The 68,129-nt window shown below is 39.9% G+C and overlaps 1 protein-coding gene across 1 annotated transcript; it reads right to left on the bottom strand.

Moving 5' to 3' along the window:
* Positions 1-12,701: 12,701 nt before the first annotated feature.
* Positions 12,702-56,157, bottom strand: Caprin2 (caprin family member 2). Its single transcript, XM_051173327.1, has 18 exons — positions 55,934-56,157; positions 52,907-52,969; positions 46,865-46,951; positions 41,039-41,277; positions 40,038-40,120; positions 37,171-37,326; positions 36,105-36,148; positions 34,646-35,290; positions 32,264-32,386; positions 29,970-30,039; positions 28,686-28,750; positions 26,331-26,432; positions 24,122-24,256; positions 20,488-20,656; positions 18,329-18,514; positions 16,348-16,448; positions 15,438-15,492; positions 12,702-13,754 (listed from the first exon to the last, which is right to left on the bottom strand). Exons 1-18 carry the CDS (start codon positions 56,096-56,098, stop codon positions 13,186-13,188), a joined length of 3,057 nt encoding a protein of 1,018 aa, XP_051029284.1. The 5' UTR covers positions 56,099-56,157; the 3' UTR covers positions 12,702-13,185.
* Between the last annotated feature and the right edge of the window lie 11,972 nt (positions 56,158-68,129).

The raw sequence follows: 68,129 nt of genomic DNA on the forward strand, positions 1-68,129 counted from the left end.
AATTATGAAAGTTTGGCCTATAGCTTAAGCTTGTCCCACTAGCTTTTATAACTTAAGCCCAGCTAGTTCAGATAGTACAGCATAAGACTCTTATTCTCAGGGTCAAGGGTTCAAGTCCCACTTTAGGCACCATTTGTAGTTAAGACTTTTTCATCAGGCTCATAGGCTCTCCAGTAATGACACTGAGACTTATTGTTAGTTATGAAGACTTGGCCTATAACTTAAGCTTGTTTGTAACTATCTCTTATAACTGAAATTAATCTACTTTTAATCTACTTTCTTTTAAGTGGCCCACACTAATTCCTCTGTGTCTGCTGGCATCTCTGCCCTTCTTCCCAGTGTCCTCTGTCCCTGGAAATCCTGCCTAACTACTGGCCATTCACCAGTCAGCGTGGCATAGCTTCACGGTGCACAAAAAGATTATTATACCACAACAAACCTGTTTTCTAGTTGTGGTGTGGTTCAGCCTCAGCATAAACCTTTAATCCAAGAGCTTTCTGCTTATTGTAAACAGGATAAAATAAAGTCAACCATAAGTCAAGAGGTGAAGCAAGCAACCAGTAGACAGTAAGTGAACAAGAAAAACAATAGAGAGTAAGAGGGAGTCTGGAGGATTGGTAGAGAGATTCACAGGAGGTAGAAGGGACAGACATTAACTTTGAGTTTTTTTTTTTTTTTTTTTTTCTTATTTGAGATGGTGGAGTGTAACCAGGTCTTTCATTAGGGACCATCAACTCAATAATAACAGAGAGACTTATTATTGATCATGAAAATTTGGCCAATAGTTTAGGAGTGTTTCTAAATAGCTCTTATAACTTAAATTAACCCATTTCTATTAATTCACTTTCTGCCTTGTGCCTTTATTACCTCATCTCCAAAGCACTTATCCTTTCCAGCGTGCTCTGTGTTCCTAGTGCCTCTGCCTTCTTCTTCTTCAAAGTGTCCCCTCTTCCCCAAAAATTCTGCCTAGCTATTGGCTGTTGAGCTTTTTATTAAACCAATCAGAATGATGCAACTTCACAGTATACAAAAAAATTATTCCACAACAGCAGAGCAGTGAAGGAGTTTTTTCATGAATATCAATTGAGAAGAAAGGTCAGCTGGATGCTTTCTCTGCCTCTCTGTCCCAGAAGGCTTTCACCCCAGCATCTGGCTCCCCAGTCTTTATTAGTAAAATAAGACAACTGCAATTATTAAAAGACAACATTTAACACTCCAAACACATGGCATGACCACACAGATTGAGAAATCACACCAGTTGCAGACAACTTGAAAAGCCATCGGATTTGGTAAGACACCTAGAAAGTCCTCAAGGAGAGGGTTCAGTGATATTACAAGAAGAAAACCTTCCCCGTGTTTAAGATGGGAATTATCATAATACAGGGAGTTAGGACTATCGCTACTTTAGATGGCTTGAAAATAGAAGCAGAAAGCAGAAAGCTAAGTGACTTAACTGAGATTGGCATGTCAATTGTTATTTTAAAATGGTGAGAAGGAACACCACAGAAGAGAACAGTCAGGTGGGAGATTTATTAAAGGAGGAAGAGGAGAATTGGAAGAAAGGTGCAAAGGCCTGCCTGCCTCTCAGAGAAGCGGTGGGAAAGAGAGAGGGGAGGTAGGCGGAGCTTGTCTCTTAAAGGGAGGCGTGGCTCATGTCCACAGAGAATGTGTAGTGTTTGACATTGTCAGGATCCTCAGCGGGGCAGCATAACTGGCTGAGTTCCAACCAGCACGCGTGCACAGGGATGACATAGCCTGCCAGGTCCCCAGGGACAGGCTAGTGCAGGTGCCTGAATGCTAACAATTAGAATTACCATCACTCAGGTAATTCATATTTTATCCTTAATAACCACAGTGGTGTTTTTGTGCCAAATATGAAAAGTGATTGATAACATACAAGCCATAGAAAGGCTTATAAATGAAAATAAGAAAGTTACTCAGACACAGACAGAGGAATTTAGACAAGTATAAAGGGAGAATTTCTCCATCTCAGTCCCACTGGACTGGTTTCTCTCCACCCACCAGGTACCCACAGCTGCTTAGGAAATAACTACTCAGGGACTTAATATATATTTATAAATGTTTGGCCAATGACTTAGGCTTTTTATTGGCTAGCTCTCTCTTAATTATTAAGCCATTTCTATTAATCTGTGTATCACCACGGGGCTGTGGTTTACCCAGGCGATGTCATAAGATCCTGCCTCCTTGGTGGCTACATGGCATCTGCTCTCTGTCGTCCTTCTCCCTGATTCTTTGTTCAGGTACCCACCTAGCTAAATACTGCCTCTCAACTGGCCAAAACAAATTTATTCATCAACCAAAAAGAGAAACATATAGTCACAGCACACAGAAAGACATCCCCCATCATACAAGAACCTACTGTGCCAGTGCATAATGAAACTAAAGAGGGATGGGCCAAGATTCCAAGGAAACCAACATTAGTTTATCAGGTTATTATTCAAGAACTACCAGCAGATGGTAGGCACCCGCAAGGTTATCGAGAAGTTAAATGAAGCCAGGTGGTGGTGGCACACACCTTTATTCCTAGCACTCAGGAGGCAGAGGTAGGTGGAAAATGGGAGTTCAAAGCCAGCCTGCTCTACAGAGTGAGTTCCAGGACAGCCAAGGCTACACAGAGAAACCCTGCCAAAAAATAAAAGTTAATTTCACGTGGTATGCATTTATCCTATATGAAGCAAATATTAAATGCATGGGCAACTAAGAACAAAATTATGCCTGAAGACTGGAAGATTTGGCAATAGCAATATTGGAAGCTGATCCTCAGTTACAATGGTGAATATGGTAGAAAGAGGAAGCTAGGGTCATAAAACAGTGAAATAAGGCCTGAGGTATTGATATTTCCCAGTATAAACTTCTAGCTGAAGGTTACAAAAGCAGCTAGAATTTGATGACCAGACCTTGGCACTATGTTGTTTTAGAAACTTTAAATGCTGGGGATAAGATTAAAGAATCAGGAAAGAGGTCTGAGTCATTTACTAAAATTATACAAAGTCCAAAAGAATCCTTTACTGATTTTTTTTTTTTTTTTTACAAAGTCCAACTTCGGTTGTAAATAGTTTCAGATCCAGAAGTCAAACAAATATTAATAGAATCTTTGGCTGTTGGGCTGTGGAACAATCTTCTGAAACACTGTGAAGATGTGTTCTTCCATTGGTTTAATAAAGAGCTGAATGGCCAATAGCTAGGCAGGAGGAGGTTAGGCGGGACTTGCAGACAATGAGAGAGCTTGCTCGGGAGAACAAAGGTATAATCACCAGCTAGACACAGAGAGGAATGGAAGGTTCATGATGAAAAGAAGGTAATGCCACATGGCAGAATATAGATTAATATAAACTGGTTAATTTACATTATAAGATCTAGTTGAGACAAGCCTGAGCTAACAGACAAGCCCTCATACTTAATATAAGTCTCCATGTCGTTATTTGGGAGCTGGCGGCATAATGAGAGAAGACTCGTTATAAATGCAAATACACTACACATTGTAAACGTAATTATTACCTGATAATTGTTCTTTGTTTATAGCTTTATTATGTTAGCATTAAAACCTTTCCTTTTTATTTAGACAAAAAGGGGAAAATGTTGTAGAACAATATTTTTGTACACTGTGAAGATTGGTTTAATAAAAATCTGACCCAGGAAGTGATGCCATTCACTTTTAGTTCCAGCACCTGGGAGGCAGAAGCAGGTGGATCTCTGTGGGTTCAAGGCCAGCCTGGTCTACAGTTAAGTTTCTGGACAGCTAGGGCTGTTACACAGAGAAACCCTATCTTGAAAAAAACCTTTTAAAAAAATCTGAACAGCCAATAGGTAGATAGGATTTTCAGGGTAGAGAGGATGCTGGGAAGAAGGGCAGAGTCACAAGGAGACACAGAGGAAGTATGACATGTAAGATGAGGTAACAAGCCATGTGGCACATGGCAGCATTAAAATTAACATAAATGGGTTAATTTAAGTTGTAGGAACTAGTTAGTAACAACCCTAAGCTATTGGCCGATACTTTATAAGTTTAAAAAAAAAAAAAAACAAAAAGGTTTAGAACACAGAATCAAACAAAGCTTCCTGGCAATTGCCTTCTCTTGGGTATGGTTGGTGTCAGTGGCAAACACAGACACAGCTCTTCAAAGAGGCCCTGCTACTGAGCAGCGGGCAGCATGATACTTAATGGCATGAGACTAGGTAGAAATGCCTAAGAGCGGCATGGACCCAGAAACTTCCCAGAGCTGTGGTGGTAAATGTGGCTCCTGCTGGTTCCTTTGCCATGAGGCTAGGCTCTCAGGGAACCAAGCAGGTGGAACCAGCCACCAGCATGCCTTAGCTAAGCTGCACAGTGGTTTTGGTTTTGCCCAAGCAGACAAAAAGGTTACAGATATGCCATAAAACAGATTCAGATTAAAAAAAAAAAAAAACCTCTAAACAGGTTGCAGTGTTAAAATGTGTATAGACTTAAGGAGAAAAAAGGGTATAGACAGTCATTTTTTAAAAGTTTAAAAATAATAAAATCTTTATAAAGGAAAAAAGCCATGTAAAGATGGAAAATACAGGGGGAGTCTGGATGCTGTATGAACAACATTGTCTTTTAATATTTTGATTCTGGATGAAGAAGCAAGAGCTCCTGAGAAACACTGGATTTGGTGGCTTGCTGGATTAAACCAACCTTTATGCTTTAAAAGTGTGTTGACTTGAAAATGGAAGTCAAAAGCTGTGTTATGCTTTTATTCCCACATTAAACAAAAGGCTGTGGATTCCTTCAAGGTTAAAGAGGATCAGGTTTGACTGGGGAAGACCCCCTGAAAATCCTGGCTACACACATAAAGAAATAAACATAGAAAAACCACAAGACATGTGACATATATTTTATTTGCTCAAACATAAAACAAAAAATCTTTGGCTCACTTGTATACAACTCATAGTTTATACTTGTATTAATGAAGATATGCCGCTTACCTTTAAAAGTTTATGTGTTTTCAGAGCAAGAGAACCAGATACCAATAAAAACCGGTGGCCCAAATGACCAGCCTTTCAGAATGTCTCTTGAGTTGCAGTTTCAGAGTTCCGCATCCAGAACAGCTTCATGGCTGCTGGCTGAGATGATCCAGCCTCACAGCCTACTCCAGCCAAGAGTTGACCATTGTCCTGATTTTATCAGGGTCCACCAAATATACCAACAACCCCAGACAACAGGAAGAAATCTAGAGACCACAATGCTCACATTCCCAAGAGGTGGGGTGGGTGGTTTTTGGTTATTTAATGGGTTATGGATATCTGTAATCATTTAGAGGGGTTGGTTACAAGTTGTATTGGAAAAGGTCAGGAAAAAAATAAACAAAGGAGATTTGATTCAGGGATCTCTTTCTGAAGGGAAAAGGGGGCATAGAAGGCTGGGCAGTGCTTTAATCCCAGCACTCAGGAGACAAAAAGCAGGTGGAGATCTGTGAGTTCAAGGCCAGCCTGGTCTGCAGAGTGAGTTCCAGGCAGCCAGGACTGTTTCACAGCGAATCCCTGTCTAAAAAACTGAAAAAAAAAAAAAAAAAAAAAAAAAAAAGAAAGAAAGAAAGGAAGGAAGAAGGAAGAAGGGAGGGAGGAAAGAAAGAAAAAGAAATGGCAGAATAAAAGGGTTGATTATTGAATCCACTTTAAAACTAAAAAAAGCAACTATTAACTACTAGTCTTAAATATTTTACATTGGTAAGAATTTTTGTATACTGATACAAATTTATTTTGTTATACTTTATATGTCTCTACTATTGTTTAAGCTATTTTTGTGTATTGACACAAATTTAAGGTTCTTTTTGTAGGAGCATACTATGCACGTGTTTCTACTCTTGTTTAAGGTATTGTATATGTAGCTCATTTAACAATATAATGTAAATTTCTAGTCCTTGAAAGTTACCATTATAAACTATTTAGTATAATATAGAAATGCAGGTTAGTATTAGCAATCTGGAACAGCCAAACTTATAGTCATGTTATGTATGTTTTTGAGGTCAAGCAGAGATATATTTTAGATACTTGGTCTTCAAACACTTCAGAAATCTACAGAGTATGGCACTTAAAATGTTTTAATAACAAGCTTTTTCATGACTATGAGACACATCCTCTCCTGGCAGTAACAATCTATTTCAGATGAGATGATGGGCATCGAAGTACTCCATATGGAGTTTGTAGCAAAAGTTAGCCATTTGGAAAAGAAACTGCACTTGCCTCAACTACTGACAATACGCTGTCCAAACTGAACAAGCAGGACACAAAAGAAAGCAATTGCCAAATTTTGCCAAGACAAGGAAGGACAGTACTTCAAAATTCCTGCTTTACATAAAAGTCCTGTAGATGTTCTAGTCCCATAGGCCAAAGATGGATGCACCAACATTGCAAAGAAATTTTGGGTGACTGTCAGGCATCCAGATGTCCCTGTGGGTAGGTAATATTACATCTTTCAGGGGTCTTGGATGGAGTAAAAGACTGAACAGTTAAACTTATAGCTTTCCTTAGTTATGATAAAAATGTAAATTATGTATAAAACTTTAGACTCAGAGATAAGATAGATAATACAATATTTTCTCTAGATCTGCCAAATACAAATGGACTAGATATTGTAATTGTAAATTTTACTTGATAACTATTTTATTGTATATAGTTTTACTAGTTTAAAACCTTCCTATTTAATTTGACAAAAGGGGAAATGCTGTGAAACAATATTTTTGTACAATGTGAAGATGTGTTGTTCTCATTGATTTTATAAAAAGCTAAGTGACCAATAACTAGTCAGAAAGAGGTTAGGTGGTACTTGTGGACAGGGAGAGCCCTTGCTGGGATGAAGAAGGGTTGAGTTGCCAACCAGACACAGAGGAAGCAGGACATGTACAAGATGAAGTACCAACCATAAGCCATGTGACAGAAAGTAAATTAATAGAAATGGGTTAATTTAAGTTATAAGAGCTAGTTAGAAACAAATCTAAGCTATCAGCTGACTATTCATAATTAATAATGAGATAGTGTGGCTATTTGGGAGCTGGCTGGTAGAACAGAATATTCCACCTACACTTTTGAAATGCTGATTCAGAATTCAAATTGGTGATTAAGCCTTTAAAGGTAAGATCAGCAGAAATGGATGAATTAGAAATAGGGCTAATATTAGATCTCACACTTAGGATGCTGTGATAGAAGTAATTTCTAAGAGAAAAATCAAAATGTCAGATGCTTTAATTGTGGTAAGCAAGGTCATTTGAAAAGGGATTATAGGCAAGGCCTTCTTAGAAACAATGTTTGTTCTAGAGATAATACAAAGAGAAGGCCGAGGCCTTCTGGAGTACGCAGAAGGTGTGGCAAAGACCAGCAATGGAATAATGAATGCAGATCAATGAGGGACAGGCGAGATAACCCTTTGCCATTGGGAAAGAACCTGAGGTGCCTCATACAGGCCCTGATAACAAATTTGATTCAATAATCCCGTCAGAAACTCATCCACAGAGCAATTAAAATTTTAATGCCTGTTGGTAAAAACAACACCACTGTGGGATGATCTCTTTAAACACTGTGCAGTGAAGATGTGTCTCTGTTTGACCTCATCTGCCTTAGGCACCTTCTGATTGGTTTTATAAAGAACAGAACAGCCAATAGCTAGGCAGGAGAGGATGGACATGGCTTCCAGGAAAAAAATGGAAAGTCTGGGAAGGAATTGCAGAGGTGGAGGATTTGCCAGCCAGATGTGGAGAACTACATGATACTATAATTTAAACAGGGGTTAGTATAAACTTTAAGAGCTAACTGGGAACAACCCTAAGCTAAGGCCAAGTTTTCATAATTAATAAGAAATCTTTATGTCATTATTTGGGAGGTGGCGCTCCAAAGAAAGTCCTGCTGTACAACACTGCTCTGGGTGTAACAAAGGACAGAACAGCTTCAGGAGATTAAAAACAAGTATTTTGACAAACTGCTATAAATGATCAGAGACCAAAGGTAAAAATTTATATAAATGATATTAAAAGTAAGGGTTTTGTAGACACAGGGAAAGATTTAACAATAATTTCACTAAAATCTTGGCATCCAGATTGGGTCTTCAGGTTATTTATTCAGTTTCTAGGGACTGGAACTTTATCTCACACACAACAAAGTTTGGGATGTGTCAAATGTAAGGACAAATAGAAAAACTAAAGCCATATGTGGCTAATATAACTATGAAATTATGGGGATGTGATTTGTTACAGCAATGGAAAACACATATTAGCATTCCTTCAATCCCAGAAACAAAATGTAAAATAAAGAATGTTTCTGAGAAAAATTTTAAAAGGTATTATCACAAATAGTCAAAGACCATTCAGGTTTTACGTAAACAGGACGCGACAGCTGTTGGTCTTTCAAACCTTTAAAACAGTTGACTGACAAACCTATATGAGTGGAAAACTGGCTTTTGACATCAGAAAAATTACAGGAACTAGAACAGCTGGTACAGGACCAGTTGAATGCTCAACATATTGAAGAACTGACCAGTCCTTGGAATTCTCCTATATTTGTCATAAAAGGAAATCTGGAAAATGGAGAACTTTAACAGATTTAAGAGCCATAAATAAATAAGGTGATTCAGCCAATGGTTTCATTACAGCCTGGAATTCCCTTACCTTCTTTATATATAGTCTATTACAGTGATTTACTTAAAAGACTACTTTTTTACTATACCTTTACAAGAACAGGAGAGATGAAAATTTGCTTTCCCATTTCCTACTTGTAATAATGCTCAACCTGTTAAAAGGTACCAGTGGAAAGCATTTCCACAAGGAATGTTAAACAGCACCACCTTGTGTCAATATTTTGAACAACAACCACTAGAAATAATCCATTACCAGTTTCCTAGATCTAAAATTTATCATTATATGGATGATAGCTTACTGGCTGACACAGATGTAGATACCTTAGGGGGAAAAATGTTTGATAAAGAGAATTTTGCCTTGCTGGGGATTACAAATAGCTCCTGAAAAAAAATACAAAAAGGAGATTCTGTCAATTATCTAGGATATTATAGGCATACAGAAGATTGGAACACAGAAAATATAAATCAGGAGAGATCAATTACAAACTCTTAAGTGATTTTCAAAAATTGCTGGAGGATATTAACTGACTACAGCTACTCAATTGGATTGACAACTCAAGAGCTAAGTAATTTATTTCACACTTTACAAGGTGATAAGGATTTAAACAGTCCAATAAAAATACCAGCTGAGGCTGAAAGAGAGTTGGGTTTGGTAGAAAAGAAATTACAGGATGCATGTGTGGATCGCTTCAGTCCAGAGCTTAATTATATTTGTTATTTTACCTTCTACACATTCTCCCACAGAGATTTTAATGCAGAGAGAAGATAATATCTTAGAATGGAGCTTTATAGCACACAGAGTTAAAAATCTAAAGATCTGTGTAGAAAAGTTTTCTGAATTGATTCTGAAAGGAAAAATGAGACTTCATCAGTTAGGAGGGATAGACAACTGAGATATTTTCTCAATTCAGGAAGGCGCAGAACCCTTTGCTACCACATCCTGGTCACAAAGGAATTCAGATGGGTACCAGTTCCACAGTAATACAAAGATGTGTTGCATTCTTTTATGTTGCATTTGTTTAACTCTTTGAAGCTGTGTTACTTTGCCTGTCTAAAATATCAGATTGGTTTAATAAAAAGCTGAACAGTCGATATAGCTAGGCAGGAGAAAGGATAGGTGGGGCTGGCCAGTAGAAAGAATAAATAGGAGGAGAAATCTAGGAAGAGATGTGGGAGAAAAAGGAGGAGAGAAGGATATCAGGGGCCAGCCACTCAGCAAGCCACAGAGTAAAAAGTAAAGTATGTAGAATAGAAAAAGACAAAAGCCCAGAAGCAAAAGGTAGGCAGGATAATATAAGGTAAGAAAAATCTGGCCAGAAACAAGCCAAGCTAAGACCGGGCATTCATAAGAAAGAATAAATTAAGTAATGAGTGAAGAAAATGAATGCAAAGGTGATGGAGGTAGCAGGACAGCTACCACAGGACACCACTGAGAAAGGTATGCAACATCTCATGGGTAGAATCAAAGGAGTGTATTGTGGCAGGATTAATCAAAAACCAAGCAAGAGACATTGGGGTCCAAATTGAAGATCAGAGAAACAAAGCAGCCAGCCACTAGAGAGTTCTCACCTCTACCAATGCCCAGACCCAATCCCCTGAACCTCAGATTGCATCTTCAGACTGTACTGCTCTCCACCAAGCCTCAGAATCCTAGACTGCTCTCTGAGACTGCATTGAGCTCTTTATATACTCTCTAGTGCTGAGATCAAAGGCATGAGCTCTGTTAATCTATTAGACTGAATCACTCTCATGTAGCCATGGGTAGCCTTGAACTCAAGAGAGATCCATCTGTCTCTGTCTCCCGAGTGCTGGGATTAAAGGTGTGTGCCACCACTGCCCAGCTTCTATGGCTATCTAGCCATCCACCCCATCTGTAGACAGTAGCTCATCTACTAATCTATTAGTAGTTCATATGGTATAGACGAAATGAAAGCTAATAACCCAGACCTAAAAGCTACCTAGAGCCAGGCATGACAGTCTAAGTCTATAACCCCAGCACTGAAGTGGTAGAAACAGAAGGATCATGAGTGCAAAGCCAGCCTCAAGTACAGAACAAGTTTGAGACCAGCCTAGGATACGTGAGACCCTGTCTCAAAAGAAACAACAGTCTGTGGCCACAACATCCAGAATGTACTTGATCTCATCTGATCAAAAAACAACACATAAATCTTATCGGTTTAATAGAGCACACTTAAAACCGTGTTAAGTAATCTGTCGGTGAGTATTATTTAGCTTACACTTGAGCACCACCATTCTGAAAGAGCCTAGCTTGGCAGGACTCTGGATCATGGTGTCTAGTGATAAAATATGCATACAGTTTGTAAATTTAAGAATTTCAGTACTATATTAATAAATGTCAGTGATAATATCCCTTAAAATAGCACAAGTAACCAGAAGCCCTGAACAGCCTTTGCCAAAGGAATGTGTCAGACTTTTTGGCTAACGAAGGCATTTAATCCCTGATCTGGGCTGGAGAGAGGGCTCAATGGGTAAAGTGCTTGCTGCTCAGTCATGAGAACCTCAGTTCAAATCCCCAGTGCCAAGGGGAAACATAGCTGAACCAAATCACTGAAGCCCAGGTTTAGTGAGAAGCTGTCTCAAAAAAGGTGGGGGAGGGGTGAGGGGAGACTAGAGGGATTCTCAGTAGTTTTAAAAGCCCTTACTACTCTGGCAGTTCCCAGCACTAACATAGAGGCTCACAAACACCTGTAATTCAGTTTCAGGGGATCAAATGCTCTCTTCTGACCTGGGGCTCCAGCACACATGTCTCTCTCTCTTTCTCTCTTTCTCTCTCTCTCTCTCTCTCTCTCTCTCTCTCTCTCTCTCTCTCTCACACACACACACACACACACACACACACACACACACACACAGTACTTTTTAAAAGGTAGACAGTTGCCAGGCATGGTGGTGAACCCCTGTAATTCAAGTGCTTTGGAGGCAAAGTAGGCAGAGCTCTCTCTCTCTGTAACTTCCAGGCCAGCCTGGAAATTCAAGACAGCTAGGGGACAACCTAGTTAGCAAATCTATTGTTATAGGACTTAACCTGAGAGGAAAGAGTTGTCAACAATATTGTAAAGGTGTTGAATATGTGGCAATAATGGAGACTAAGCTACAGACTCAGAGGCTTGAAAAAGACCTCCCCCTCCCCCAGCCTGGTAACTAGATGCTTCTGAGCACTGTTCTGCCTTTAGTCATTTAATGGTATTAGTGTTTCTCAATGTACTTTGGTTCTGGACCCGAAAGTCAAGAATCAAAATAACTTTCTGCCTTGGCAGATAAATTACATCAGTTGATAGGTTAAAATGTCCTTCTTTAATCCTTCATATATTCCTGAATATTGTAACAAAGTGCTTTTGTAAATAACTCCTTAAAGTAACTGACAAATAAGATATTTAATAACAATAGATTTAAGTTTAAGCTATGAAATATGACAAAATTCTTAAATGAATGCTGAATGAATGGCTACTGAACTGTTTAAGACAGTGAACGCATACCCACAAAACCCTAGTTTTCAGAATGGTGGGGGAGTAAACTGGGCAATATTTATATGTCAGGCACTGTGTTACATGTTTAGATTATGTCTTTAGTAGAATTTCCCAACTATTCTATTTCATTGACCCAGTTATACATGGGAAGAGTCTTTAAAAAACAAGGAGGGAAGAAGGAATAAAAGAGAGATAAATCTAGAGGTAAAATAGTTAACCCAAGATTAATTAGGAGTAGCAGAGACAGAACATAAACACAAAGATTAAACTTTTTGATTACTCAGCACTTCATGTATGCAAATTAAACCCAGCATCTTACTAAGAGCAGAACACACATGTACATCTACTACTGTGCCTTGTTTTAATACCACAGCAGACACCAAAATGTAGCTAAATGAAGAAAGACCATATCCTATGACAAGGAAGTAAACACATGTTCAAAAAAAATGTGCAGTTTGGCCAGTGGAAAACACTCATCTTTTAATAAATGAGATAAGTATGTATCAGAGAAAAGCGACCCCCGAAAGACCTAGCACATGTAAGGTCTTCTTTTAAAATAACCCATGAGCCCATGAATAAACCATCATTCCAGAGTTGTGATTCTTCCCTCTCAATCAAACATTTATGCAAACAGACAACTGGAGGTGCAGTCTAAGTTTTGTTCTTTTGTTTTTTGTTTTTATTGAGGCACACAAGGCATTGTAACTTGTCTGAAGTCCAGGCAGTCAGTTCAGTAAGCGACCATTAACACAGTTGAGGGTTGAATGCAAACAGTACACATTCACTATGTGACTAGCAAAGCTACATCACAATTTATAAAGTGCCATATTAGTGCTAACTGTCATTCTGCTCCAAAGTTTTCACATAAAGAAAAAAAACAAAACAAAAAAAAAGAAATAAAGGAAATAAAAGAAATAAAGGAAATAAAAGAAAGAAAGAAAGAAAGAAAGAAAGAAAGAAAGAAAGAAAGAAAGGCCCTCTTTCTTCCTCTAGGAACAAAATGTTTCCCCCAACCAATCAATCACCAGGGCAAGGACTACTTTCCCTTAGATCCACTAGTGAGAATTTCATTCTTTTATTCTGAACTTAATTTCAATCTTGATAAAGAAGATAACCTGAAAATGTAGAATATTTCCAGCTACTTCCATAAATTGCTCCCCTGTGTAAGCGCAACCATATCTGGTCTCCCTGGAGCAGCTGGAGAATGGCATGGTTGCTAGCTGTCTCATGGTCTGGAGCACCATCATTGGCATAGGCTGACACCAAGACCTCCTCATTCTTCATGAGATTGACATACAGTGGTACATTCACAGCCAGCTTTAGCATGTGGAAAATGAAAACATACGTGCCATTCACTGGGCAATTGAATCTACCAAGCTGAAGATCAAAGGTCTCACCCAAATTGTTCAGGAGAAGATCAAACACAATAGGTTGATCTAAAGTTCCAGGAGCCAGATTGGATGTTCTGGCAGCTGAGAAGGCAACTCGCATTTGCTGAGGCAGGGGATAGACGTGTACTGGAAGGATGGCAGCTGTTGGGCTTGTCACTGGCACATCCACAGGGGTCATGCTCCGGGAGTCTCCTTGCCCAGAGTCTCCACTGTTAAAAATCTCGCTGTCTCTCTCTGGGCTGCTCACCTGAGAGGAGTCGCTCCACCCTGCTGTTCATTGATAACAGAATTTTTCAGTGAGGCTTTAGCTTTCACAGGTCACTTAACATCAGTCAGCTAGTGAAAACACAACATTCCAAAACAAAAGCAACACAACATAGCCAGAAGGTTCTAGGAGATCTTGAGTTGATTCTTTCTTTTGTAAAGGTCAAGAAAACGTGCCTTCTTCTCTAAATTGAGTAATTTACCAAAACTCATTAACAAAGACTAAAACCAGATTGGGGCTCAGGGGCTCAAGAAAATTTAAGATTAGCTAAAAGATATCAGCTTTTAGAAGTACCAACAACTAAGACATTCAGAGACAGGACTAATCCCCAAGGCAAATTCTTAGTTCTCATTTCCTAGTTAATGTTATTATGTTTTACAATTGTGTGTGTGTGTGTGAGAGAGAGAGAGAGAGAGAGAGAGAGACAGAGAGAGGACATGTAGGTGTAGGTACCCATGTACGTGTATAAGAAGTCGAGAGTCTGACATCAGATAGCTTTCTCAGTCCCTCTCCACCTCATTTTTTGAGACTGAGTCTCTCACTGACCCTGGAGCTCACCAAGAGCTAGACAGTATGGCCTGGCAAGCCTTGGACACCTGCCCACTACCACTAGGGTTACAGGTCACTGCCACATGAAAGCTGGGAATCTTAACTCAGGTCTTCATGCTTACATGATAAGCACTTTACCCAACACAGCCATCTCCCCAGACCTAAAATAACAATGTTTTCGGTGCTGTATGAAAAGCACTGCTCAATACGATCATTTTCTCAAAATAGGAAGACTGCTTTACTTTGAAAAATGTCTCTTTGCCAGGTGGTGGTGGTGCACGCCTTTAATCCCAGCACGTGGGAGGCAGAAGCATGCAAATCTCTATGAGTCTGAGGCCAGCCTGGTCAACAGAGTGAGTTCCAGGACAGCCAGAGCTACACAGTAAAACCCAGTCTCGAAAAATAAATGAAGAAAAAATAAATGTCTCTTTAGTAACTCTTTTTTCCTTTTTCTTTTTTTTTTTTTTTTTTTTGTTTTTGTTTTGCTTTTCTTCTTTTTTTTCTTTTTTTTTTTTTTTTTTTTTTTTTTTTTTAGTAACTCTTTTTCAATTACACTAAATCATTGAATGGTCTCTTCTCATTAACAAGTGTGATTAAGTACACTACTCTGTGTTTTAACGGCTGCTTATTCAAACCTGTCATTGCTCCATATATCAATGGTATAAATCATACCAATTATTTTTAAAGCCATCATTCAGTTCTCAGCACCCATGTGGTTGTTCACAACCATCTGCAAGTCCAGTTCTATGGTTCAGATTCCTTATTTGGACCTTCAAAGGCACCAAGCATGTACATGGTGAACAAATATGCATGCAGGCAAAACACACATACACACAAAAAATGAATACAACTAAAAAAAGAAAAAGCCAATTTTGGGACATCAGACTCAACCTAAAGTTAGCATGGGGAATTGTGTCAAAGGTTAAATTATGCTCACATAAACATTTTTTTTTTTTTTTTAGAAACACACACAATTATCCTGCTTGGTAGTCTACTGCCTCATTCAATACTTTAGAATTACAGTTAAACAAGTTCAACAAATAAATGCTGAAAGCAATGTGCTTTAAAGAGAAATTGACAGAAGACACAGTAAAATAAAAGCATGCTTTGGGTAAATCTATATGGGTAATTACCCTTACCTTTTGAATTGGCCTGAAGACCACTAGATGTTTTATAACATTGCTGGAAATTATCCTACAATGAATACATGAATATTTAACTTGGCACCAAAAACACATATTAATTGGCATTTAGGGAACACCATGTAAAAAGAACAGTGCTGAGTAATGATGAAAATTCAGAAGCCAAGATGGTCTCTGTCAATCATCTTAATATAAAAGGGCTCAGTAAAGCAGATAGAGCACATAAATTATTCAATATGACCCAGTTTGTAAATCAAATATAAAGACTGGAGTCAATGGCAAATCTTAATGGATAAGGCACTTGTCACCAAGCCAAACTGACCTGAGTTAAATATCTAGAACCCACATGATAGAGATAATCAACTCCTAAAATTATGCTCTGGCCTCTATACCTGTACCATGGTATACACACATACAAATAAATAGATAGATAAATAAATAAATAAAATAATAAAATTAAGTTTTAAAAGAAAAATACTAGTGTAACCCAAATATAACCATGACAGTAAGTCTATAAGATTTGCAAAAATAAAATGTCTAAACCAGTTTTGTCAGATATAAGGAAAATTTCTGAGTGATCAAATTAGAACAAACAAAACAGTTAAACTTGTAAAGATGAACTCTGCTATTAAATATAACAAGTAAGTTAAATTGAAGGTAATTTAGTGACACAAATTTTTTAAATTTATTTGCAATGTAATTTTTATCCCATTTACTTGCGGTGTGACCACAAACAAGGAATTTATACTCTGGACCTTTTCCTATAGAGTGGAAGAGTAAACGAGTTTATATGAACATGTACAGTACTTTATACCTTTTAAATTCCATCCTCCCTTGATGACAGGGAAAATGTTCACCAGTCTAATGTCTACAACTGTTTCACAGTTCAGTAGCAATAACTACTTACCCTCTGAATGTAAGGTGTTCCAGGATATTCTCTAGCTTGCAGCTGCAGCTGACTGTAATTCCCATTGGAAGCTGAAGGGGGTCCTCTGTAACTATCAAAACCTAATATATAAACAAACAGCATATATAAAATAATGGGAAATGAAGCTCACTAAATTCTTTGGCTCTAAAAGTTAAACTATAGGGAAAGATACTACAGATACTACAATGTCATCATTAGATGCATGTCTTCTTTTTTTGTTTTTATAGAATATGAAATTTTATTACCATGTTCCACTGTCAAGATTTATGTACTTGGTTGGCCTTTCCTTCTTGCCTTTAGAGAAACACTGGCTACTTTAACAACCTTAAGGCTGACTCCAAGAATAGCTCCTAAAGCATAACTGTTTTTGGCAAGTATTTTGTTGCTGCCAAGGGTAGTTTGATTTTTGGTTTCATTTTGTTTTTTGAGGTTTTTTTTGTTTTTTGTTTGCTTTGGTTTTAGTTTTGGAATTTTTTATTTGGTTGTTTTTTTTGGGGGGGTGGATTTTCAAGAGAAGGTTTCTCTGTGTAGCCCTGGCTGTTTTGAAATTTGCTTTGTAGACTAGGCTGTCCTTGAACTCACAGAGATCTGTCTCTGCCTCCCGAGCATGTGCCAACAGCACCACCCAGCCAGCATGACCTTTTTGACCAAATACAGCAACCAGAACTTCATTTTCCTTAATGAAGTTCAAGCAACAATTACTGAGCACAAATGCTATGATAGTCTTGTCATTTTTGATAAGCCATACTCGGACACACTTCCTGGTAGAAGAATTTGGCTGTTTGACTTCATCCCTAATTTTTCCAACACAATTCCCTTTACATAAGAAGCACCTCCAAAAGGATCAGCCTCTAGGGCTATGCCCAAGTGGGCTTTCTTATATTATTCGTCATACCACTTCTGGTCCTGTCAGAGACTGGTGTAAAGAGATCACAATTTTTTCCCACCTTGTTGGGGCCATGGACAAGAGTGAAAGAGATCTATGTCTTTAAGTAAAAGTGTACTAAAATATTTCTACAGCAAAATACCATAATTCTGCTGGCAATTTACTTATTTTCTTTTTGGGTCTTTTGTTTTTTGTTTTTGAGGGTGTTTGTTTGTTTGTTTGTTTGTTTGTTTGAGACAGAGTTTCCCTGTATAGCCCTGGCTGTCATAGAACTCCCTCTGTAGACCAGGCTGACCTCAAACTAAGAAATCCACCTGCCTCTGCCTCCCAAGTGCTGGGATTTAAAGCATTTTCTGATGACTTCTAATGCTGTTGAAATACACAAGCCGGACTTTGGGTGAAGATGATGCTAATGTAATTAGGTACTTAAAACCTCACCATCAAGTCCTTTTGCTAGTATCAAGCTGCCATCACGATACTTGAAACCATAACTAAATCTTAGAGTCCACTATGTGAAATCAAATTCTCTTGTTCTTATCTGCAAAGTACTTTGGAAGTAAACTGAAAATGAGCCTTGTCTAATTATGACACATTTTAAAGGATACATCAGTAAAAGATGCCATTCAAATATAAAAATAAAAATCCCCCTTGAAAACCAAGCTGATCAACCCCCTACTTCAGTAAAACCCTAGTATCAATCTGCTTTGCAGACAGCAAGTAAGGTCTGTTGCAGAAAACAGGTATATTAGAAATATTGGGGGACTGAAGAGATAACGCAGTGCTTAAGAACACTGGTTACTCTTGCAGAGGAACAGGGTTAAGACCCCAGCACCAAATGGCAGCTCACAACTGTCTACAACTCCAGTACCAGGAGATCTGAGAACCTCTTCTGGCATCTGCAGACACTGCACTTACATTCAGGGAAAACACTCATGAGTAAAAAATGTTTTGACATACTCTACTACCTAGTAGATAATTATAAATGGAAATGACAGAAAAAGTCAAAATTGAGTCCAGTATGAATCAGGAAAATATATACATTAAAATATTTCAGTACACTAGATTCAAACATACCTTTGTAGCCACCAGGAGACCGATATGGATTCATTAGTAACCTCCCTCCGCGTGTACATCCTCTTACAGACCCCCGACCACTGATGAGCGGCTGAGCAGGTCTGGGAAACATACTTGTGGGTGCTGGGTGAAAGGCAAGGTTACCATTGCTTACTTGGACAGTTCCATCAGGATGGTAACCTGCAGCTTCAGAGAAAACGATTTAAAGTCCAGGAATTAAATGGTAATAAAGTCCCCATATTATCAACATATATTAAAATACATACTGATACATATGGAACATACACACATATATAATATAACCTATATTTTCTCCCTTTAAAAACATATATAAGAAACAGAATATTACTCGGTTTATAAAGGAAGGAAATCTGGCACATGTCACAGTATGAATGAGCCTTGTAGGTATTATAGTAAACAACAAGAACAAAGCATATGATGCAAACTCACATGAGGTAGCCAGGGTAGTTAAATTCATACAGTAGAATGGTTGATTCCAGGTGCCAGTGGGAAATTAAAAGGAGTTAGCAATAAACAGATAGAGTTACAGCCAGTGAGTGATGGGATGATGGCTACTCAGCACCTTAGATGTAGTATCATAGAATTCTATGTGAAAAATATTTAAAATGACACCAGGTATGGTGATATATGCCTTTAAATCAGCACCTGGAAACAGAAGCAGGTGAATCTCTCTGGGTGTGAGATCATACTGGTCTATACAACAAGTTCCTGATCCACTAGAGCTACCTAATGAGACATCTCAAAAAAAAAGTTAAAATGATTACTTTTACTTTATATACAGTTTACTACAAATAAAAATATTAAGCTAAATAGCCTAGATCAAGGAGTAAGAGAAAATTAATCCTAAATTTGTTTTGGAAGGGAGGACAGGGTCTCATGTAGCCCAAACTGGTCTTGAGTTGTTATGTAGACAAGGATAACCATGAACTTCTTCTAATCTTGCTGTCTCCAACTCCCAAGTGCCAGGATTACAGGCATCTTCCATTATGCCTGGTTTACAAAAGTGCTAAAGATGAAATCTAGATCCACTTGTATGTTTGAGCTACATCCCCAGGCTATGAATCTTACTAGAAGTCAAAATTGAGAAGGCCTATAACCAAAGTATCTGTTATATAAAGTGCCCTATATTTCAGCAATATAGTAACAACAGAATGAGTCCCTCCACATCAAGATCTAGGATCTCTACTTAATACTCTTCATCACGGAAGAAGAAAGCACCCAGAGCCTTAGTTTATTTGCTCAGCACATTAAGGGCTGCAATACCAACACTACAAACCTATCAGTGCTTCTGTATTAAGAAGGAAGGTAAAAAATAAAGGAAATTTAAAGTTTTTTAAAAAGAAAGGTCATCTATGCTTTCATCACTCAAAACAGCTTCAAAAGATCAAAACTGTCCCCATTCTCTGAGCTAACGATACAATAACATTCAACATTATTTCCTCATATTGTTTTTATTTTCTGTAAGAGCCATCACCTGTACTTACATGGTAACACAATGTATACAAGTAGCTTAAAAATCTTCACCAGAGCAGCTGGAGTGCCCCCATCTATCTCAATCAGACTTCAAAATAAGAACCAAGAAATATAAAGCAGTCACTGAAGCTATACCTCTCCACAGTTCAAATCAGGGGGCAGGAGAGATGCTTCAACAGTTAAGAGCATTGCTGTTCTTTCAGAGGACTCCAGGACCAACATCAAGCAGCTCACAACTGCCTGGAATTTCAGCTCAAGGAGATCCTGTGCTCTCTTGCCATACACATGTGGTATACACACATACACATATAAATAAAACTAAATCTTTTAAAATAATAATTCAAGATACTGGAGAAATAACTGAACAGTTACGAGCACTAGTATCTCTCACAGAGACTCTGGGTCCCATTCCCAGCATTCATGTGACAGCTCACAATCATCCATTAACTCCAGTTCCAGAGACTCTGATGCCTTTTCTGACTTCTGAAAGTATCAGGACATGCAAGCAAAACATTCATAAACTTAAAAAAAATAAACCTTAAAAAGGGAGTTCTTTTGTTTTCTTTGTTAAAGTTCTAGGGTCAGGTGAGATGGCCACAGAGGGTAACTCCAGTAAAGTGTTGAGTTAGTATGCTCAACTTATACAGAATATTCAGAGGTCTTACCAGTCTCTGGAGGTTGGGCTGTCTGTTCTATGTGTATAGCTGGGAGCTGGCATTGGGTTATAGTCTGTGTACTTGTTGAAGTAAAATTTTGATTGTAGCCAGGTGAATAAGGAGATTCTTTTATTTCTTGTTCTTTCAGTGGAGGGAGAGGTGCATTAACATTAAACACCTTAAAAAAAAGAGAGAGAGAGAGAGCACACAAAACCACTGGGTATGGTTCAAAGGAAATGCCTCAATAATATCTGTACAACTCTTCCAGATTCTAAGGCACTGGATGGGCAGAGGATTTGAACAGACATTTCTACAAAGACAACAAACAACTAATAAGCACATGAAAGCCTGATCATCATTATTCATCAGGAAAATGCAACCAAAACCACTATGAGATACCACTTCATCCACCACTGACAAAATATAAAAAACAAGACTAAGCAAGGAGAAGAAACTGGAACCTCATTGCTGGGGGCGGGGGGTGGTAAAAATAGTACAAGCACTGAGGAAAACAGATGACAGCTCCTTATAAAGGTAAATACAAACCCGCCAGTTTCATGTCGAGGTATCCACCCAAAAGAAGTGGAAGGCTTGAGCAAATATGATAGGACCTTAGTAACATTATTCCTAACAATAAAATGTAAAAGAACCGGAGTAAAATGAGACACAAACTTTAAATATCATTCAGCCATAAAAAAGAATGAAAAGTGTACCACATATCCAAAAACATTATGGTTAAGTGAAACAAACTGGAAGGAGAGAGCCAACTCCATAAATTGTCCTCTGACCCCCACACGCATGCAGATGTGCACCCGCCCTGCACACGCTAATAAAGAAAACTGTTCTTTAAAAGAAACAGGTGGTTTCATTTCTACCCAAAATAAGTAACTCCGTAGAGGCACAACTGGAATAGAGGTTCAGAAAGGGGGAAAATACTGGGAATCACGATCTAATGAGTGTTATAGCTTGCTTTCTGCTACCATGGTAATACCCTGACCAATGTTTTATTTATAAAGGATTATATGGCTTACACTTCCAAGTTACTTGACAGCAGCCTGCTTGCTATTCCATCTTTCCCCAAGGAACTCAATCCACAGACAAGAAATATGGTAGAAACCATAGAGGAACGCTGTTGATGGCTCATTCTAGGCTCTTGCTAACCTAGTTTTCTTATACAGCTTAAGACCACCTGCCTAAGGAACACAGCACACACAGACACACAGACACACAGACACTCACAGACACACACACACACACACACACACACACACACACATGGAAGGAAGACAAACACAAGTCCACAGGCCATTTTGATTTAGATAATGCCTCGTCTGAGGTTCCCTCCTCCCTGGTGACTCTGAGTTGCGTCAAGGTAACAATAAACTAACCAGGCTGGGCATGGTATTGCATGCCTTTGACCTCAGAACTTGGGAGGTAGAGACATGTGCATCTCCACAACAAAACAAAAACCCTGTCTCAAAACAAGCAAAACATAGTGCCTAGCTGAATCTCTGTGAGTTCAAGATCAACCTAGTCTACATAGTGAGTTCCAGAACAGCCAGGATTACATAGTGAGCCCTTGTCTCCAAAACAAAACAAAACAAAACAAAACCTGGTATGTGCCTTAAAAAGAGCTTGAGAGAAGACTCAGCTTTAGGAGATGCTACTGTTCTTGTAGAGGTCTACAGTTACAGGGTGATCTAATGCCTTTGGCCTCTGAAGGCATCTGCACTCCTATGCACATACCCACATACAGATACATATATGACAAAAATAAAACTTTAAAAATAAACAGGGCCTTACCTCCTGCTAAATAAAATGAGTGAGAACCTGTTTGAACTGGGCAGGCTTCAAAGAGGCAGAACAGACAAAGAAAACCATCAACAAAGAGGCACTCTGACAGAATAACACAAGCCAAGCCCAGTAGACTAGTCTGACAGGTGAGGCAAGACTTCAATAGTTCAGATGAAGGATTCTATATCATCATGTGATAAACCACTATCTGCTTTTAATTAGGAAAAGAAAAACTAAATTTGAGAGGTAATATGAGGCTGCCAGGGAAAGAAGAAAAGCAAGGAGAAAAAGACCCTCAAACCATAGTCAGAATAGGAGGGTCCATGAATTCATGCTCCTGAGTTCAGCAGCCCTGCTCTGGGCCTGCTCTACACTGCTCACCCACTACCACTATCTCCATGGTCCAAGCATGAAACACCAACAGGAAAGGCACTTTCCGTTATATTGAATGGCTTTCTCCCTCTGAAAAATACACAAATCTAACTTTATATTATCTTTTTCTTTCTTTTTTTGAAGACTCTTTTTGTGTGAATGTGTGTGGCTGCTACCCACAAAGGCCAGAAGAGGATGTGGGATCCCCTGGAAGAGGAATTACAAACAGCTGTAAGCTACAATATGAGTCCCCTATAAGAGCAGCAAGTGCTCTTAACCATTGAGCCACCTCTGCAGGCTCTGCAATACTATCTTTTTTAAAAGTTTCCACTACAATTTGTAAAGGAATACACATTGAGAACACACACACACACACACACACACACACACACACACACACACACCTGAAACAAACCTAAACCTCTATGAACCAGAATGAGACTAAAACAAAATTAAACGAATGTTTCAAACAATGATAGAACCAACTCATATATGCATCCTCTTCAGGTTACTGAAGCTAGGACCCTCAATAATGCAGAATCAGTAATGATTTATATTGGTCATTACCAAAACAATACATTTACCACACACATATTCCTTTTGTGGGGAGGGAGTACTGGGGATCAACCACACACATTTTTACATGGGTCCTAAGTTTTGTCTATTAATTTTCAGAAAGGCAAGGCTCTGATAAAAAGTATTCCTTGAACAAATCACTCTTAAGGGTAGGCCCCATGCCCAGCAGTAGATGGCCAACATAAAACAAACTCAACAGCATCTTTGGAGGATCTCTGTCTCATGTTGTCATTTTTTTTTTTTTCTATCTTATGGGTCCTTTGCATATATACTAGGGCTTCTGGTTTGGGAGATTTTATGGGATACCTGTGTGTTCCAGCATGTGTGTCTCTGCATCTGTTATGTGTTTAGTGTGCTTTTTCTTTGGCTCTTTTTCTTGTTTGGTGTTTTGTCATATTCTGATTTTTTTTATTATTATTATTCCTTAGATGCCTGTTTGTTTTCTAAAGATAGGAGGGGACCTAACTGGGAAAGGAAATGGAAACCATAATCAGAATATATGGTATAAAAAAGTCTATTTTCTTTTTTTATTTTATTATTTATTTGATGTTTATGGATACTTTGTCTAACATGTACATCTGCATACCAGAAGATGGCATCAAACAGGTGTGAATTGCTATGAATGCTGGGAATTGAACTCAGGACCTTTGGAAGAACAGTGAGTGCTCTTAACCACTGAGCCATCTCTCCAGCCTAGCCCATCTGTTTTCAATAAAAGGGGGGGGGGACTTTCTTGAAAACTCTGCAAGATTTAACACTGTCACAAATATCATTTATTCCAGTAGACAAATGAAATCAGCAACAACCCAAATAAGAGCAATATGAAGGCAAACTTCATCCATTACCAAAGATAGGCGTGGGAGAAACCATGGCTCTTCTTCAAAAGCCCTTACATACTCACTGTCTGCATGGCTTGAAAGGGTACTGTGCTAATGGCTGCTGAAATTCCACCTGCAGGAGGTAACTGGAAGCCCTTTGACAAGGGGGGATCTGGAGGAGAAAGTGCAGGCGCTGGCTTGCTGGGGGAAACCGCCATCTGTGGAGGAGAAATGCAGCATCAGCCACACTTGCCATATGACAAGAGGTTAACTTACACTAAGCCCCAAGCTGGCAGAAGTCAGCAAGTTCTTTAGGATGACATGGGAACACAGGAATGCCCAGAGCAGCGTTTGCTTACAATTTTTAAATCTCGGCTGCTGAGGATGCACACTGGCATTTGCTTTTTGATTGTGTGCTGACAAAGTGAGTATCATACAAGGGGCTCACAACTTCCTACCAGCACCAAGCTCTCTGCAATCCCTGAATTGCTATTTCCCAACTAATAATCTACTGTTGCTCTGAATATAAGCAAAGATTGAGTTTAAGGAAAACTTGGGGCTAGTTAGTTCCTTAGTGTTAGTTCTCTATTTAAAAGATTAATAGATATCTAAGTCCACTGCCTAAAAAATAAAAGAACTCTGATATAATTTAATTAATCCTTACCTATACAGCCAAATTAATATGACATTAAACCCAATCCCAACAAGATTATAAAGAAGATCACTACAGGTCACTTAGTAAAAATCACTTTTTCCTTGTCATAAAGAAGCCACCTATCTTAATTTAGACCAAATGAGCACTATAACAACTAATCATCTATGCTTTCTTTACAGTCTGTAATGAATTCTCCTTTATTAATTCACCTCAAAACTCTAACCTAACAGTTATTGAACTGCCCCAAAGTTTATCCCATCCATGTCTATCTAGCTCAAGGATTTGCTCAAACATAATAGTTTCTCCCTGTAACCCTTGATGTTGTGGAACTCCCTTCCTAGACCAGGCTGGCTTCAAACTCAAGAGTTCGGCCTGCCTCCTGAGTGCTGGGATTAAAGGCATGGTCACCACTGCTGGCTTGTCAAAATGTTTTTGATAAGATGAGTCAGTGAGACTGTAACTCATTCCAACTCAGTGCTAATAACACTATAAAAAACAAATCTTCAGTTACATGAATATTTTTTCCTAATCCTACCTAAAGCTCCTCTCTCTCTCTCTTGCTCTCTCTCTCTCTCTCTGTTTTTGCTTTTCTCTTTTTTATATTAAAAATGTTATAAGAAAACCTAATACTTTGTTATTTTAAATATCTACTTTGTTTTTAAGTGTGTGTGTGTGTGTGTGTGTGTGTGTGTGTGTGTGTGTGTGTGTGACTATACCGGTGTTTGTGCATGTGAGTATAAGTGCCTATGGAAGCCAAATGCCTCAGATTCTCTATGGCTGGAGTCAGACGTAGTAGTGAGCTTCCTGATGTGAGTGCAGGGACTCAAGACTCAGGTCCTCTCCAAAATCAGTACATGTTCTTCCTTTTTCTTTTTTAATAATATAACTTTATTTTATGTGCACTGGTGTGAAGGTGTCAGGTCCCCTGGAACTCGAGCTACAGATGGCTGTGAGCTGCCGTCTGTGGAAAAGCAGTCAGTGTTCTTAACCACTGAGCCATCTCTCCAGCCCCTCAGTACATGTTCTTAATCAGTGAACCAACCACTCCCCCAGTCCTGTATGCTACTTATTAAAATAAATTAATAAAGTAACTAAGCTGAGCCATACTTTCTTGTAATCCCAACGCTTGAAAAGAGGAAGCAAAAGGATCAGGAATTCAAAATCAGCCTGAGCTACAGATCTTCTCAAAAAATAGTAATTGTGAGGCTGCAGAGATGGCTTGACATTGCTGCTCTTTGCAGAGGACCGGGTTCAATTCCTAGCACCTACATGGCAGTTCACAACCATCTTTAACTCCAGTTACAGGGATTTAATGTCCTCTTCTGGCTTCTCCGGGCACCAAGCACCATGTGGTGCACATATATACATACATAAAACAAAATTAATAAATCTTTAAAAACTTAAAAATAGTAATTCTAAAAATACATTTACTACATTAGTTAAGATGAACACTTTTAAATCTACATACATGGCAAAGCTAAAACAGTGACCTGTGTATGTTCTAGGACCACAACATCTACAGAATTAATATACATTAATAAATACAAACATCGTAATTCCAATCATGCCAGTAATTCATAAGCTCATTCTGCCATTCTTTGAGACAGCAAAGAAATTAAGACTGTGGGTCTCATTACCTCAGAAGTCTCTGAGGTCATAAATTCTGTTTCGGTTTCCAAAGAAGCGTGATCAGTAGTAACCAAGCAAGCATTTGAGCTACAAGTAACTGTGGAAGTCACCTAGACACAGAAAGAGAAAAAGCATTGTCAACACACGCTGAGTTCACTTCATATTTCCTGGATCCTGAACTCCCTGATATCCTTTTACTAGCACTCAGTGGTGCCAGGCAGTGTGTAAATGCATTACATAAATAGTAATTCACTTAATCCTAACAAACCTGTACAGTAAGCACAACTTTCCTCATTTTAGTGGTATCAAGAAGAAGCAAAAAACAGTTGGGCAGTGGTGATGCATGCCTTTAATCCCAGCACTCAGGAAGTAGCAGACTGATCTCTGGATCTGAGTTTGAGGCCAGCCTGGTCTACAGATTGAGTTCCAGGACAGCCAGAGCTACCCAAAGAAACCCTATCTTGAAAATAACAAAAAAGAAAAAGAAAAAGAAAAAAAGCAGAAAAGAAAGGTAAAGTAATCTGCCCAAGATTAGAATTCAGTTCAATAGTAGGACACTTGGATTTACAGGACTGTTCCAGTTACACTCCAGCCTGGATGACCAAGATTCCTGGCCCTGAAAATCTGGTGCCAGAACTGCAATGTGGCTGACATTTCACAGTGCAGCTGGCAAGCCAAGCGCACAGGGTTAATCACACTTCCGGTCTGAAGACTTTTCATGCCTCACGGAAACAGGCAGAAGCATAAAAACAATGAACAAGCTCTACAAGGATCAAAACAATATCAAAGTTCTAAGAGAAAATTAAGAGTTAGAAGCAGGTATTAAATAAACACTAGAAATAAGCACAGAAGGAACAATGGCTGTGACAAATTAACAATGAAACACCAAGAGCAGTTTGGAAGGAAACTACAGTACCAAAAGGTATTAGAATGCAAGAGAAACCTACGTAAAACAGTCTAGCAGTAGTGATGGCTAAGTGCTTGTGCATCAATCCTGCATCCCAATACTTCCTCGTGGTTCTCAGAAACTCCAGTAACATCACAGGTAAACCAGAAATCAATGAGTGTTAACTGAACATCAGAGTGGTAGAGTCAGGAGGATCAAGAGTTCAAAGTCATCCTCCTCAACTACACTATGAACTCCAAGTCAGCCTGAGTGCTGTTACACAGGACTTCGTCCCAAAAAAATAGACACAGGAGTGTGCACGTGCACAACCGCTCGCGCACAGACACACACAGACACACACAGACACACACACACACACACACACACACACACACACACACACACGACGAACACTTTCACACCAGAAAGAGTTTGATAGGTCAACCTGGTCTACCAGGCCAACCAGGACTACATAGTCATACCCTGTCTGTCTCACCACCACCCCCAAAGTGAGAGTTTAGGGGAATTTTTTTAATACTTTTAGAACATTTTATATACTGAACACACGATTTAGATCTAACCAAAATATTAGGTTTATGAGCTTGTTCTAAAACTATGCTTTTTTTCAGTACTTTGAATTAAAATAATAAGCCAACCCATCATAAGTGGGACTAGCTGTTGTTGAGCTGTACCTGTGTACAAGGGGATAAAAAAAACACAGATACTAAGCTAGTCTTCCTTTGTCCATTTAATAGTTAAGCTAAAAAGACATTGAAAGCCAGTGTCATGGAATATAACTATTACCTCAGGGATAGAAAATGAGACAGGAAGATCACAAGTTCAGGACCACCCTGGACTACAAAGCAAAACCCTGGCTCAAAACACAAACAAAATGTCAAATTTTATTTAAAGCTTCACTTAATGGTGTAGCAGAAGTAGCTCAGCGGCAGAGCATCTGCGTAGCACAGAAGCTAGATTCATTCAATGTCTAGCACCACATTGGGCAAATGTAGTTTTACTTAACAACAAAATTTTTACTATTAGTATTCATTTATAAGGTGCAATCACTCTTGCCTCTAAATTATCAGTTTCAGTAGAGAGTAGCCAGAAGTAGCTTTACATACTGGGGAGTAAACATGGTGTTTGAGACCAGTAGTTCTAAGCATAGGTACTCAGACTTACCTAGAGAGATTATTAAAAGCACAAATGATACTAGCATGCTAGCACAGTACAACATTCCAGTACTCCTAAGGCAGGAGGATTACACGTATATGCTACAGAGTGAGTTCAAGGCCAACATGGGCTATATTAAGAGAATTTGTCTCCAATAATAATAGTAATTCTCTCTCTCTCCTCTCTCTGTTCCTCTCTCTCTCTCTCTTCTAGTAGGTCTAAGATAAACCTACAAAATTTTTTTCAATTATTCTTGAAAAAAGTAAGAAGTCTTCCCCTTGAAGCAAATTAATCTAGAGGTTACCTGTAATGTCTCTTGAAGAAAATCACTTTGATTGGACAAATTTTGTTCTGCAGATACTGGAGAAACTAAATCAAACAAGGGGAGAGAAAAGTTAACGCATATCAACTTGACAGGACAAAGTTTACTCTTTGCAAAGTATCAGCAGGAAAAACAGGTTCTACTGCAACTTTGAAGAGAGTAGACTGGACACTAGTTAGAAACACTAATTCCATCTGTAGTGTATGGTGATGTAGTTTTTCATTCTTGTTTTTGTTTTTAACATTTTTATTATTACTTATTTATATGTACATGTGTGTATGTCTGTATATGGACATGTACCTGAAGTTAGGGCCATCCCCTGGAGCTGGAGTTACTAGCAGTTGTAAGCTGCCTGATGTGGGTGCTGGGAATTGAACTCGGGTCCTCTGCAAGAACAATACATGTTCTTAACCACTGAGCCATCTCTTCAGCCCCCATGGTGATGTTTTAAGGTTATATGGGTAAAAGCATTAAAGCTTCTAAAGTGAAAGAACTATGACTTTCAAAAAATTACTGAGGATAATTATCTGGAAGACAAAGACTAAGCCATTAGGAGTTGTCACCAACTGATAAATATAATATATAATCTTAATAGTAAGTCTTAGCTGGTCATCTGTTTGTTTAGATCTTCCCCCTGTGGTTATACATATTAATATACTTTTTACAATTACATAGTTTATGGTTTGGTTTCTCCCATTAATCAGTCAGTTCTGCTAACTGTTCTGTTTGTTCCACCCAGCACTACAGCATCAGTCTTTAGCTGGCGTTCAATGTTTATCACAGTTGGACTATATCTTGATCATGTCTTTCCTTACCTGAGAAAAATTAGCAGGGAGCCAGAGGCCTCACCTTTGAGGCATCACACCAGTTTTTGATTCAGGCTCCATCATTAGTTACCATGGTATTCACTGTTCTAAATATCAGGACCCAAAAGCCTCCACACTAGATTTATAGTTCAAAGGTCAAGCAGGTCCCAGTTAGAAATTACTCCAGAAAGGACATGGAAAATTGATAAAAGCAGCTATTAAGCATTTCTACTTGCCCATCAGAGGACTTTTCTCTGACAAATGTAAACACGTTACTGAAGTGTACTTATGTCCTAATGATAATTTATCCCAATACAACTCCACTGACTGATGGGTATAATTAGAATAAATTAGCAAACACTTAAGCTATATGGAGTGAATGATTCGTAAGAGAAATAGCTGTTAGCTATAAAGCTGTTTGTTTTAAGTCTTTAGAGTTATTATTCTCCTACGAGGTTACCTGGAGAAGCTGAAGGCAACTGTGATGATGGAATTGCACTTGAGGGTTTGTCAAAATCTAGAACAGATTCCTAAAGATAAGATTTTAAATAGTGAGAAGAAACACAGATTATTCATTTAAAGTGACTAAGTAGCTCACTGTATTAATCACAACTCTTACTACAGGTACAGACATTTAACTAATTCCTACCTTGTGGTTTTTGGTTTTTTGTTTGTTTTCATTTTTTTGAGACAGGGTTTTTCCATGTAACAGTCCTGGCTGTCCTGGAACTCTCTCTGTAGACCAAGCTGAACTCAAACTCATAGAGATCCACCTGTCTCTGCCTCCAGCATTCTGGGATTAGAGGCATGTGCCACCATTTCATGGCTTTTCTTTATGATGTTAACAAAATTATCTTAAACAAGAAATTAGCTGGGCAGTGGTGGAGCATGCCTTTAATCCCAGCATTTGGGAGGCTGAGGCAGGTGGATATCTGTGAGTTTGAGACCAGCCTGATCTACAAGAGCTAGTTCCAGGATAGGCTCCAAAGCTACAGAGAAACCCTGCCTCAAAGAAACAAAACAAAACAAAAGAAAAAATTAAAGAGTCAAAACTAAACCCCAAGGTTACTGTCAAACCTCATCATTGGGCCAAGAATTAAAACTAGAACATGATTCTAACATCCAACTTAGATATGCACTCCTGATATGAGTCGTATGCATAAAATGTTGGCCTTAGTCTAGTCTAGTTTGAAATTGAATTTTTATTATACCTAACAAATGAAAGGTCTATTTATTTTTATCTCAACCACATACTGGTTCATGCTGATAAAAATTCCCTTCTCATATCTGTGTATCAGGGTTCTCTCAAGAAAACCTCCCAGACTGTACTTAAGGAAAAACTTGCAGGAAACATCCTAGCTCTTAAATAGTTTATCTTCAAATTATCTTTCACTTTGCAGACTAGGGCTGGAAATTAAAGAAACTCACTGGAGTTATGCAGCTGGCAAGAAATAGGACTGGTATTTACACCCAGGCTGAATCCAAAGCTCAAGACCTATCTCCTTTATTTACATTTACTTTACTTGATTCATCAGGCCTCTGTAATAGGATGCTGTTCTGATATTCTCTAAGAGTCTATGCCACACTGTTTAACTGAACAGTCTTTCATAATGGATTGGTGACACAGGACTTTAATCTCAGCACCTGAGAGGCAGAGGCAAACTGATCTCTATGAATTCAATGTCAGCCTGTCTACATTGTGAGTACCAGGCTAGCAAGGCTACACAGTCAGACCCCATTTTAAAGTGAAAAAAGTCTTTTACACAATTATCATTTAACTGTTGATTTAACACAAGTTTCCAATCTTCTATAGCTTTGAAGGCAGATGATGAGTGTCTCATAATGTTTTAGTGGGACCTGAAAGACCAAGCAGCAAACAGATTCTCAGTCTTAGGGCAACTACCAATGGCACAGCAGCCCTAATACCTAAACTCATGACACTGTTTTGTTTTGTTCTTTGAGGCAGGGTTTCTCTGTGTAACAGCTCTGGCTGTCCTGGAATTCACTCTGTAGATCAGGCTGGCCTCAAACTCACTGAGATTTGCCTACCCCCGCCTCCCAAGTGCTGGGATTAAAGGGGCACACCACCACCACCTGGCTTAGTACTACTTGGTCAGAGAGAAGCCTTTTGCAGTGGGCAGAAGTCAATACAGAGACTCACAACTGGTCAAAGTGTTAAGAGTAACTGTTAAATGCTCAGCTCTAAATGGGGCACACATATCAACTCCTTCAAAGCTCAAGGAATAAATATCCCATAGGCAAGCACAGAAAGAATTTAAGACCCAGAAGAGTGGGAGGAGCGGTGTGAAGCACTGTGTTCTGGACATGAAAAAGCTCTTGCATTCATGAACTCACGGAAACTATGGTGACCTATAGGAATCCAAGCTAGTCAATATCCCAGGGAGGAGGAGATAAGGGATTTATGAGGATCTACACCTAGCTGAAGATCTATCAGCAGCTTAGGTGCTGGGGTGGAGGGAGGTTCATCATTTTTCTTGTGGCTGCTAGATTGCTTTTTGTCTGATAAACAGGTAAATGGTCCCACACTCACACACATGCTGGCAGTACTAACTACATGCTGTGGTTTATTTTCAAAAAGAGGATGAGAATATGAGGGTGGGACTGGGAAGTATTGGGAGCTACAAAAGACAACAGGAAGGGGGAATTTGAACTGGACAAGATTAAGATACAATATACATGTAAGAAACTGTCAAGGAAAATCCTAAAATCAAAATAAAACAAAACATCTCATACTTGCATAAAGTTACAAGTTCCTTGAATCTGGGTCATGAGGTCCTGCAGTTTTTCTTTCCTCAACAGAGGATCCTTTGGAAAGGCAGAGGAAGAGTCTATAGGCTGAGTCATGGACTTAGGCACCTAAAAGACAAACCCACAATGTGTGAGTGAGTCTCAGTCACACAGTTTACATCACTGTTACATCCTCAGAAATCAACAGAAATACTATTTTTCAGGTTTATCACAGTAAAATTTTTATATAAATCCATTTCCCGATTAATTTGTTTTCCCCTTTCAAAACAACTTTAATGAAAATCTTTTTTAAAAATTGAAGAATTTCTTTCTAAAAGGACACAGAATTAAGAGCCTTTCTTCAAAGTGTTTTATTGCCAGGAAATGGTGACCCATGCCTTTAATCACAGCACTTGAGAGGCAGAGGCAGGAGGATCTCTGTGAGTTAGAGGCAAGTCTGGTCTACAGAGTGTGTGCCAGGACAGCCAGGACTTTTCACAGAGAAACCCTGTCTCAAAAAACCAGAAAAAAAAAATAATAAAAATAAAAGTGTTTCATTATATAGTTATTAGTATTTGTTCTCGGTGATATGAAGCCACTGACTATGACACACACCAGTGTTTCTCATCAAGGTAAAATTTACTATTATCACATTAAATATGCATCCCATTTTTAAGATATGTGATTTCAGAATCATTAAAATATTTATAAACAATATATATCCATATGCAATACACACACATACACACAATAGTATTGAGGAAATACTTTATTGTATTTAATTTAAAAGAAAACTCTTGGAGGCTGCTGCTGTTTAGAAGCTCTCATGATAAATTAATTGATACACATTTTTAATTTACTATAACATTTACAGTTCTTGCTTTTTTTTTCTATTTTATCTTTATGTGTATGGGTGTTTTATCTCCGTGTGTGTGTGTGTGTGTGTGTGTGTGTGTGTGTGTGTGTGTGTACCATGTGTGTGCTTGGTACCTGCAGAGCTAAACAGCATCAGATAGGCAGAACTGGAATTACAGGTGTAGCTGTCATAAGGGTGCTAGGAATAAAACCATAGTCTCCTCTGGAAGAAGAGCTCTTAACCACTGAGCTATCTCTCCAGCCTTTAGGCATATTTTTATAGCTGAGATAAGCTGTTCATAGAGATGTAAGTGTTCTCTTAGTTACTGAAAGAGCCTAAAACTTCAACATAATGCTGCCTGTGCCATAAAAGCGAATTCAACATCCCTGGTTTTCAATATCATTTAACAAATAGCATGAGATCAATATTCTAGTATGGTAAAGGTTCAAATACCTAGTGGATTTGAAAATTAGGGGGAATTTGTGGGCTTTTTTGGATTTCTGGGGTTTTTGTTTGTTTGTTTTTTTAAGACAGACTCTCTATGTAGCACTAACTGGCATGAAACTTGCTATATGTAGATCAGGATGGCCTCAAATTCTCAAATTAAAGTTCTGTTGTCTCTTAGTACTTTATTGGGATATTAAAATGGGGTTTTTAATATGCATATCAAAAACAGCATCCATACAATTACTAGTATTTGTGTTATAAATTAATGAAGTATGGCTGTCAATCTTCTACAAGGGCAGGAATAAGATAAAACTATCAGTACTTGAAGAAAAGGAGAGAAAAAAAATATTAGCACTTGAAGAGAGAAAAACAAGGAAAAGAAAAAGAAAAAAGCCAGGAGTGGTGGCCCATGCCTCCAATTCCAGCACTTGGGAGGCAGAAGGAGGTGGATCTCTATAACTTTTAAAGTCAGACTGGTCTACATAATGAGTTCCAAGCCAGCCAGAGATGCATATTGAGATCTTGTCTCACAAGCAAAATTCAGGTGTGTTAGCGCACACCTTTGATCCCAATGTTCTGGAGGCAGGTGGATCTCTGTAAGTTTGAGGCCAGCGAGGTCTACAAAGCAAGTTCTAGAACAGCCAGGGCTGTTACACAGAGAAACCCTGTCTCAAAAAAGAAAAACAGAAAGAAAATTGTAAAAAAGGGAAATAACTCTAAAATTCTCTTTCTGGAAGGCAGCATTGAGAGGTAGTTTGTTTACTTATAAAATGCAACATTTTGCCCTCTCAAAAAAATTATTCTTCACACTATTAGATGACCAAAAACTTGATCAGAAAGTTCCTGGCTAAAAAAAGCAGGTAGCTAAAGGAGAACTACTAAGTTGGGGTGGAGAGCCTTAGAAGTTAAGTCTTTAGCAAGGTGGTGACATGTTTGCTTTACAAGCAATATTAAGTAATTTATAATTTAAGAACAAGCAATACTAGCCAAGATTACCCAAGGATCATATCACTCCTTACAAACCTCACATCCTGAGAGAAAGATTTATCATCAACAGGATGAGGCAGACATAGAAATCTACTCACATCTTTGGATTCTACATTTAACTTCCTGGACAGGAGCTGGTCATTTGGTAACAGGTCTGCTGAAGCTGCTCCCCAGGGCTTTAAAGAAATCTGTGACTGTGGTGCTAAAGAGTGTTTCGGGTTCTCAGCATTGTTTTCCCAGGACACTGGAGTCCCAGGCTCCATCGAATCCTGTTCTCCGCACAGAGCGGTCCAGGACCTGCTGCTGCTCTGGTCACTTTGCACAGAGACTGTCCAGGATCCAGGCGGTAGCTTCTTTGGGTTTTGTTCTTTCTGTGACTTAACTACCCATGGCTTTGGTGTCTCCTGTGTGTTCAGCACTTCTTGAGGGCTGCCCACTTTGGGTTTAGGGGTTTCTGGCTTCCACTGACTGACAGGTGTCACAGAAATCTGCTGCTTCTGCTCTTCCTGCAGTGTTGGCCTGAGATAGCCCTGATCTAAGGAAACCACAGGCTTTGATACCTCCTGAGACTTGACACAAGACTCCAAGGACTCCTGTTTCTTCTCTTGACCATCTGGTTCAGGATGCATATTCCAGCATTTGAGGAGATTTGGTTTTCTAGCATAATCTGCTTCCCAAGATCGTTCCTCTCTTTCTTGTTTTCTCGAGTAATTTACTTCTGTCATATAGCGTCTGTTAAGAAACTAAGCCAGAGAAATACACAATGTGCTTCAGGCTTAAAACACAGGGACTTTCGATGTAATGTTCAACTCTATTAATATTCCTATGTCTGTCTGTCTGACATGAAACTCTTATCCTCACCCTATTTGAAGAAACTGGATGATTTCTATATTTACTCTTCTCAATTAACAGGAATGTAAACTTTGACATTTCAAAAGTAGAAATCTATGACCCATTTAAGACTAGAAGAAACTACATACACATTATAGTACTACAATCACTTCGAATAGTCCCTTTGCCAAAGCAAGTTTGTCTTTGCCAGACTGAGGGTCCTTCCACACACCTGTCACTGTCCTTTAAGTCACAGCTAGGATAGTTCAATTACTGAAAGTTATACTGTTTAGTTAAATGTCTCCTCAGTTCCCAGGTTTTTCTCTATTTCTCTCACATATCTATTATATTGTGAATCTGTTTCTACAATTCTTTTCAGGTTCCACAAATATCAATGCCACTTAAAAAGAGTAAACACTCTCTTCTGCTACCAATGTAAATCTGGTAACAAATCCTACACATCCTTAAAGTCAAATGTAAGGGTTTAAAACAGCAATAGCTAATGCTAAAGAAGTTACTGTGCATCAGAATAGCCCCTTTGGCCCTCACAGTAACACCAGATATGATGATCCCAGGCTTCACTACATAGATGAGAACAAGGATCCAGCCAGGTACTAAACCAATAAGCTGCAAGGCTTATTCTGTCTGCCCCAGCCTGGGACTCTAAATCCACAGTAACAGATGAAAACTTAAACAACTTCAGCAAAGGACCTGATCACTTCTCACCTCCTGTGGTTGTATCTCAGGCTGCACAAATTGCACAGGAGACTCTGAGAAGATAAAAAGAATTATAAATAAATACAAACTCTAAGTTTTTAGCCTGTTATAACTATAATGCACGCTAGCAATGAATGTCAAAGGACTCAGAATAATTAATACAATTAAATATATTCAAAGCAGGACTATTCCAGCTATTGTCTATTGGTCAGGAGCACGTGGGAGGCCTGGGGCTTGTAGCTCAGCAGTTGCATAGCATGCACAGGGCCTGAGGTTTGATCCCTAGCACAAAAAGGAAAGGAAAAAAGAGAACGGGCCCTAAGGATAATCATAATTGAAGCTGGTAGGTATTTCAAGGTTCTTTTTGGTTTATCTGCCTCCTGAGTGCTAGAATTAAAGGTGTATACCAACACAACTTGGTTTTAAGATTTTATTCCTAAGTAAAATAAAATTATCTCCTTCTACCCACAAATAGGTTTTCTAAACCTACGCTTACCTTATAACAAATAAAAATATCCATTCATATAGAATCCAACAAACTAAGTCATTTCAAAACGATGGTCATACAATGCCGTAAGAATGCAACCTCTATAACGGAATTCATGTCATGAAAGCAGAAGGTCACCACCAAGAGGGAGTGCAAGTGTTATTAGGAACAAAGTACTGTATGTTTGGATATGAAAATGTCATAGTATAACCCACTTTTTTTCATGCTAAGCAAAAATTTAAAAACAAACAAAGCAGGAGTCCTGGTACAAACCTATTAATTTCATCACTCGGAAGGTAGAGGAAGGACAATCATCCAAATTCAAGACCAGCCTACTGTACACAGTAAGTCCAGCCAACAGGCTACATAGTTTATGCCCTGTCTCAAAATAAAATAAAAAGTAGCAAGCTAAAGAACTTCAAAGATGGCTGGGTGGCAGAGGCCTACGCCTTTAATCCCATCACTAGGGAGGCAGAGGCAAGTGGACATCTGTGAGTTCAAGGCCAGTCTGGTCTACAATGGGAGATCCAGGAGAGACTCCAAAGGTCTGGGGGGGGGGGGAACAGAACTTCAAAGATCACAACAAACCTGACTCTTTGATAGATTCAGTCTTCAGTAATTGTTTCTTCTTTCCTGATTGCATGAGCATTTCTTCCTCTTTTTCCTTAGAGTTTTTGAGAACTGAGACATTTTCAAAATAACCTGAGTTCAGCAGCTTAGACAGCAGATCTTTCACATGTTTGTCTAAGAAAGAGTGATTAAGACTTAGCATATAACCTGAGTCCATTGACAATTATGGAGAATAAGAACCTCAGTGCTACCCTGTCAACCATCACAAGAGTGGATGGGGGGATGCCACACATGCAATTGTCTGTGCCAGGAAAACAAGACTAATTCATCTTTACACACTTCATACTGAGTCAATACAAACAGTAAAGATGAGACTAGATATTTAACAAATTACTTAAGCTTCTTTGGTTCTCTATTTTTACCATTTAAAAAATGACTAAAAAATCACAGAACCTAATCAAAGAGTATGGCAAGGCACATATTCCATCTGCCTCCAAGATATTACAACCAATAGGAAACCTTATCTTGGACATTGTTCCCTTTGGTTGGCTATATGGTAACCAGGTCTCACTAAATGTCAGCCCAGACAGTCTAAAACTGGTTATTCTCCTGCCTTAGACAACCCAATCCCCTAGGGGCTGGGATTACAGGCTTGAGCCACCAGAACTGGCTTAGGTTTTTTTGTTGTTGTTGGGGTTTTTGTTGTTTTGTTTATTTTTGGGTTTTTGTTTTAAGTTTGTTTTTTTTTTGTTGTTGTTGTTGTTGTTGTTGTTTGGTTTTTGTTTGGTTGGTTTTTTGGGTTTTTTTGGGTTTTTTTTGTTTTTGTTTTTGTTTTTTTGACACAGGGTTTCTCTGTAGTTTTGGAGGCTGCCCTGGAACTCACTCTGTAGATCAGGCTAGCCTCGAACTCACAGAGATCCTCCAGCTTCTGTGTGCTTAGATTAAATGTGTGCTCCACAACCACCTGGTGGGATTCTCTTTTTAATCAGCCTCTTTTTTTTTTCTTTTAAATAACATCTCACTTTATAGCCCAAGCTAGCCTGGATTCACAGCAATTCTCCTGCCTCGGTCTCCTGAATTCTCAGACTACAGGTATGTACCACCATGGCTATATTTTAGTCGTCTTCTTTGAGTTATTACTTATAAACAAAAATTTTCTTCTCCTACAAATAGCTTTAACAGATACAAAACCATGCTACCACCAACAGAACCACAATTTTAAAGCATTTTTAGCACCCACCAAATCCATCAAGGACTTTGAATTGGTCCCCTCCCCTGGCAACTTAGTGACCTTTTCTCGAATTGTACATGAATGAAGTCACACAATATATATTTTCATGCATTGTCTGACTTCTTTTATGAAGCACAATTACTTTGAGATTCATCCATGCTCTTAGATGTATTAATCGGGTTTTTTTGTTGTTGTTGTTGCTGTTTGTTTGGGTTTTTGGTTTGTTTGTTTTTTTCTCTAAAATAAGCTCTCACTATACGCTCTATCTAGCTTAGAACTTGCTGTGTAGAGCAGTCTGTCCTCAAACTGGTAATGATCCTGCTGTGTCTGCCTCCTAAGAGATTACAGGCATGAACCACTAGACCCAGCCTTACCTAATTGCTAAAATTCTACTCAATGAAAATATCCTATTTTGTATATCAATTTACTTACTTCTGTACATCTACACTGACTCTAACTCTGCTATGAATAGAGAATAAACACTGTATACAGGAACTTATGTGAGCACTTGTTTTCATTTCTGTTTGGTTCTATTTGGCTACACAATAAGTATACACTTAATTTTATGAGGAAGTGCCAAACTCTTTTCCAAACCACTTCTTCCTTTGTCTTTTGTTGCTGTTGTTGTTTTCAAGACAGGATTTGCCATGCTGTTTAGGCTGGCCTTGAATTCTTGTGCTCAAACTCCCTTCTGACCTCACCTCCTGACTGACTGGGACCAGCGTGCATTCTACCATGCCTGAATGAAATTTATAAATGGCTTACTTTTCTGAAGGTATATGTGCTTGTGTGTGGTTGCCATGTGCACATGCCTGTGGAGGCTATTGGTCAGTATCAGGAGTCTTCAAGCGTGCATTCTCTCTGTCTCTCTCTTCCTCTCTCTCCCTTTCTCTCTCTGTCTCTCTCTTCCTCTCTCTCCCTTTCTCTCTCTCTCTCTCTCTCTCTCTTTCCCCCCCTTCTCTCGTTTGCTAATTCAGCTAGACTAGCTGGCAACAAGCCCCAGGGATCCTCCTTTCTTCCCCTCCCCAGTGATGGGATTTCAGCCATTGCATGCCCATTTGTTTTTTGTTTTTGTTTTTTAACATAGATACGAGGGGATCAAACTCAGTTTTCATGATTACACAGAAAGCACTTTCCTAAGCCATATCCCAGGCCCCAAACTTGGATATTTTCTAAAGAGAAAGAAATTAACTATGATGAAAATATTTGTTAGCTTGTAGGAATTTTCATAGTCCTAAGCTCTGTACTGTATATTTCATGTCTGGCAATTTGAATGTGGTCATTTGATTGTCCAACAGACTAGCAAAACACTTGTCATTTCTTACAATCACCTACTAAATAAGCCTTATATTAACAATGCTGGGATTTAAAATTCTCAAACAGAACGCGTACCACTATTCAGAATAGGAAACTGAATTCCAAAATGTTTAAGCTAGTTGTCACTTAAAATTTTTGTTAGTTTCCTTTCAGTAAATAGGAATATTCAATAGCTTCCTTTAATATAAATAAAAAGGATCATTCTTCTAATGAATACACCATTGTCATACATACAAATTCTCATGGACTGACACAGTTTAGACCCTCAACATCATACTAAACTTCTAGACCAAAAGTTTATTATTTACTACCTAAGTCCAGAGTAGAGAAAACTCACATGTGGTTCCTACCACTGCTTTCTCGCTACCTTCCAAAAGGTCCCAAAAGTACAAGGATGACTGGTCCATCTGGTCTTCAACACTGACAAGGAAAAGCAGCAGCAGAACACAGTGGCTTTAGACATACATATATACATGAAGAGAAGTACAATGTACATACAAAATATAACCCATCAATAGTCAAGCTGTGCAAATATGCTAATTTTACCCTTTCGCTGTTTGGAATCGACATATTGAATTTTATATATGTTTATCAAAAGTAAATGTCTTCCTTAAAATGAATAAAAATGATTTTTACCAAATACAACTATCAAGAAATAGACCAAGAAGAGTTTAAGCTGCAGGGCAGTATCATTAGTTATCAAATGTGCCCAAGAAATGGAAGTGAGGGTAGCTTACTTTTCAACATGAGAAAGCTCCATTCCCTGAACCAACTCAAGTGGGAAGGCAGCGACCAACAAGCAACAAACAAATGAGAATGGAACAGAGCATCAGCATGGAGTAAGGCACGCAGCTTTCCAGAGTAAGCTGAGTTTTACCTAGCTTCTTCCCTACACCGAACTCTTCTTAGCTCTGCTCTCACAAAGCAAAAGCATGAAGACCTGTCTGTTAGTTGATATATCCAATACAAAAAAAAAAAAAAAAAAATACAAAAATAGTAGCTAACTGGGGAAGAAAATATTAGGTAACATCAATTTTGAAGTTTTAAATGATCAGTTCATCTATAACTTGTATCACAGTGAATATCAAGCTGCCTTGTTTTGTTTGAGAGAAGGTCTCACATCTGGCCAAACATTATTTTTTAAATCAGTGCTATACTAAAGACAATGTTAATGAGACCATTCAAACTTACTGAATTCCTGAATGATCTCTCAAGCATATCTAAGTTTCCCGTATTGAATAAAATTAACATTTTCTTAGTTAATTCTTAACTGCATACAATAGAAAAGCTAAAAGTGCTACAAGTTCTATATCAGGAAAATCGCTTCAACTGACTTACCTCAGACTCTCATTTCTTTCGGGGCAGGTCAGTTTCGAAAATTTAATGAGGTAGTCAAGTTCTTCTGAAGGCAAATGCATTGCACCATTCAAGCCCCCTTTTAAATCTTTCTGCACATGTTCTTGTGCCAAGTTCTGTAACACATACTGAACTTGAAGTATAGTTCGAAGTTTTTTCTTCTCGGCCTCAAGTTTTAGCATGTGCTCTCTTCTCTGGGCCTTTTTCTGCGCTTTCAGTAACTGTTAAAACAAATGCAGGTTCACATATCTCAACCACCCATGTTAGCTGGGGTTAGATAAAACATTTTGCATCTGAAAAACTGAACAGAGGCTGGGTGTGGCCGTGCACACCTTTTATTGCAGTTGGGAGGCATAGACTGGTAGATCTCTGCAAGTTTGAGGTCAACCTGGTCTACAAAATGAGTTTCAGCACAGCCAGTGCTATCCAGAGGGACCCTGTCTAAAAAAAAAAAACCCAAAATACATAAAACAAAAAAGCCAAAATCTGAAATTGAGTACCAATGTGAAAATACAAGTGGAAAATTCCACATCTAACTCCATATGATGGGGTCACAGTCAAAAATGTAGGCACACTGGGTAAAGGAGAGGCTCAGTGGTTAAAGCCACTGAGAGCATTTACTGATCTTCTGGATGACCTGAGCTCAGTTCCCAGCTCCCATGCGGAGTGGCTCGCACCTGCCTGTAACTGCAACTCCAGGGGATCCAATGTCTCTGGCCTCCATGGGAACTTGCATTCATGTCCACATGACCAAAAACCAAACATTTCTAACCACAGGGATTTGGAACAAAAAACTCAACATTTTCTTTAAAATGCCCACAGCAAATGTATTTGAATTAGGATTTTTTTTCAATTTTTATCTTTTGAAAATTCCATTCATAACATGAACCTTAGTCATATCCACTCCTTAATCCCACCCACCCTCAACATACCAACCTTCCCAACTTTTTTTTAACCTTTTTTTTTTTTTTTTTTTTGGAGACAGAGTTTCTCTGTATAGCTCTGGCTGCCCTGGAACTCACTCTGTAGACCAGGCTGGCCTCAAACTCAGAGATTCACCTGACTCTGCCTCCTGAGTGCTGGGATCTGTCCAGCTCATAATTATACCTTGAAGCATAACATGTTATGTAAGCAATGTGACATACCATTTAAATAAAACATATACTGCTAGGCATAGTGACACATGCCTTGAATCCCAGCACCCAGGAGGCACAGGGAAGACACTTTTGTGCGTCCAACACCAGCCTGGTATCCACAGGAAGCTCAGGACAACCTGGGCTACATAGTGAGACCCTATCTCAAATTTAATAATTGGAGGCTGGGGAGACGGCTCAGTGGTTAAGAGCACTTGTTCTTCCGGAGGACTCAGGTTCAGTGCCAACACTACATGGGGCAGTCATAACTTCCTGATGCTCCAGTTTGAAATTTAACACCCTCTTGTGAACTCCTTGAGCACCAGGCACACACATGGTACACATAAATACACTCAAGTAAAGCACTCACATACATAAAAATAAGTCTAAATGTTTTAAATAATAATGTACCTGTTTCCACAAGAAAATATAGTTTTCCCACATAGCTTTCATGATTATGTTTCTATAATACTGGTTATTTGTTTTTTTAAAACAAAACAGCAAAGAAAGAAAAAGACTCAAGATTTCTTTCCAATAAATGGGTTATTGATGCAAGTATCAATATCTTAAAGTCTATAAAAGATATACCCAACCAGGCATGGTGATGCATGCCTAAGATTTCACAAATTTGAACATAGCCAACTGCACAATGAGTTCCAAACAAGCCTTGTCTACACAGCAAGACAAAGGAAAAGGAAAAAAGAGGAAAATAAGGGGAAAGTGTAAAGAAAGGAAACAAAACAAAAAGAAATTTTAAAAAGATGCTGTGGTTTCAAAGAAAATGGGCCCTAAAGGGAGTGTCACTATCAGGAGATGTGGCCTTGCTGGAAGAAGTGTGTCACTGTTGGGGCAGGCTTTGAGATTCCTTTTATGCAAGCTTCCCTCAGGGTGACAGTCGGTCAACTTCTTGTTGCCTCTGAATAAAATGTAAGGACTGTCAGCTCAGCACTGCGTCTGCCTGCACGCTGCCATGCTCCCTGACAGGATGATAATAGACTGAGCTTCTGAAACTGTAAGTGAGCCACCCCAATTAAAAGTTTCCTTTGTAAGAGTTGCTGTGGTTTGTAGCACAAGTTCTCTTAGGTTTTAATAATAAAAACTCAGAGTCAGGGCCAGGAGGTGGTGGTGCACACCTTAAATCCCAGCACCTGGGAGGCAGAGGCAAGAGGATCTCAGGGAGTTTAAGGCCAGTCTGGTCTACAAAGCAAGTTGCAGGACAGCCAAGACTGTTACACCAAGAAACCCTACCTCAAAAAGAAAAAAGCCCTCCAAGTCCGATACTCAGGTTAATGCTAAAGATCAGAGAAATAAATTGGCCAGCCACTAGAGAGTTCTTGCCTGTACCAATGCTCAGACCTTTCAAAGAGGCAATCCTATCCTCAGACTGTCTCACACTGCACTGAGCGCCTGTCTCCTCCCACCTTATATTCCTCTCTCCAACCAGCAATAAATGCCGTCCTGTCTCCACCTCCTTAGTCCTTTGTGTGTGAACTCTTTCTCTTTTTGACAGATTCCATCTCATGTAGCCCAGGGGAAATTTGTCTGCCTCTGTCTCCTGAGTCTGGGATTATAGGTGTGTGCCACCACTGCCTGAACTCTATGGCTAACTACTGTGGCTAGCTTTGCAATCTAATCTTCAGACAAGCTTTATTTGTTAGATCATGAACAAAATATTATCACAGTGGTCATGTGTCTCTTCACAGCAACAAAAACACTAACTAAAACAGATGTTCATAAATCCTGACAAACTGAGATTAGAGGATTAAAAACAAAAACAAAAAATATTCAGTTCATTCCTTCCTAAGGGTATGGAAGCAACTTATTAAATTTACTTACTAGTAGAGAAAAGAGACAACAGGAAGGGGTTATGTAACTAATTAGGGCTGTGTTGTAAAGATGCCAAAGGCCCAATAAGTCTTTTTCTGAGACCTGGGTATTGACTGTACCAGTCACACTTCACAAAACTACAGGTTCTGAGTTCTGCCCAAGGGAAGAAAGATAGAGGTGCTACTTCTAACTCTCCAAGACAGTTCATCTTAGTTTATACAAGAAAGACAAATAATTACCCTGAAATGTCTTCATGACCACATATACCACATCATAGAGCTGAGGAGATGGTTTAGTGGATAAGGTGCTTGCCCAAGCACAAGTATGAGGATTAGAACTCAGATCATCCCCAGGATCCACTTACAAGCCAGGCAGGCACGGTGGCTGCCTGTAACACAAGCACTCAGGAGGCAGATGTGGGCTCCCTGATGAAACTGGTTACTAGACTAGCTGATAGGCAACCCCTGGATTCAATTGAGACACTATCTCAATTAAGTAGGGAATAATCAAGGAAGAAAACCAAAGCGTACACTGGATCTCCACAAACATGCATGGACACGTGCACATATACTCATGAACACATACACACAACACACCGAAATAAATACACACATACCACATCATAGCTTCATATTTCTCTTTAGCCTATTTATGCCAACCTGAAAGTCCTCCAGCAAAGTCTCTGTCACATCAAATAGTCATAAGTGTAATTCACTTATCTATGTATTACTTTTTGGCAGTGCTGAGAATGAATCCCAGGGCCACGCACACGCTAAGCTAGTGTTTTGCCACCACTGAGCTACACCTCCAGTCCCCAGTTTTCTCTTTCATTTTTTCTGCATTCATAATGACAGAGACACATATTTTGGTTATTCATCCACACATCACGGCCTAGAGACTGGTACAAAACAGGAACTGAAATATCTGTTAAATCAAATCAACTACACTATCTCCTTCATGATCAGAGCTCATGAAAAGCCACTAACAGCTTTCTTTTCCTTATCTATGTACAAACTAAGAAAACCTTGGACTTTTTTCTTCTTTGTTGATCAGTTTGAAAAGGACAACACATAATAAACAACAATCAGCAATACTGAATGAAAGTTTACTTTCTAAACCATTACTTAGTATAGTGGATTTTGCCTAAGGACAGAAATCTTCAAGAAACTAAGGAGAATATAGTTAGACTGAGCAGAACAAGATGTTCCACAATCTACAGAAATGACAAAAACAAAATTTTAACAGCAGCCCAAAAGCTACCAGAAAAAGGAAGAGGAAGGTAAAATGACAAACAACTTGAGGGCTTGACTCAAGAAGGCAAGCTCAGGGCTGGAGAGATGGACAACCTCCTCAGGCACCAGGCATGCACATGGTACACATACACATAGCCCGAACACCCATGTAAAATAATCTAAAAATACTTAAAATGGGATGAGATGGGGTTATAGCAAGTTCTAGACTACTGACACATCGCAAGTTCTAGACTACTGACACATTACAAGGGGAAAGAAATCTGAAACAGTGGCCAGGCAGGCAGATCTCTGAGTTCCAGGCCAGCCTGGTCTACATAATGAGTTCCAGACCAACCAGTGCTAAATAGTAAGACCCTGTCTCAAGGATGAGGGAGGAAGGAAAGGAGGGAAGGAGGGAGGGAAGGAGGGAGGGAAGGAAGGAAAGGTAGGAAAGGCATAAAGTATGGACAGCAAGTGAAAATGCTTTCATGGGGGCTGGTGGATACATGGCTCAGCAGTTAAGAGCATTGAATGCTCTTCTAGAGGACCCTAATTCAATTCTCAGCATCTACATAGCAGCTCACGACTGTCTATAACTCCAATTCCAGGGGCATCTGACACCCTCACACAGATATACATGCAAGCAAAACACCAATGACCATTAAAAAAATTAATTACTTAAAAAAAAAAGCACCAATAAAAAAGAAAATGCTTTCATGAAACCAGCATTGTTGTGGGGTATTTTTTTACACTGTATGAAGATGTGTCACTGTGATTGGTTTAATAAAAAGCTGACTAGCCAACAGTTAGGTAGGAGAGGTTGGCGGGACTTCCAAGCAGAGAAAGGAACTTAGAGGGTTAGAACCTAGGTGCACAGGAGATGCCAGTGAAACACTGAGAAAATCAGAAATACTTAATGGAAGAGAGGTAAAAAGCCACATGATAAAACATAGCTTGATTAAAAACTGGTTAATTTAAGTTATAAGAACTAGTTAGGGATAAGCCTAAGCTAAAGCCTAAGGTCAAGCTTTCATAATTAATAATTCTCAATGTCATTGTTTTTAGACTATCGGCCCAAAAGGAAAGTCAGACTATACAGCATAGCTTGCCAAAGTAGGTGCCATCTCTAGAGCACCATGGTGGAGGATCATATATGAGTGCCCTAAGAAAAAGAACATGCAGGGCAGTGGTAGCATGCACCTTTAATCCCAGCACTCGGAGATCTCTGTGAGTTCAGGGCCAACCTAGGAGAAAGTTCCAGGACAGCCTCCAAAGCTTCAGAGAAACCAAGTGTCAAAAAACAAACAAAAGTCTCTTCGTAGTCAAGAATACCAAACCTAAATTAATTTAGCAAAAAATTAAAAACAGCCTAGAGCCTGGCACAGTGGTATACATTTATAATCCCAGATACTCAGGTGGCTGAGGCAGGAGAATCACAAATTCCAGGCTTGACTGGGCTATATATAGTGAGTTCAAGGACCTCCTAGGCAACTTAGAGACTTCCTATCTGCATAGTATCAGATGACTGATAAGCAAACACCATTTTTAGGTAGAGGTATATTCTTCAATGTCAATGGCTAAAGTGGTTCTTTAAAAAGCAACAAAAACATACTCACATCTTGGCTCAATGCAGAAAAGGTTTTCTGAAGCTCCTTGGCAAATTCCAAATTATGTAGTACTTCTTCATACTTTTCCACTGCTTCCTACCAGACAGATTTAAGAAACAGCAAATCAGTGGTAACCTCAGACTAAATAAGTGTTCCTTAGATTGCCAAAGGGCTGGAGAAATGGCTTAGTGGTTAAGAACACATGCTGCTCTTCCAGCAGACCTGAGTTCCCAGGAACCACATCAGGCAGTCACCCATAACTCCAGCATTAACAGATCTGACATCCTCTTCTCGTCTCCATGGACACAGCATACACATTCCCATACACAGACAGACATATACAAATAAATATAAATCATTTTTAATTGATAAAGGAGATAGGACTTTATAAGTGAGAAAAGCACTTAGTGAAAGAAAAGATCTACAAGTTATATGAAGATATGTAAAAAGGTCTATTTTAATGCTAGAACTTTTGTTTGTTTGAAGACAGGCTCTCACTGGATCTCAGGTTGGCATAAAACTTGTATGTATCCTAGACTAGACTCAAACTTGTGATTCTCCATATCTTTAGATATGCTACCATGCTCAACCCTAATTTTTATATTAGAAATCAGAGCTCTGGGTCATTGAGATGGTTCACTGGGTAAAGAAAGGTTCTTGCTGCCAAACCTGAAGATTTGAATTCAATCCCTAGGACCCACATGGTAGGAGAGAACCAACTTCAGCAAGTGGCCATCTGGCCCACACACACATACACACATGTAACAAAATAAAATAAAGATATCAGAACCCCGATTCTACACTATCTATAACATTTAAGTTAGAGATCTCTAACTTAAGCCACTAAGATACCTCAGTCAACATCATTTCACCACTCAAACATACTATAGGAATAATACATATCACGCAGGAGAACAGCAACTGTGAAACATCTAAAATATGGTGAAAATGTGTAATTATGTGTAACAGACATCATAAATATTATAAAAAGCACTATCCTTCTGAAATTAAAGAAGTAATTTTTTTTCTTTTAAGATTTCATACCATGCCAGGCTGTGATGACACCCATCTTTATTCCCAGCACCCAGGAGGCAGAAGCAGGTAGATCTCTATGAGTTTGAGGCCAACCTGGTCTACAGAGTGAGTTCAGACAGCAAAGGCTACACAAAGAAACCCTGTCCCGAAAAATAAAACAAACAAACAAAGATTATATACTAGAGGGGCTGGAAAAATGCCTTAGGGTAAGGGGCACTTGCTGCTCTTGCAAAGGACCTGGGTTTGGTTCACAGCACCCATGTCATGGCTCACACCATTTATAGCTCCCGGCCCAGGAGATCCAACACTTCCTTCTGACCTCCATAGTCACCAAGCACACATGATGGACATAAACATATGCAGGCAAAATGCTCATACACATAAAGTGGCTAAAAGATAAATAAATAAAGTACTTCATACTCAACTGGTAATCAGAGAAGAGATTGTGTTGCCAATTTAACTCTTTGTGGAGAAAAACGAAAGTCAGTTTGGGGTCAGAATATAAGATGGCTCAGTGGGTAAAGGTACTTGCTGGCAAACCTGCCTACCAACTCTGGTCCCCAGGAATTACAAGGTGGAAGAAAAGAACTGACTCCCACAAGCTATCCTCTGACTTCCCCCACCACACTCATACCAATAAATAAATGTAATTTTGGCTTTTCTGTTTTGTTGTTTGTTTTCTTTTGGTTTTTGTTGTTTTTGTTTGGGGTTTTTTTAATTTAGGTTTGTGTGTGTGTGTGTTTGTTTTCTTTTGTTGTTGTTGTTGTTTTGTAGAAAGAGGAACTGCTAAATACCCACTAATATAAGTGAATACAACGATTCTTAAAAATCGGACATTTTTTTCAACAAAATTACCTATAGATGAACTCTATACACTAGTGGTCCTCAACCTGTGGGTCCCTTTAGGATAGTATATCACATATTTACATTATGATTCATAACAGTAGCAAAATTACTGTTACGAAGTAGCAGCAAATAATTTCATGGTTGAGGACCACCACAACATAAGGAACTGTATTAAAGGGTTGCAGCGCTAGGAAGGGTGAGGACCACTGCTATAGACCCATGATTAATGTGTTCCCTGAAATAAAGTTTTTCACCTACCAAAATATGTAAAGGTGATGAAAGCTGAACTGTTTGAACTGTCAAAAACAAAAGCAACTTAAGCATCCATCTGTTCATACACAGTGAGCAAAAATATAGCTACTTAACATTAATAAATTGAGTGAATAGTTCTAAATAGAATGAAGACAAACTGTAAAATATACAGCAAATTATTGATCATAAGGAACAAAAAAAAAAGCAGTTCTAAGAAATTTAATAGGAATAAACAGGTTTTGTTAAAAACAAAAGCAGGGGCAGGGCTGGAGTGATGGCTCAGTGGTCAAGATCATTTGTTGCTCTTGCAGAGGGCCCTAGTTCAATTCCTAGCACCCACATGGTGGCTCACAACCACCCAGAAAGGACTCCAGATCCAAAGGATCCAATATCCTCTTCTGCTGTTTTTCTGATGGCACAGTGGCAGCATCTGAATCTGCTGCTATTTCAGCCAGTAATTTCGGCTCTGAAGGTACAGGCCGGCTTCTCAGGCACTTCTTCCTGCCACTGCCACCAAATGTAGTTTTTAAATAAATATTGTTCTGTTATGAAATAATCTTCTGTACTCTGTGAAGATGTGCCTTTGTGTCAAAGGGCCTTCTGATTGATTTAATAAAAGAGCTGACTGGTTGGTAACTAGGCAGGAGGTATGGGTGGGACAGGCAGACACAGAGGACACTGGGAGGAAGAAGGGCAGAGTCTCAGGGGTCACAAGAGATACAGAGAGAAGATAAACGTGCCATGTTGAAAGAAGGTACTGCCACATGGATGGATAAGAAATACGCATTAATTTAAACGGTAAGAGTTAGCTAGTACCAAGCCTGAGCTATGGACTGAACATTTATAATTAATATTAAGTCTGTTTATTAGAGAGCCTGCAGTCCCGACAAAAAATTCCACCTCCAGTTCTATTTATCAATAAGTCTTGGGATACAGAGGCTGGGGTGAAAACCTGCTACCTCAGAGGTTGAGGAACAACTAGCTGACCTTTCCTCTTCATCAGCATCTCAGAAAGGTGTCCTTCTGCTCCACCAAACCAAAAAAAGACCACCATACTCAAAGTCCCTCCCTACTAACCCCTGTGTGTCTCTATCCATCTTCCAGACTCTGACTCTCTGATTACTTTCTGTCAACTGGTTGCTGGCTCTACCAGCAAAGTTGATTTTATTTAATTAACACAAACACAAACTCAGGGGTCACAGTGTGATCAAATATCCTGCAACATTCTTCTGACTTCCAAAGGCACCGAGCACACATGTGGCACACATACACATGCATGTGAAATACACAAAATAAAATGAACAAATGTAATTCTTTCAAATAAGTATAAGAAAGGGAAGGGAGGGATTTAAAGAGCACAGTTGGAAGAAAGAGTATTGCCAGGAAGGAGCATCAGTGGCATTTGTATGTATCACTTGAGTCAAGATGAGCACTTATGCTTGCTTTACTATCCTCTACGACTTACAAGCAACATTTTGTCAGAACCACAGATTTCATAAAAGAGAAGACAAAGGAACTCTCCAGCTATATGGGCTGAAAATGTAATAACAGCACATAATCCTCAGAGGGCTATACAACTAGAAGGAATACCATTCCACACCCTCCCTCAAGAGGCAGCCATGATTAGCCAGGTACTATCTCAACTTACCAATGTGTACCACTCTTCCCTCTCTCCACCCTGTGATGAAGGATTTTCTATCAGGGTCCTAGACCAAATTCAATTCTGCCTTAAAAGGAATCCTTATTCTCATGTAAGTACATATATATGGAAGCCAAAGAGAAACCTCAGATATAATTCTTCAAGCAGGGTCCACACTGGTGCTTTTTGAGGTTGTTTTGTTTTGATTTGAGACAAGGTTTCCCTGTGCAGCCTGGCTTTCTGGAACTTACCGTGCAGGCCAGGCTGTCCTCAAACTCAGAGACTTGCCTGCCTCTGTCTCCACAGCACTGGAAATAAGAGTGTGCACTACAAAGTCTAGCCTATTGGTGTTTTCTAGGATTTTTTTTTTAATTTAATGTGGATGGGTGTTTTGTGTGTGTGTGTGTGTGTGTGTGTGTGTGTGTGTGTGTGTGCGTGCGTGTGTGTGTGTGTATGTGTGTGTGTACCACTTGTGTACCTGGTGGACTCTGAGGCCAGAACATGGCATCAGATACCCTAGAACCAGAGTTACAGATGGTTGTGAGCCACCATGTGAGTGATATGAATTAAACCTGGTTCTCTAGGAAAGCAGTAAGTGCTCTGAACTCCTGAGCCATCCCTCCAGCCCCTAACATTCATGTGTGTATGTATTGGTATGTGCATGAATATTGGTAACCAAGGATGCAAAGGTATCCCCTGAAGCTGGAGTAATAGACAGTTGTGAGCTTAGTGACATGAGTGTTGAAAACTGAACTAGGTTCTCTGGAAGAGTAGTAAGAGTTCCTAAGCACTAAGCTATCTCTACAGTTCTCCATTGTTTTGTTTCCATTTTGTTGGTTTGTCTTGTTTGTTTGTTTTTTTTTTGTTTGTTTGTCGTCTTGTTTTTTGGAACAAGTCTTACATGCAGGGATACATGCAGGCAGAATGCTGTATAAATAATAAGTAAATAAATAAATCTTAAAAGAGTGTACCACCACACCCAACTTTTTACATGGACTCCAGGACTGAACTCAGGGTCTCATGCTTATGCAGCAAGCACTTTACCTGAGTTCACATCAAAAACCCCTCAGTGATATCACTCTAACAGAACTTCTAGACTTCTTACAAACAGAGAAGCTTCCACATTTTAAGTTAGTGGATAGAGTATGAAAACAAAACCAAGGAAATAAACGCGGGCTGATTAGTCAAGTCCCTTCACCAGCTAGAGGGTATACCATGCTCAGAGCTCACACAATTCAAAGCTAAGTCTTAACAGAATCATAATTACTATACCACAGAACTTCTAGGTCATAGCGGGGTCATGTTAACAGGCTCATGTGCCAGATTAAATAACTTCAGGGACGGAGGGGCTATTCAGCAGTTAAGAAGCACTTGCTGTTCTTCCCAGAGGATGTGAATTTGATTTCTATCATCCACACTGAACATCTCAGAACTGCCTGTAACTACAGCTACATGGGATCCAATACCTCTTCTGGCCTCCAAAGGAACCTGCACTAACATGCACAGACATACATGCATACACATATATTTTAAAAAATAAATCTTAAATAACTTCAAGCACATTTTGTCCCTTTTTAAAAGGCAGGAAATGTGATCAGACCAAAACATCAAATAACAATAAAGGATTTTTTTAGTACAAATTGTAAACGTTCTCCTTCACAAATTATTTCGAATTACCAGGTATACCATGAACAGGACAAACTTGGAAAAAAAAGTTGTAGCTTGGCATGGTGTCCCTTATGGCCTATAATGCCAGAATTTCATAGGGCGGTGTAGGAGTACCACTATGAGTTCAAAATAAGAAAAATTATAGTCAATATTTATAGTGGAGTTAATCTTTAAAAGGCTGGGTACATAGCTCAAGTATGAAAGTAAAAGAGAGCAAGTCACAATCATGAAACAAAGCTACAAAAACAAATTTTAGAATAGAAAGATGTCAAGTTTATATTAAACCAGGGAAGAGTTCAAAACTTGAGTATATTCAGTCTTCCTAGAATAAATTAAGTTCAATGTATATGGTAACTCATCTAATCTAATTTGTTCTGTTTAACCCATATCAAGCCAATATCATCTAATAGTGCATACAGGCAGGGCAGATCTCTGTAAGTTCAAGACCAGCCTGGTCTATACAGTGAGTTCCAGGGCAGCAAGGGTTATACAGAAAAACCTTGTCTCCAAAAAGTAAAAAAAAAAAAAAAAAAAAAAAAAAAAAAGGAAAAGAAAAAAGAAAGAAAAGACAATATATCTAACAATCTAACAAATGATCTCAAGCTACTTACCAACTGGTCTGGGTTAAGCTGCTCTCCATTTTTTAGGCGATCTTTATAATCTTCCAGTTTGAGCTACAAAAAAAAAAATTTATTTTATGGCATAATTTGATAGAAAAAAAAACTGAAGCAAAGATTGTTGAAATATGCTAGTATGCCAGACTACAATTTCATACAGGCAGACAGCAACTGTATTTTGACTGAGTTCCAAGTCAGTCGTTAAAAAAAAAAAAACCACAGAACAGTACCAGTCGGCTGCTCTGTCCCATGTATTCAGCCCCGCAGATTCCAGCTAAACTCACCACAACTTAGTATCTATTCCTGGCACTTGAAAAAAGAACTTCCACCCAGCCAGGGTTTGCCTTGTGCTCCAAGAATCTGTTTGCATCTTGAAAATGCAGCTGAGGCTGCTCTAGGAACAGCTGAACACTATAGGCACAAGACACTGTAGCTGGGATGCACTGATGTTAAGAATGTAAGCGCCTAGCTAGGCAGTGGTGATGCACACCTTTAATCCCAGCACTCTGATGGCAGAGGTAGATTTCTGTGGGTTCCAGGCCAGCCTGGTCTACAAAGTGAGTTCCAAGACACTCAGAGCTACACAGAGAAACCCAATCTCAATAAATAAATAAATAAATAAATAAATAAATAAATAAATATGTAAGCTTCTCACTGTATTTAAAAGCATTGTTGAACCTGAAGTTTCCCAAAATGAAGTATAAAAGCAGTCATGTATTTGGGTGTATTAATGTGTGTGGTATAAGATGTAAAGGGGGTTATTTAAAGGATTACATTGGCGTTACCTAATTAGAATATGAAAATATCAGCACTAATGAAATTTTATATAGGAAAAGTATATGGCAAACCAACAAGATACACAGAGCTGTCAGTGTTCTAGGATAAGTTCATTACTATGAACTAGTATAAAAGTTTAGTGATTGAATTTTCCTTTTCTTTTTTTGAAACAGGAGCCCTCTGTGTAGCCCTGGAACTTGCTTTGTAGACCAGGATGGCCTTGAACTCAGAGATCTGCCTGCCTCTGACTCAGGAGTGATGGGATTAAAGGCATGAGCCACCAACCCAACTTGTTTTAATTATGTGTATCTGTGCAAGGGTATAAGCAAGTGCAGGTGCCCAAGGAGGCCAGAGTCAACAGAGGACATTACTCCTCCACCATCACTGCCACCAGACAGCGTTACAGGTGGTTTGTAAAATGTCTTATGTGGGAGCTGGAATCAAGCCAAAGTGCTCTAGAAGAACTGTAAGTTCTCTCTGTTGTTGTTTTTGAGACAGAGTCTTCCTACATAGCCCTGGCTGGCCATGAACTCAGAGATGTGCCTGCCTACCCCTGTTTCTACATTCAGGGATTAAAGGCATTAGCCACCATGCCCAGCTTTCTGCACATACTCTTAACCTTTGAACCATCTCTCCAGTCCCGAATCTTAAGATATTTGAGATTATCACAATTTGCAGAGTCTGGCGGAGGGAAACAGTGCTTCTGGCATCTTTTAGGCAGATGCCAAGATTACTGATAAATATCCCACTACACTCAGGACAGCCTCTCACAAGGAAATATCTAGCACAGTGGTTTTCAACTTGTGGGTCACAACCTCTTTGGCGATCACATTTCAGATATTACAATCCATAACCATAGCAAAATTACAGTTGTGAAGTAGCAACAAAATCATTTTATGGCTGGGGATCACCACAAGATGAGCTGTATTAAAGGGTCACAGCAATAGGAGGGGTGAGAACCACTGCTCTAGCACAAAGCATCAGTAGCATCATGGCTGACTAGTTCTGCAAACTGTAGTTCATACTTCTACTACTAATTTTACCTGTTGCACTGTATGGCATTTTCATAATAGTTAATTTTCTAACAGAAGTACCAAGCAAGATATTATGCTATCTTTCATACTAAATGTGCTATTTAAGAAAATACATAAAAACTAAGTTGCATCCATTAGCCCCATAATCATGACATAAGCATTTTTCAAGCTCCTCCTACATTGGTTTTAGGTCCTAAAATGCTTTCCTAGAAGCTAGAAACAAAGGTGCTAGCAGACAGACATCCAGTATTATGGTTTAGCTGAGTAATACAGGAAAACACATATTTAACTTCTCCTATAGGAAGGTTATTAATGAATCTCCACTACAGACCCTGCATTAGCTGGTTCTCGGTGATAAGGAACCTGTGCTGGCCCAGGCACAATCACTTTGTCACACTAGTAATTAAATGTATGCATCCAAATGATGCATGGAAAAGATAAGGGCCACTGGCCTTTCTGTACTGCCTTCCAACACAAGGGAAGATACAGTCAGCAAAACTCAAAACTCTTTTCATATCCCTCTACAAAAAAAAAAAACTAAAAACTTTCCTAATCTTTCTGCACAAATTTTAAGAGAAAGTAGGTCCAGATACTTACTCTGCCTTAACCTGTCAAAAGCAAATGAGAACCATCCCAAGGGACTGTTTCACAGGCTAAATGACTCAGGAAGTGAGAAATGATCTGAATCTTTACCATACCACTTACTGTAATGTTAAGGCTGGTAAGAATCCAAGTCCCTTTACAAAGCTATCTACAATACTTTCACGAACCAATCTTCACCCATTATCTAGCAGTGGGAGAAATAAGGTTAAAGCATTTCCTGGCTCAGGACAAAATGCTTCCAGTGATCGCAGCAGCTGTACTGACACATCACTCGATGCAGTCACAAGGAGAATGAACTAAAATATCAAGGATAAGAAACAATATGTACCTCAAAAAATTTAATCAGACCTAAAACAGCAGACTTTTCAAATATTTCGAAAGCAGTATGTGTAACAACTTTACTGTTATGAATATTGTATTCGGCTATTTTGGCAAATGAAGCAAGCATTTAGCCTGGATGCTTAGTTATTCCCAGGCAACTAAATCTCAAGGTCACTTAAATTCTTTGTAAGACCTATGTTCTCTGATGATAAAGAATTATGCCAACTCCTTAACCCTGGCTTAAGGTCATGCACATTCAGGGGCTTGGAGGGGGTTAAAAAGTTACCTTCTTTTTCTCGATGTTCCTAATTTTGTGTTTAAGGCATATGAGTCCATTATCGATATAGGTTTCATACACCTGGGAAGCAGATGCAGCAGACTGCACAGGGCCCAGGGCCTGCTGGCTTTCCCCATGCTGACTGTGGTTCACATGGGGCTTGGCTGACTTCATATTTCCCACTCTTCCCTCCTCTGAATGGCCTGAAGGTGACTGGTAACCGAAAAGTAATGAAGAGAGAGTGAGGAGAGCTGCACCACTGAAACAGATGACTCTGAAGGATTGGGGCGGGGAGGAGGGGCAGACAAGTGCAAATGTAACATCTCCGGAAAACCTTTCTTTAAAATGTTCTTCCACAGAAATGAACTCAAAACACAATGTTGCTCCATTCAGCGTACTTGCAATAAAGGCAGCCTATAGGCAGGCAAAATTTGCACTATAGGAATGTTTCCAGAAGTTCTATCTCCCGCACGGAGAAATAATGCCAAGCAAGCAAAGGGCTTCTGACTTCTCATTCTGAACAATTTCCATGGTCATCACCCAAGGAGGGGTTGGATTGGGGGGGGGGTGATCTGGAGGGGGTATGACCACTTCCCACGTTAGCACCTCTTTACCTGAGCCTTTACTTCAGCCCCCAACTTCAATCTACCTCAACGTCTAAATGATGCAAGTTTCTTGAACAAGTACGTTAACGTGCATCACCCCTGGTCAGAGTAGCCAACCAAGTCTTCTCACGGACTGCATGCCGAGGTGGCTTCCGGTTGCAAGAGAGCTAACTCAACACCGCCCACTCCCACACGAGCAAGCCTTCCACTGCCGGCACCCAAGGACCCAGGACACCAAGGTGTCGGGCACTTCACCTCCATCCGAGGAGCAAAGCCAGAGCCGGACAGCCCCTGCACGAGCGTTCAGGTGCCCTCAGCGGCCGAGCTGAGGCGCCTCAGCCGGGGTCACAAACCCAAGGGCCCACGCAGCCCCCGAGACGCGGAGCACAGGCTCTGCAGGGAGCCGAACCGCAGCAGGCTGAGGCACCGCGCCCGTGCACCGGGCGGCGGCCGCGCAGCCCCGCCCACCCCGCTTCGCCTCCCCGGCTGCCACGGAAAGCGCGCGGGACCCCACACTCCCTCCTCCCGCCTCAGCTTAGCCCGCGGCGACGGCCGACTGACAACCGGGGCCACCACGCCGCCGCCCGCGCCCAAGTTGGCGCAACCAGGCGCGCGCGCGCGGCTTATGTAGGCTCCGCACGGCGAGGCCACGCCCACGGACCGCCCATTTTCCTGCCCCCAGCCCCGCCCCCAAGCCCGCAACTCCCCTTAGGAGGCTTCGCCTTCCGGTGCCCCCGCCCCCTTCCGGTACCCGGGCCTGCGTGGGAGCGGTTCCTCCCCGGAGCTCTCCTCCGCCGTCCTCCGCTCCCTGCGCCTTCGCGCGCTGCTCCTGAGGCCCTGCACCTGGGCCTTTTGCAGATGATTCCAATCCCCGAGAAAGACGAGGCAGAAAGTCGTGTGCAGAATGACCGGATAAACCACTCTCCACGCTCTAGTGGTTTAGGTGGGCGCTTTTAAAATACAGGAGCATCTGTGCACCCCCGCCCCCGTGATTTTCTTTTTCATTGTGGAATGAGGAAGAGCACCATGGCCACTCGGGCGACTCGGCCTGTAAGAGCAGAATGCTCTTACCTGCAGCGGTTGTGATAGGAGGGTGTGCCGCAAGGCTACGAGTTGCTATGCACCAATTCATTTCATTGGCACTGAAACAGCTGGTAAGATTGTAAGTATTGAGTTGCATAAAGTCGGTGGAAAAGACGAAGTGAACCAGCTTCTGAAGGACTGGCAGTGTTTCCTGTATCAAATTAAGATTAGTGGCTTACTCACTAATCCTAGGGAGGCAGGGATAGGACTGAGCAAAACAAAACAACCAAAAAAATAAACCCGCAGCCTGCCTCAGAAACTAAATAAAATAATAGAACTAATAAATATAAAACAATGACTTACCCCTAAGTATTTTACCAAACAGAAGAGATTTTTAAGTCCTATCCATGAGGCAATGATAATTATTTAGAACAGGACAGTCAAAATAATAATAATCAAGTAAGCAAAGGCCCAGCCAGTTTAAAGTCCCGCCAATACCACAAATAAATAAAATAAAAAAGTCCCCTTGGTTTGGCATTTCTTGATTCTATATTCTGCCACTTACCAATTGGGTTCATCCTGGTGGTATTCGTACACCTAGTCTTGTTTTATTCTATTTTGTTATGCGTAGCGATGTTTTGCCTGCATATGTTTGTGTATCACGTGGTTGCCTGGTGCCAGAAAGGGGCACTGGGTCCTCTGCAACTGGAGTTACAGACAGATATAACTGAAAAGCAGCCAGTGCTCTTAACCATTGAGCCATCTCTCCTCCCTCTTCTGTTAATCTTGTGTTCTAGCTTGAATTTCTGAACCCCAGTGTGTAACTTGAACATTAGACAAGCATTAAGTTGTCTCTTCCCTCCTTGTTTATAACCAGACAAAGAACATGCTGCTGAACTGAGGAGGAAAGCTAATAAATACACTCTTGGCTTGACCACACAGAATGGACATGAAGCCTGTGATGAGCATGTCTTGGGAAAACTTAACTGACACATTATATTTGCAAAGTATGCCTTTGTTAGCCTATGCTAATAATGAACCTAACAATAATATTTCCAACAAGGGATGGTAGCACATACCTTTACAAACACACACCTCCCAGAACTCAAGAGGCGAGGAAGAAGATGCCAAGTTTGAGTACAGCCTGAACTACAGAGAGAGACTGATCGCCCCCCTCCAAAAAAAAATTATCATTTGGGCCATTATATCCAGCTATAACTCTTAACTACTCAGAAGAATTATTAATAAATCTATTAATAAGACACTAATTACCTTAATCAATTAATATGAGGACTTGTCTGGTCTAGAACTTGCTATGTAGACCAGGCTGGTCTGGAACCCACAGAGGTCCATCTCGAATTCTGGGGCTAAAGGCATGTGCCATTACACCCAGGTAAGATTAATGCCTGAGGGGCTTATATTTTCTATCACATTTCAGTGGCTTTATTTATGCTGTTTGTGGGACAGTAGTGAATACATTCAGCCCCCTTGAAGTCCCTCAGGAGAACAGTGAGTAGTCACTGGCTGCCACTTTCCTTGTTCCCTTTCTGGTCTCACCTTTCACCTGCCCACTCTGAAGTTCTTTGAGTTCTTTTTGTGATTATTAACAAGCAGCTGGTTGTGGCACAGGCCTCTAATCCCAGCATTCAGGAAACTGGGTAGGAAAATCTTTGCAAGTTGGAGGCCAACCTGGTCTACAAAGTAAGAACCTCTATCATAAAAACAACCTAGGAAAATGGCTCAGCCAATAAGTGCTTGCCAAAAAAAGGCATGAAGTGCTTGGAACCCTAGAACTCACATGAAAAACAAAATATAGTGTGTGTCTGCAAACTAAGCAATCGAGAGGCAGAGACAGCAGCTTTGGGGTTTGCAGGTCAGCCACTCTAGCTGAAGAGGTGAGGAGTTCCAGTTTCAACAAGAGACTCTGTCTCAAAAAATATGGCAGAGGACAACTGAGGGTAGCAAGTCTCTCTGTCCTGCCAGCCAGCTCCCAAACCACAACACAGAGACTTGTCACTAATTATAAAAGCTCAGCCTATAGCTTAGGCTTGTTTCTAACTAGTTCTTATAACTTAAATTCACTCATTCCCATTCATCTATGTCCTGCCTTGTGGCTCATGGCTGTTGCCTCTCCTCCTGCACATCCTGCTTCCTCTGTGTCTGGCTGGCAACTCAGCCCTTCTTCCCAGCATTCTCTATGCCCCCAAAATCATGCCTAGCTATTGTTTTGGTTTGGTTTGGTTTTTGGAGACAAGAGTTTCTTTGTGTAGCTTTGGATCCTGTTCTGGCACTCACTCTGTTGACTAGGCTGGCCTTGAACTCACAGAGATCTGCCTGCTTCTGTCACCCCACCCCCACCCCACCGAGTGCTGGGATAAAAGGCATGCACCTCCACCGCCGCCACCACCACCACACAGCACCTTTCAGCTTTTTATTAAACCAATCTGAGTACATATCATCACAGTATACAAAATGATTATTTCACAACATGAGGGAGACACCCAGCATGTCTCTGGCTTACACACACATACATACACACACACGTATGTACACAAAGGAATATGTACACATACACATCACAATGAAAACATTAACTAGATGAAGATGCGAAAGCAAGTTCTATATCCTCTGTGGCAAGTGAGCTTTTTGACTCTTTGATATAAATGGCTCTTCATTTGCGTCATCCATCACAATTTTATTCTCAAAGCTTTTGGAAATTAGCCTCTTGTAAATCATGCCACACTCATTAAAGCCTTAAAGTGAATGTCGCTATCTGAATAAATTCAGTGAATTAGTTGAATAATGTTTCCTGTAATCTCAGTAGGAATCCTGAGAGAATTATATTCTTCCTACAGGTCAGTAACCTTCAGGAAAATAAAAGGAAACTAACATGCTGATTTTCGTACAAAACAGAAAAAATACACAACCCATAAAAAGTTCTTGAAGACAGCCAAAGGAAGGACATGGGTCCCTAAGTAGGAGTTCATAGAACAAGATCTCCCCTGTGGTGATTTGAATGAGAATGGCCCCCATAGGCTCATTTATTTGAATGTTTGATTCCCAGTTGGTGGACTGTTTAGGAAGGATTAGGAATTATGGCTTTATTGGAAGGACTGTGTCACTGGGGGTGGAGGTTTCAAAAGCCCATGCCAGGCCTACCTAGTCTCTATTTCCCTGCCTGCTTCCTGTGAATGAAATGTAAACCAGGTGGTATCTACATAAATGAGTTCTAGGACAGCCACAGCTGTGTAACAAGCCCCTCCCCCTCAAAAAAAAAAAAAAAAAGGTAGGATCAGGCAGGCCTTGCTTCCCACAGTAATGGTAACTTGTCTTGGTCATGATGTCTCTTCATAGCAATAGAAAAGTAATTAAGACAGCCCCCATCTTAGAAGGGTACAGATCTTCATCCACATGCTCCATGCTGCTGGAGATGCCCAGGCTTCTGTACACACGTCCAAGGACACACTGCTACAATGACTCCTGATAGCCATACCTTCTAAACTGACTTTTAAGTCGCTATGACAAAATGCCTGATTATCAGTACAGAAGGATTGAATGAATATTTGTTTTGGCTCCCAATTTGAGAGGTTCCCTTTCACAGACCTTGACTCTGTTGCTGTGTCTTCTCCACCTGTGGGAATTGCAGGGCAGGGGGCTTCTTACCTCATGGCAGCCAGGAAATCCATCCTGAGAGAGGACAAGGACAAGGATAAGCTCCAACCATGAAAGCCAGTGAGCTGGCATGCACCTATCATCTCAGCACTCCAGAGACAGAAGCAAAAGGGTCCCAGATGTCAGAGGCATGGAGGTGCTTGGGCTCACAGATAAGCATTAGGGGAACCTGGAATGTTAAACATACAGGGTTGTTCCTACACAGAAAGTCATACATAACCTGTTGTCTACCCAGAAGGTAGCCTGGGAGCTTTGTGTTATCCCACCATGCCAGATCCTCTTTCTCCCAGCCTCTTATCGTGAGCTTGTTTTTATTAGTCAATCCATTGAATCCATCTTTATGAAAAGTGCCATGTGTAGTCAATCTATACGCCTCATCTTTATGGAAGATGTCACCTGTACTGTTTAAAGACTCTTGATGCAGTCACATGCAATCTTTAGTTTGTACTTTATTGTACACATGGGACTGAGTTAATTATCCCCAGCAAAGTTGTTACCAACTTGTGCTGTGCTTAAATGTGACTAAAATAAACTACTTGGGGTCAGACCCCAGACGTCTGAACCAACACCAGCTACTTAGTCCTGTTGAACCAAACTGCCTTCTTACATCCCTTGGTTTGTTACTCTGATGGCATTAATGGTAACATCAGAAGTTTGAGGCTACTTATGTTTATACAGTTATTACCAGACCATGAGGCTGTGCTGTATAGAGAGACCTCCAGGACCTGCTTCTTCAACCAGTCCCTAACTCCTAATAGCCCACCCAGCTGTAAAAGCATCCATTAACCCATCAAGTTAGCAGCCCCTAATCAAATCACTTCTCAGGAGTGCCACCAGCTGAGGGCCAAACATGCAACATGAGCCCTTGGGGACATTTTCTACCAAAACTATAAAGTTCTCAGATCCCAAAGTACCTTTTCACAGAGGCCTGTGTGGTGTTTGTTTGATGTTTAAATAAAATTTAGAGGTGAGAGGGCCAGCGAGGTAACTCAAAGGGTTTTTTAGGACAGCTGAGGAATATTCCTTTACACGGTGTGAATACATATTGCTGAGATTCAGCTAATAAAGAAGCTGTCTGGCCAATAGCTGTACAGGGTAAGGTAAGGTGGGAGAGCCAGACTAAAGACAACTGGAGGAAGAAGAAGAGGAAGGCAGAGTGAGGAAGTCGTCAGTGAGACACAAAAAGGAAACAGGAAGTGTAAGACGAAAGAGAGGTAACATCACACGGCAGGATGTAGACTAAAATAAGTGGGTTAATTTTTTGTAAGAGTTAGCTAGTAACAAGCCTGAACTATAGGCTGACCATTTATTGGTAAAATGGAATGATTGAGCTTTAGTAAAAACAACACTGGGCGGCAGAGACAAGTGGATCTCTGTGATTTCTAGGTGAGCCTGGCCTATAAAGTGAGTTCCAGGACTATAGAGAGAAACCCTGTCTCAAAAAAAAAAAAAAAAAAAAAAAAAAATCAAAACGAAACAAACAAAACACACAAAGGTCTGTGGCAGAGCCAGTGTGGATCAAGGGATCTGTCTACTGGCTTACTTGACAAACCTCCAAGTTCATCTTGGTGTTCAGCAAATCCAATGTTTCATAGGCTCGAGTACCCAGAAATACACTAAGAGCTCGTACATGCCTTTAATCCCAGTGCTTGGGAGGCTGAGGAAGAAGGACTGCCACAAATTTGAGGCAAGCCCAGCCAGAGCTATACAGAGAAACCCTATCACGGAAGCAAGGGAGAGAGAAAAAGCAACCTCAGCCTCTAATACAGTCCTTAGGAAGTTGAGCCTGAGTCACAAAGTAAGGGTTTCAAGGCTACTAAGGCTGGTCAGCTGGACTCATTTAGACGCACAGAGCATTTTCAGAATTCAAATGTGAACTCTCTTGTATGTCTAATTCTTTAAATTTAATTCCTGATATTAATGTTCATTAGAGGATAACCGTTTTGGTATCTTAGATACATAAAAATGAGCACGTTTGTAAAGAAAGGTCTTAACAATCCTAATAGACAAATAAGGCGGCTCTGGCATAGCCACATAAATCATCAGAGTTACCATAGCTACAACATGAAAACTTACACTGGCCTAATAAATGGAGGAATCAACAACGTGTCAAATTTATCCCCTAGAAATCGGTTGTCCTAGCCAGGCGGTGGTAACACAAACCTTTAGTCCCAGCACTCTGGAAGCAGAAGCAGGCGGATCTCTGTGAGTTCAAGGCCAGCAGGATCTAGTGCCAGGAATGGCTCCAAAGCTACAAAGAAACCCTGTCTAACAGGATTGGTAGCTTGTATGTTTATCAAAACTAAGCAAGGTACAAGCCTGTGAGCCTACCCTTCAGGCAACTGAAGCAGAAATATTGCTACAAGTTTAAGGCCAGCATGTGCTACATTGTAAGTTCTAGGTAACCTGGGCTATGAAGCAAGATGCTTTTCAAAGGACAAAAATGAATAGATTTTCTCAGGTGATAAGACTTCCTGAACATTCTCCATATGCTGTTGCTGCTTTGTTTGTTTTTAAGATATTTTAATTTTTAAACTATTACTTCTGTGTATGCATGTTTTGCCCTTATGTATGTCTGTGTACCATGTGCGTGCCTGGTGTCCTCAGAGCTCAGAAAATGGGGGGCTGGAGGGATAGCTCAACCATTATAGGCTAGGCTGACAACCAAAATATATAAGAATTCAGAAAATGGTGTCTGAACCCCTGGAACTGGAATCACAGTTAGTTGTGAGTTGCCATGTGTACACTTGGAATCAATCCGGGTCCTCTGGAAGAGCAGCTAATGCCGTTTTCACCATCTCCCCGGTCTTGTTTTGATTTTTTGTTTGTCTGTCTGTCTGCTTGATTTTTGTTTTGGGAGACAAGGTTTCTCTGTGTAGTCCTGGCTGTCCTGGAACTCACTCTGTAGACCAGGCTGCCTCTGCCTCCAGAGTGCTGGGACTAAAGGCATGCACCAACTTGTTTTTGTTTTTTTAAGGGGTATGTACCCCTACCCAGCCTGGAAATAAATATGTAGTCCATGCTAGCCTTGAACATGTGGAGATCCTCCAACCTCTGCCTCCTGGGTATTAGATTCACAGATGTCTATATGTAGGTTCTTACAACCTGCTTCTCTTCATTGTTATTTAGTAAATACTGAATGCAGAACAACATTGTTCTTCTACTTTAGGTATTTTGTTAAACAGAAACCAGGCTCCCTTTCATTTATATTCCCCAACTATAAATTAAAAACAGATAACATAAGTGATTTCATCTTTTCTTTTGTCTTCTCTGTGCTTTACATCTGACTTCTTACCAATTAACTCCTGAATTATGCCCACTCTACTTACTAAAATGAACTATCAAGCTTTGGCTTATTGTAGACAAATGAAAAAATAGTTTAACTTTGGTTTTAGCTCATGGTTCATTTGGAGAAGTTTGTTATTGAATAGTTTGTAGAATAGTATTTAATGTGATATCTCTGAAATTAAATCACAATGAGTTATTAGTGAAACAAACGGAAGAACACAGCAAATCTATTGATAAAATAGAAAACAGAATTTTGTCATACTACACTTGATTACAGAAAAAGCAACAGTAATAGAAAAAGGAGCTTAACTGCAAACACGGTGAAAGTATTTTCAACGTTGTATGTTAAGTGGAGGAGATGCGTTGATTGCTAAGAAGATAACAGAGAAAGCCAAAGTAGTAAGCCTGGTTAAAAATCTGTGCAAACAATTTACAAATTGCTTATGTTCTAATATCACAGCACGCCATAGTGGTACATTTAATAGTGAGATGATTCAAGTTTTAGTAAATGACAGTTAAGTGAATGATCTGAAGACGTTATTCAAAATTTTCAATTTATATTTCATCTTTAAAGCCAGAGTTGATGGGAGATGCCATTCTGTATATGTTTCTCATACTGGTTAATAATAAAGCACTGTTGGCCAATAGGAAAGGAAGATAGGAGGGACTAGGAGACAAGGAGGAAATAGGAAGAAAGAAGGGAGTCAAGATGGAGAGTCTGAAGAAAGCAGTATGCTGCCGGCTCCCCGGTAAGAGAAAAACATAGATCAGCAGAAATGGGTTAATACTTAAGACAGAGCTAGCCGAAAAGAAAGTAGTAACTGGCCAACAGTATAATATCTAATACAGAGTCTCTGTGTATTATTTGGGGCTGGCTTGGTGGCGGGACAAGACCAGGCGGTGGGGGAAAAACCCGTACTCGTTACACAGAGTACTATAAATACAGTGCTCAGAATAGTACTCTTCCAGCAATTCAGCAACTCCTTGACAGTAAGTAAAGTATTTGAGTCTTTGGGGTGTGTGTGTGGGGGGGTGTATTTTGAGACAGAGTATTACTACATAGCTCAAGCCAACCTCAGACCTGTGATCCTCCTGCCTCTCTTTCCCAAAGGCTGGTGTGCATCACCATATCTGTCTTAATATTTACACAAGGAAAAGTGGCTATCCCTGGCACCAGGAACTACCTAAGAGTTAACTTAGACTCTTATGTCGATGCTAGCAAACCAGCTTACACTTACTTCACATTCCAGCCAACTCACTGAGAATGCAGATGTTGAGCCAGATGTGGTGGCATACCCCAGGCACCCGAGCACTCAGGAGGCTGAAACAGGATTGCAAGTTCAAGTTCCTGTGGTAGGCACCCATGGTCTCTTGATTCTTCATTCAGACCCGTGTGACGCCTTCCCCTTAAGTGTGAGCAAAATGACTTCCTTTTGAAATATGGAATATAACAAAAGTGATGTTGGATTTTTTTATATCCATAAAATCTGGACTGGTAAAAATATTACATCTCTCTATGTCTGTGAAGGTGTTTCCAGAAAAGATTAGCGTTTGAACACATGGACTCAGTGAAGGAAAGTACACTCACCAATGTAGTGGGCATCACCCAAGCCACTAAGAACAGAGTCAGAACAAAGAATATGATTTACTCTGCTGGAGCTAGGATAGTTACTTTCATCAGTTTTGCTCACTGTCATGTACTTCCTGGTCCTTCCTCGGGCCTTTCTTTAGCTAGAAGGAAACTCTATCAATGGTCTTCCTAGGTCATCAGCTTGCAAACTGATACTGCTTCCTTCCCACCCACCCCCTTTCTCCTTCTCCCTCTAGTACTGTGAATTGCTTTTAGGAGAGTCTAGTGTGATAAGAAGCTGAGCCAAGCCTTTAGCTACCAGACTATGAGAAAATGAAGTCTCAATAGAACAACTTGCAATGCATCTCACCCACTTAACAACCCAAGTGAGTAGGCAGCTGATCCTTCCTGGTGCAGTTTTAACTGCCTCTAAAAACCTAGCCAAGCTACAAACAGATCCCTGATCCACAGAAATTTAACTAACAAAAGCTGTGTTAAGCCAGCCATGATGGTGTATGCTTTTGATCCCAGCACTCAGGAGGCAGGTGGATCTATATAAGTGAAACACTGTCTTAAAAAAAAAAAAAAATAAGATTGTATTAAGCCACTAAATACTAAATCTAGGGGTAATTTCTTATGCAGCATAGGCAATCAGCACCAAGCACCCTATAAAGGTCAGTTAGTGACCAATTTTTAAGTTCCTTCCTCTTCCCCCAATACTCACACCCTGGTGAACGGAACCACCATCCAAGCTGACCAAACCAAAAGGAAGAAAAATATTTAATTCTCTTTTTCAACCCTTCTTATAAACAAAACAGGCTTCATGTGTACCTCAGAAAGAACACTTAGAGGAGTAGATGGAGTTAAGCTTGAGTTATTTTGAGAGAGAGAGAGAGAGAGAGAGAGAGAGAGAGAGAGAGAGAGAGAGAAAGAACCTGTGTGTGGAGCTTCAAGCCAGAAGGAAAATAATAAAACTTAGAACACAGAGGGAGGCCAAGGTCATTCAGGGTCTTGAGGGTGATGGAAGAGGCTTGGGTTTTTATTCAAAGTGTGATGGGAAATGAAGAAAGAACATTAAACAGCATCATTAGATGACCTCATTCATGTTTTAATCTGAGTCTTAGTTCTTGTATAGGACCCTTCGGCTGCAGTGTGGAATAAAAATTATAAGTCAAGGGTGAAGCAGAGACAAGCAAGGGAAATGCTTAGCATTCTACACAAGCAGCGATCGTACTTCAGATTAATTACACTGGCCATAAAGAAATGTTGGTACATAGGGATGGATTAAAGAACAACAGCACAGTTTCTGAAGTATGGTTGATAACACTGGCTGAAAAATGGTGTGAGAACCCAGAGCATGAGTTTAGTTTGACTATAGGAAAAGATGGGGAGGGACATATACCTAAGAGTAAAAATCAATGGTGTGGTAGCATATACCCTCTAATACCAGCACTAGAGAAGCTGAGACAAGAGGAGCTCTATAAATTGAGGCCAATTTGGCCTAAATGATGAGTTCTAGGACAGCCTGGGCTACAAAACGATATCCAGTCTAAAAACAAATCTACCTCAGGTGTGAAGACTTGGCCTCACTGAGCCCTAGGGGCTGATGGTGGATCTATGCCTCCTGACCAATCCCATCCTGACTTCTATGACCATGGCCAGCTGTTTCTGGCTGTTCGTCTAAAGCTGCCCCCACAAGCTCAATCCTGCTCTTGACAGCCTCTGGTATTCCAGGAGCCACATACCCAGTACTATGATACTACATCCCATCAATATCTACATTTACCCAACCCTTGCCCCCTTCTCACCAGGGTGTGAGTGTGTATAACATCCTCTGAGTCTCCCTTTCCACATGAGTGATGGAGGGTTTTATAGCCCGTATAATGTGAGGCACTTGAGATCAAACCAAGGAGCATCTCACATGCTAATCAAGCACTCTACACTCCTACCTTCCTAGCCCTTTTCCCTTTCTTCTCTTTTTCTTGCGCTTTTATTTTGAAGCAGGGTCTTACTATATTACCTAGGCTGGTCTTAAAGTCACTCTATG

This window comes from Phodopus roborovskii, unplaced genomic scaffold, assembly GCF_943737965.1.
Source record: "Phodopus roborovskii unplaced genomic scaffold, PHOROB, whole genome shotgun sequence".
Classification (NCBI taxonomy): Eukaryota; Metazoa; Chordata; class Mammalia; order Rodentia; family Cricetidae; genus Phodopus; species Phodopus roborovskii.

Excerpts from the sequence above, each read along its gene's own strand:
- Caprin2 (XM_051173327.1), bottom strand. The coding sequence starts at position 56,098 with ATGAAGTCAGCCAAGCCCCATGTGAACCACAGTCAGCATGGGGAAAGC. Across the intron at positions 40,121-41,038 it reads GAAAGAAATGAGAGTCTGAG|TGTTGAAGACCAGATGGACC; the intron begins GTAAGTCAGTTG and ends TTTCCTTGTCAG. Across the intron at positions 36,149-37,170 it reads TGAATCTATCAAAGAGTCAG|AGTCTCCTGTGCAATTTGTG; the intron begins GTTTGTTGTGAT and ends TTATCTTCTCAG.